The sequence below is a fragment of the Rhinoraja longicauda genome, chromosome 13 (genome assembly GCF_053455715.1).
Source record: "Rhinoraja longicauda isolate Sanriku21f chromosome 13, sRhiLon1.1, whole genome shotgun sequence".
Taxonomy (NCBI): Eukaryota; Metazoa; Chordata; class Chondrichthyes; order Rajiformes; family Arhynchobatidae; genus Rhinoraja; species Rhinoraja longicauda.
The window spans coordinates 15,949,208-16,021,296 of record NC_135965.1 but is presented as its reverse complement, the minus strand read 5'-3'; the positions used below and the strand labels follow the sequence as shown (position 1 = coordinate 16,021,296).

General features: G+C 43.3%; 1 long non-coding RNA gene across 1 annotated transcript; it reads right to left on the bottom strand.

Annotated features, from left to right (window-relative positions):
- Window positions 1-36,198: 36,198 nt before the first annotated feature.
- Window positions 36,199-46,597, bottom strand: LOC144599149 (uncharacterized). Its single transcript, XR_013547966.1, has 3 exons — window positions 46,532-46,597; window positions 37,828-38,018; window positions 36,199-36,263 (listed from the first exon to the last, which is right to left on the bottom strand). It is a non-coding gene; the product is annotated as an uncharacterized LOC144599149 (long non-coding RNA).
- Window positions 46,598-72,089: the final 25,492 nt, after the last annotated feature.

Genomic DNA, 72,089 nt, shown 5'->3' with positions numbered 1-72,089 from the left:
ACGTGCAAACTCTGTAGCGGCAGCACACGTAGTCAGGATCAAACCTGGGCATCGTACTGAAAGCCAATAACTTTACCGCTGCGCCACAGTGCCACTGATGTTATTGACTAAAATGATAATGCCTGTTTTAACTGATGGTAGAAACAACAGTAGCATCATACAGTTGGCCTGTGCAGAGTGCAACATAGCAAGACACCCAATGCTTACACATGTCCTTTCAATCAAGGGCACAGGGTCTGCTTCAGATTACCAAGCTTTTCTTCCCCCAAAGAATAAGGTCGTAGACCGGTCAGCTTTTCATATTATAAATTGTATCTTCCTCTAAACAGGAAATATATTATTGCTAGTTTCCCCTTCACACAATCAAGAAACCTACTTAACGAAAAAGACCACGGAAGAGAGATGAATTTCACTACATTACTGCTACTCTCAAAGGGAGGGTTCTTCCTGCTCTGTTAAAACAGTTATTCATTAGCTGAAACATCTTTACTACTGATGTGGAGCTACACTATACTTCAATAAAAATGTGAAAAAAATGAACCTTTGGGATTAAAGTTTATTGCACCAGTCATAGCCGTAGCCTCTCAATAAATTGTTCAATGCATCAAAGTGAATATACAACTCTGTCCAATATGAACAAAATGTAATCTAGCCAATATTTTTTAAATAAGTCTGCTCTTTTCCATCAGTCCAGTAACTATTACATGTTCATATTAATTGCCTGTAAAAATGCAGGCAAGTATATCTCAAGAACTGTTGATCATGTTTGTAAAATGAAGGTGAAAAATCTCAAAACCTGATACCATTTGGGGCTATATCCGTACTATATTTAAAAGTCCAATTGGATTTCCAGATAATCTTTCCTTTATCTCTAATCCGTAGGAGCACATTTCCATGTCCTGGCACTCAATAGATAAGAGTTGAAGGAGCCATGGTCCAGAGAACATTGGTTCAAATCCCAAGCTGCAGCTTGAGGATTACAATTCTCTCTAAAAATCTGGAAATTATAAAGGCAGTATCAGTAAAAGTGACTCTGGGGTTGTTAGATTACCAGTACAAACCCACGCACATGGCTAACTGTTGAAACTGAAGTTGATGGGCATCAAGGGCACTCTAATAGTTGCACAAAGGAAAATGAATATTATGTTGAGATCAATCATTGCAATTCACTACGGAGGACATCGCAACAGGGGTTCCTCAGGGCACTGTTGTGGGCCCAGAGTGGGTGAATTGAGGACAAGAGGACATAGGTTTCAGGTGAAGGGGAAAAGATTTAATAGGAATCTGATGGTTAACTTTTTCACACAGGATGGTGGGTGTGTGGTACAAGCTGCCAGAGGAGGTAGTTGAGGCAGGGATTATCCCAAAGTTTAAGAAACAGTTAGACAGGTACATGGATAGAACAGATTTGGAGGGATATGGACCAAATGCCATTGTGTGGGCAAGTTGGACCGAAGGGCCTGTTTTCATGCTGTATCACTCTATGACTGTATGAAGTACGCTGTGGCATGGGGAGGAATGCAGGTCCAACAACATAATGCTTTCCAGGACACCGTAGCCTATTTGATTGGCATCAAATCAACCACCCTAAACAAGCATTCTTACCACCGCCAGTGCACAATGGTTGCCATCATCTGCTGCACAGAAGTCATTCATCAAGACTAGTCTGATAGTACCTCCCAAAACAGGGGCAAATTTACCTATGTTTTTGGGATGTGGGAAAAATTGGAGCACCCAGAGGAAACCCACACGTTCACAGGAAAATCATGCAAATTCCACCTGAGGTCAGGATTGAACCTGGGCCTCTGGCACGGCTCTGAGGCAGCAGCTCCACCATGCCACCCTAAGATTAAACAGAAGCTGATGAAGTGCAGATACATTTTAATCATTCCCGGACTACAAATTCATAGGTATTGTTAAATCTGAAGCGTTCTCCAGCTTTGGTGCAACACTAACTCTGCAGCATATGATTTGTATGGGATTCTATGGCGTAAATAATCACAAATCATGGGATTGAGTCTTTAGACTTTACTTTGGAGATTCAGTGCAGAAACAGGCCTTTTGGCCCACCGAGTCCTTGCCGACCAGCGATCCCCGTACACTGGCACCATCTTACACACTAGGGACAATTTATAATTTTACCAAAACCAATCTACCTACAAACCTATAACTGTTTGGAGTGTGCGAGGACACTGTAGCACCAGAGAAAACCCGTGTGGTCACAGGGAGAACGTATAAACAGCACCCGTGGTCAGGATCGAACCCGGGACTCTGGCGCTGTAAGGCAGCAACTCTACCGCTGCGCCACTGTGCTGCCCAAGTGGAGCCATCACACCTCCTGTAACCCAATGTTTTAGAAACAGTCGGTAGACACAAAATGCTGGAGTAACTCAGCGGGTCAGGCAGCATCTCCGGAGAGAAGGAGTGGTTGACGTTTCGGGTCAAGACCTTTCTTCAGACTGATGAAACTTTTAGAAACAGTTAATAAATCCATACATCATCCAGACAAACATCAATTTTAATATACCACAGTGCAAATGAATTTCAGACATAAATCCAGAGGCCTTAATTATACCCATTTTTCCTGCTCCATTGTGCTCCAGGTGAACCATTTTAAAGGGTGAAGTGGAGATAAATTTCAGATCCATTCAGAGTGCTAGCTCATATCTGTGGATTTCTCTGCCTCAGAAAGCAGTGGAGGCCAATTCTCTGAATGCATTCAAGAGAGAACTTGATGGAGCTCTTAAGGATAGTGGTGGGGGTGTGGGGAGAAGGCAGGAATGGGGTACTGATTGAGAATGATCAGCCATGATCACATTGAATGGTGGTGCTGGCTCGAGGGGCCGAATGGCCTACTCCTGCACCTATTGTCTATTGTCTATTCCAGCAATTAATTCCATTAAATGACAAACATGAAGCAATGTTTACACAACTGGCATCTTTCATGCCCAGCATGGTAAAAGTCCTCTTTCCACATTTATTGAGCATTACCAGTTGTTTACATTTCATAGACAGGCTGACAATGTAAATGTTCTTTGGGTAGGCTTCCGAATCCATTCTGATCATTTCAGAACAAAATATAAAGTCTTCCTGCAATGGTATAATTTCTGGTGACTGATTTTTATCGTCCAGCTCAAAAATGAAATCTCACCGGGAGTATCGTGGTTTTATTTGTGAAGCAGCCAGATAGATAGGAGTTGTACAAACCCCCCATTGATTATGTAAGAAAAGCAACATTGTGCAAGGAAATGAAATATTACTGCTGGGATTGTGAAACTGAACATCAAATATGCCCCAGAGAAACTTCAATCACAAACAGTAAAATGTGTGGCAATCAGCTCAATCCTACAAGTAGAAATAACGGGGGAGATAATGTATCTATAAGCTGTTTGATGGCATACAGGAGGTCATTCTGCCTTTCAGGTCTGTGCTAGTTCCCAGCTGAGCAATCTTAAACTTCCGTCCATTGTGCTTACCATGCCACACATTGTTATGTCATTAGCAATGCTTGGAAATGTGGCTCTGTACCTGATTATCTAAATTGTTAGGGAACAACCCAGTAAAATGTCACCTGTCACAATGTAATCATGTCGCTGCTCATTATTGTTACTTCCCCAGCCAAACATCTGCACAAGACAAAATTTGAACTCAAGTTTAGAACTATCAGTTTTAGATAACCATCTCTTATCTAGTGTAGTGCAAGTGCGTGGGGATCGCTGGTAGTTGCGGACTCGATGGGCCAAAGAGCCTGTTTCCACGCTCTATCTTGAACCTAGACTAAACTAAATCTAGAGCACAATATGATGATGTCTGGTATATCTTTATCCCCTCCTTTTTTTCTCCCTGTAGCTCTGTTATCGATCCTCTCTCTTATGTGCCTCGATTTCCCCTCTGATACCTTTGGCTCTTACATACACTAGTGAACAATTTACAATGGCCAATTAACCTCCCAGTAGTCTTTACATTGTGGGAGGAAACCTGAGCACCCAGGGAAATACCATGCAGTCACAGGGGGAACAGATAAAACTCCATACATACAGTGTCTGAGGTGAGGAATGAACCTGGCTTCCTGGAGCTGTGAGGCAGCTGCACCACAAACGGCTGTGCTGTCGTGAGTGACTGTGTGGATGGTGAAACATGCTTTTTGTGCCACTCGTGGAAAGTGTGACAGGCATTGCTGCTGAAGTGTAAATGTTCATAGTTGCTGAGGTTAGTGTTCAGTGTTCAAGAACCTGATGGTTGATAAAACCGGCCCCTGATAAATGGGATAAGTGCAGATGGGTACTTGATGCTGAGTGTAAACATGGTGAGCCACAGGGACTGCTTCTATGCTCTATGGGCCTACGACTCTATGCCTCCCTGACACAATAACTCCATGATCTGACACTGAGAGAGTATTAAACTTTGCTCAAAGGAACAGATTGAAAAAGACTGCAGTTGCTGGAAATCTAAAATAAATACTAAAAAAAAATCAGTAAACACTCAGGAGGTCCGATCTGCTCAAGACAAGCATAATTTTTACTGAAGATAGACACAATGTGCTGGAGCAACAGCAGATCAGGCAGCGTCTCTGGAGAAAAAGCATAGGCGACGTTTCAGTCAGGGCCCTTCTTCAGACAGGCCTGAAGAAGATTGAAGAAGGGTCCAGACCCGAAACATCACCATCCTTTTTCTCCAGTGATGCTGCTTGACCTGCTGAGTTACTCGAGCACTTCTTTTGGAAGTAAAACCCAGAGGTATAAATATTGATTTCTCCCATTTCAAGTAACCCCTGCATTCCCTCTTTCTCCATCCCTCCCCCACTTTAGCCGTCCTGCTAGTTCCACTGTTCGCATCCAGATGTCCCTTTGTTTATCACCTCTTCCACATCCAGCCATTAGGTTCCACTTTTCCTTGGTCATCTGTGCCGGCTCTGATTTGTTCTGAATCTTTTCATACCTCCAGTTTCCCTCTCCCCTGACTCTTAGTCCAAAGAAGGGTCTCGATCCGAAACCTCACCTATTGGGTTTCTCCAGAGATGCTGCCTGCCCTGTTGAGTTACTCTGTCTATACTCCAGCACTTTGTGTCTATCTTTGACATAAACCGACATCTGCAGTTGCTTGTCATAGAGTCATAAAGTTATACAGCGTGGAAACAGGCCATTCGGCCCAACTTGTCCACACCGGCCAACATGTCCCAGCTACACTAGTCCCACCTGCCCACGTTTGGCCCATATCCCTCTAAACCTGTCCTATCCATGTACCTGTCTAACTGTTAAAACCATGTAACTGTAAAACTCATAAAAGTTGGGATAGTCCCTGCCTCAACTATGTCCTCTGGCAGCTTGTTCCATACACCCACGTCAGTTGTTTCTACTGTAAGAAAATAACTGCAAATCGAAGGTATTTATTCACAAAATGCTGGAGTAACTCGGCAGGTCAGGCAGCATCTCGGGAGAGAAGGAATGGGTGACGTTTCGGGTCGAGTCTGAAGAAGGGTCTCCACCCGAAACGTCACCCATTCTTTCTCTCCCGAGATGCTGCCTGACCTGCTGAGTTACTCCAGCATTTTGTGAATAAATCAGTTGTTTCTACATCAGTTTTACTGATGCAGCATTGCCTGTTGCTGAATCCCCTTTGCAATGGTTTCAGCTACTACAGTGTTGGAGGAATGCTTATGCACCGAGCAATGTAACAGAAGCCTTGCTTGGGCCTAGCCACATCATGTGCAGGGCCACAACAAACGAGAGGTGCAACAGAGGTGCTGGCCACAGGGAGAAACACAGGCAGGAATTGCATGGCCTTTGGTGTACTGGACCTGGATGGACCAGCTGCCACTGCTTTGGGTAGTTCAATGAAACGAGTCACCCAAAAACAATTCCCTCCAGTCCAGGGCCAGAGCAGAATGAAAAGCACTTCCTCTCGGGGGGCTGGGGAGAGGAAAGCTGCATTAGCAAAAAGATTTTAGTTACTGGTTTAGCCGATCTCCCTGAGGTGGGACAGGATTTTCACCCGATGCAGCCAGACAAAAGCTTGTGAACTAACAAGCAGAGTGTTCCTTTGGGTCTCATTAGTTCACAAGGTTAACGCCACTGCTCCTCAAGGAATGTTATAGTCAATTAGTGATTAAACCATCAGGTGTGACATTTCATTTAGAGAAATGTTAAAAATATAGTCAATACTGTTAGGAATATGCTGAAGAGTTTAAAATGACATTTTCTAGGGACACGACATTTGACTTCAGGTTGTTAATTATGTAGCATGCAGTAAAAGACTGAATGTCAATATACCGTATGTTACTGCTGGTTTTCTGTCAAGCTCTCTGTCAGATTACACAGGAGAGCCACATGATTAATGCAGGCTCATTACATTTGTTAATGTAAAGCTAATTTTAATATTGAATTGAAATGTTGCTGGAAAATGAACTTTGGTCGGGCAAGCCTGCAGCACCAGAATGTTCCTGATGGATTACAGAACAGTCTCAAGCTCATCGGCAAATTGCTAAATACCGACTGTGAGCGCAAGTCGTTTCCAGTCCACCGCATGGAGAGTAACAAACAAGCAACAGCGAGTTGTTAAATACCGATCTTAAGCAGGCTTGAATTAACATTCGTGCCAGGACTGTCTCTGGCTATCTGAGATCAAGGCCTGAAATCACCACTTTTATTTGCTGTGAGGATTTTGAATTTAGGTTGAAATTTCGATCGATTGTGACTTAGCTTAATATTAGGTTCGTTTTAGTTGCGCAACATGGAAACGGGCCCTTCGGCCCACCAAGTTCCGCTGACAAGCGTTCACTTGTACACTAGTTCTATCCTACACACTAGGCTCAATTTACAGAAGTCGTGTCAATAGTCACACTAGGGGCAACTTACAGGGACCAATTAACCTACAAACCTGCATGTTTTTCGGATGTGGGTGGAAACCGGTGCACCCGGAGAAACCCCCCCACGATCACAGGAAGAATGGGCAAACTCTGCACAGGCAGCACCCATAGCCAGGATTGAATCTGGGTCTCAGGTGCTGTGAGGCAGCAACTCTACTGCTGCGTCACAGTGCTATCACAGCTGACAATATCTAAGAGAGTAAAAGGTAAGCAGAAAGTTGGTGAATTCAGATGCTCTCCCCAATGTAAAATGTACTTGAATCGCTATATAAAGTACTAGTTCAGTACTTTACTGTGTACTGTATTGTATAAACCTTGCACTTGCCCCATGCTCCACATGCCAAACTCACCTGCATCATGGAAAGGCCACCCACAATTACTTGCAGGTTTATCACCTAGATTCCTTTGTACTTTCTTTCTCCAGCTCCAAACATATTGGCACCATTTTTCACCACTTCCCACATTTATCAATCTCCCATATTTATCTTGTGAGTATGTATGAAGAGGACCCTGCCAGGCTAAAGGTCCGAGCACTAATCGGCAGCCTCCCGTGGTTCACTAAACCCCTGCCTCAAGTCAAGCAAACCTTTGACGGATAGCAAAGTCACACATCTCTCTAAACTGTGATAATTTTAACATATGCTTCTTGCTTGCTTCATATGCTTCTTTTTCTTCATGTACTTGTTCAGTTTAGTTTAGAGATACCGAGTGGAAACAGGGCCTTTGGCTCACCAAGTCCTTGCCGACCAGCGATCACTCGTACACTAGTTCTATGAGATCCCACTTTCCCATCCTACACACTGGGGGCAATTTACAGAAGCCAATTAACCTACAAAACGCACATATCTTTGGGATTATGGGATGAAAAGGGAGCACCCTGAGAAAACCCATGATCACAGGGAGAACATGCAAACTCTGCACCCTCAGCACTTGTAGTTAGGATCAAACCTGGATCTCTGGCACTGTGAGGCAGCAGTTCACAAAGGAAATTGAACAAATATCACCAGAAGTAATTAAAAATAGTGTTGGAAACACGTAATTTCTAAGCAAGTCACCTATTCCAACATTCCTTCATTACAGCAGTGAAAAATGCTGGCGAAATCCACTGTAGAAGAGCACACTGACTGGAGTCTGTGTCCAAGGGCAGAATTCCATCTTCGTAGATGTTTGCATCAAAGCCTCAATCCCACTGGCTCGTGCTTTACAACGAGCCTCAAGAAGGATTCTGACCCAAAAACTTGCCTATCCACGTTCTCTATAGTTGCTGCCTGACGCACTGCGTTACTGCAGAACTTTGTGTCTTTTTTCATGACCAGCATCTTGTTTTCCTTGTTACTCCCATGAAGATGAGAAACATAAGAAAGGAGGGAGAGAGAAAACGGGGAATTATAGACCAGTCAGCCTTACATCGGTAGTGGGGAAGTTGCTGGAGTCGATTATTAAAGATTTTATAGCAGCGCATTTGGAAAGCGGTGACGGGATCAGTCAAAGTCAGCATGGATTTATGAAGGGGAAATCATGCTTGACTAATCTTTTGGATTTTTTTTGAGGATGTAACAAGTAGAGTGGATAAGGGAGAGCCAGTGGATATGGTGTATCGGAACTTTCAAAAAGCCTTTGACAAGGTCTCACACAAGAGATTAGTGTGCAAAATTAGAGTACATGGTATTGGGGGTAGAGTATTGGCATGGGTAGAGAACTGGTTGGCAGACAGGAAGCAAAGAGTAGGAATTAATGGGTCCTTTTCAGAATGGCAGGCAGTGACTAGTGGGGTGCCGCAAGGCTCGCTGCTGAGACCCCAGTTTTTAACAATATATATATTAACGATTTAGACGAGGGAATTAAATGTAACATCTCTAAGTTTGCGGATGACACAAAGCTGGGTGGCAGTGTGAGCTGCGAGGAGGATGCAAAGAGGCTGCAGGTTGACTTGGATCGGTTGGGTGAGTGGACAGATGCATGGCAGATGCAGTATAATGTGGATAAATGTGAGGTTATCCACTTTGGTGGCAAGAACAGGAAGGCAGATTATTATCTGAATGGTGTCAGATTAGGAGAAGGGGCGGTGCAACGAGACCTGGGTGTGCTTGTACATCAGTCACCGAAAGTAAGCATGCAGGTACAGCAGTGAGTGAAGAAAGCCAATGGCATGTTGGCCTTCATTGCAAGAGGATTTGAGTTTAGCAGCAAGGAGGTCCTACTGCAGTTGTACAGGGCCCTGGTGAGTTCGCACCTGGAGTATTGTGTGCAATTTTGGTCTCCTAATTTGAGGAAGGACATTATTGCTGTTGAGGGAGTGCAGCGTAGGTTCACCAGGTTAATTCCCGGGATGGCGGGACTGACATATGATGAAAGAATGGGTCGACTGGGCTTGTTTTCACTGGAATTTAGAAGGATGAGAGGGGATCTAAAAGAAACATATAAAATTCTTATAGGATTGCACAGGGTAGATGCAGGAAGAATGTTCCCGATGTTGGAGGAGTCCAGAACCAGGGGTCACAGTTTAAGAATAAGGGGTAGGCCATTTAGGACTGAGATGAGGAAAACCGTTTTCACCCAGATAGTTGTGAATCTGTGGAATTCTGTGCCACAGAAGGCAGTGGAGGCCAATTCACTGGATCTTTTCAAGAGAGAGTTAGATTTAGCTCTTAGGGCTAAGGGAATCAAGGGATATGGAGAAAAAGCCGGAACGGGGTACTGATTGTGGATGATCAGCCATGATCATATTGAATGACGGTGCTGGCTCGAAGGGCCGAATGGCCTACTCTTGCACCTATTTTCTATGTTTCTATGTTTCTAACTGCCTGAATTTAACATTTGCTATCTGACGACAGAAAACTGATGATAGACACAAAATGCTGGAGTAACTCAGCGAATCAGGCAGCATCTCTGGAGAACAAGGATGGGTGACATTTCGGGTCAGGATCCTTCTTCGGACAGGTTAGATGCCTCCTGACCCACTGAGGTACTCCAGCACATTGAGTCTATTTTCGGTATTAGCCGACATCTGCTGTTTTTTTCTGCACAGAGAGAAAACTGGTAAACAGGGTTTTTTTTAAAGTGTTCGCATGGTCTCACTGCCATTGCCAGCATTTAACATCTATACCTAATTGTCCCTGAACTGAGGGAACAGATAAGATTAACCACATGGATAGATCCTGAGTTACACACAGCTCAAACCAGACATTACTGAACCAGGTGAGTTTTTAAACAATCGAGCAATTTTATGGGTATTGCTACTAAATAAGAACTTCAAGATGGCGGTGGTGGCAGAGGTGGTGAGCCGGCTGGAGTCTTGTCTCCTGCATCCTCGGAAGTGCTTTGAGTGTTCAGAGGTCGGCTGTGAGTGGCGCTGGGATGCTGGGCCCTGACCGTGTGAGGCAAGGGATGGCGCGATCACGTGCTGGGCATGAAAGATGTCAGTTGTGCAAACATTGCTTCATGTTTTCCATTTAATGGAATGAATTGCTGGAATGAGCGAGCATTATGAATGGATCTGAAATTTATCACCACTTCAACCTTTAAAATGGATCACCTGGGGCACAATGGAGCAGGAAAAATGGGTATAATTAAGGCCTCTGGATTTATGTCTGAAATTCATTTGCACTTGGTACGGTCCACATCAAGTCATCGGTGGGGTGGGTAGCTGGAGGCCCTGCAGCAGCCTGGGGCTCAAGTAAATCAGACACCACTCCACGTGGCCACGCAGGCGGAATGGACATGGCCTGCAGCAGCATGGTGCAGCAGAGTAGCGGTGGAACATGACACATCACCTCGCGCTGAAACTCCAAGCCAGTGCCACCACCAGTACAGGTCTTTATAGCCAAGTTAAGACTCTAACATTTTTAACAACTCTGAACTTGAAGTGTATAGGATGGCATCAGCAACATAGCGACTCTTGTGTCCAGTCCCAGTGTAATCAACTATCTTACACTCTTGTACTTTAGTATGATTGTTCTTAATGTATTGTAAAAAATAATACAAAAATAGAATTCCACTATACTTGGGTGCATGTGACAATAAAGCACCATTGAACCATTGCACCATTGACCAACACTTTTTTATTAATGCCGGATTTATCTAATACTTTGAATTTAAACTACTTAGCTGCCATGGTTGGATTTTAACTTTTGTCCCAGAATTAATGCCCCAGAACACTGTCTACTAGCCTGGCAGTTTAACCACTACACCATCAATAATGCTTGTGAGTACTGTTCCAAACAGATTGACAAGGCTGAGGTTGATTGAGTACTACCATTTTACTGATCATTCATCACTGTATATCGGTGAGGTGGCAGTAGTGTGGTAGTGGTGTGTACCATCTATTTCTTGACTGTACTGGGGGGCACATGGTGCAGCGGTAGAGTTGCTGTCTTTCAGTGCTAGAGACCTGGATTCCATCCTGACTATGGGCGCTGTCTGTACGGAGTTGGTACATTCTCATTGTACCATGTGGGTTTTCTCCCACTCTTCTTGGACTCCCATGGATGGCCTTCTGCCCTCTTTAGACATTTTCATTTCTAACTGCCGGTGTGACATCAACCGTCTCAACTTTTCGACTCCACTTACCTACTCTAACCTCACCCCCTCTGAACCTACAGCCCTCCGCTCACTCTGCAACAACCCCAACATTATCATCAAACTCGCTGATGAGGGAGGTGCGTGATAATCTGGTGAGCTGACTTCTACCGCACAGTGGCCAGGTGGCAGCTCTTGGATACCTCCTCCTACTTACCACTAGATCATGATCCCCACAGATGAGCACCAGGCCATCATTCAGCAGACTATCCCTGATCTTATCACTTCCAGCTGTCTGCCTTCCACAGTACTCAACCTTATTGTTCCCTAGCCCCGCACGGCCCGGTTTTACCTTCTCCCCAAAACCCATAAATACAACTGCCATGGCAGCCCCATTGTTTCTGCCTGCAACTTCCCCACTTAAATCAGTTCCCTCGACTCCATCCTATCCTCCCTGGTCCAAATCCTCCCAACCTATATCCAACATCTCACACGCCCTTCGTCTCCTTCATGATTTCCATTTTCCAGGCCCCTGTTCCCTCAACTTTACTATGGACATTCAGTCACTCTATACCATCCCCCACCAGGAAGGTCTTAAAGCCCTCCGTTTCTTCCTTGACTACAGAACCAGCCAAGTTCCCTCTACTAACACTCTCCTCCGCCGTCCTCACTCTTGACAACTTCTCCTTCGACTCCTCACACTTCCTCCAAATCAAAGGAGTAGCCATGGACACTCGCATGGGCCCCAGCTATGCCTGCCTCTTTGTAGGGTACGTCGAACAATCCCTGTTCCGGACATACACTGGCCCTATCTCCGAACTCTATCACCGCTACATTGACAACTGCACTGAGACTACCTCCTGCACCCATGTAGAATGCATGGACTTCATTCACTTCACTACCAATTTCCATAAGGATAAAGACTGGCATCTAAAGTTATTAACATTTAACTAAACAATAAAAACTTATTAAAAGTTATCTTTAAAGATGTAAAAATAATCAAACTCACTTTAAAACATTTAAACAGAAATGAAAGAATTATGGCAAATAATGTTATTTTAAAAATATATAAATATCTTTCTACTTACCCTTTCCCCTCACAGCTGCTCCTCTCTCTTCAAGTGAACAGGCCCAGACTTACTGCATGAGATATAACCTGTTTCAGCTTTGTGGCAGATTCCCTATAGCAACTGTGGGGAGACTCAGCAAGTTTGTCCACTGCTGCAGCTCTATTGTGAGATTGGCAATGAAGCTCAATGAATAAACTTAGGGAATCTCCCATTCTTTGCAGAGAGGAGGATATAGAGTGAGAGGGAGAGAGAGACTGAGACAGAGACAGGGAGAGAGATAAAAAGAGAGGGAGAGAGGGAGATATAGCCAGACAATGAGAGAGGGAGAGAGAGACAGAGAGACAGAGAGACAGAGAGGCAGAGAGACAGAGAGTCAGAAGGAGAGAATGATAAGATGAGAAAAACAGACAGGGATGAAAGGTAATGAGGAGACAAAAGGGGAGGATTTTCTAACAAATATCCAGGTAGGCCATGAAGTATGGCCATGTAAGGTATGTAGGCCGACAGTGAAGAATAGAATTGCCAACATCAACCTATTGAATTCATCGCAATATTTCAGATCAATGGTTTATCATCATAAAGCATTACCCTTCACAGGCTCTCTTCCTCCTTATCATTTCATCTATCTATCTATCTATCTATCTATCTATCTATCTATCTATCTATCTATCTATCTATCTATCTATCTATCTATCTATCTATCTATCTATCTATCTATCTATCTATCTATCTATCTATCTATCTATCTATCTATCTATCTATCTATCTATCTATCTATCTATCTATCTATCTGTCTGTCTATCTGTCTGTCTGTCTGTCTGTCTGTCTGTCTGTCTGTCTGTCTGTCTGTCTGTCTGTCTATCTCTACTTCTTCACCAGACTCATGCTCTTCCTCACTCTCCCATAATCTCTAACATTCAATCATTTTTTTCTTGCTCTCTCTGCTTTCTCCTCTCTCTCCCCCTCTCTCTCTGTCCACATGATCTACACCATTCTCTCTCTTTCTATTTCTCCCACTACAGTCTACCTTACATTTAATGTAACGTCTAAGTTAACGTCTATGTGTGTCTCTCTCTCTCTCTCTTTATGCCTCTAACAGTCTATCATTTGTGTCTGCCTGTCTCTCTCTCTTTCTCTGTCTATTTCTCTCCCTCTCTCGCTATCCTCATGATCTCCATCACTCTCTCTTTCTTTCTATTTCTCCCTCTACAGTCTACTGTACATTTAATGGAAAGCATCCAGTGAATATACTGATCCCATGAACAGCACAGAAAAAGCAACAAAACGCATTTCCCCATTATATGCTGTGTGAACTTTATTCTTTTTCCTCCTGAAAAACATGCATTACACAAAGCTCCTCTGTTCACGTGACGTTATCTTGGAAACAGCAGGGTGGGAAGAGCTAAAAGTTTCCTTTGTACCAGTCACCGGTATTAGTTGCATGTCTTTTGATGTGAGTTAATACTAATGGTGCGTATTACAAGGGCACTCGGAGCTTAGTAAGTGAGGCAGCAGTAGCATCTGATGCACTACAAAGGATGAAAAGGCTACTGGCTTAATGTATTTTTCTTTAAAGGAACATGTAACTACTGAATTAATGCATTAAATAAGACTATCTTTTTTTTATCAAGAAGGGACTGCATCAGTTTGGAACAGCATAATGCACGTTTCAGATCCTTTCACTGCAATTATGCTAAAATGCCCCATGCAGAGAAGGGATTAGACCCAATCGACAATCAGACACAATGGCCAATCCCACCTTTTATGATAAAAAGGTGTGCAAAGATCGTGGCTCTGAAGCTGAAATTATTACACCTACCTGCAGGAGGCCAATAGAGCCAGTCTAAAAGTCAAGGCGGAAATGCTAAAACGCGGAGACTGCTTAGTCCCGACTAGGTACTTGTCTTTGACATCTTTGTGATACCTTTTGATTCGAAAGCCGAGGCCATAATGCAAATGGTCTTCCTGACAGGTAATACTTAGTGTTTATCAGCTCGGTGCGGCAGCGATGACACCTGGCAGTGTAAAGGTCCCAGTGGGAGGCTAACACTCGGCCAACCAGTGGGAGACTGAGCTGCGAGACGACAAGAGTGAAGGTTAAAGCGACAAAACTTGTACCAAGAACAAAAGGAAGATGTTATGTTTCATGATATGGAAAGCCTATAGCACAAATGGAAACACGATGCTCTGCTTATATCAGGTACAAACAGTTCAATAGTTCAATGGTGCTACATTTGTCGCATATGCAACTGCAAAGTGGAATTGTTTTTCTGTATCCAGTATTACACACGCAGCCGCTGCCATTTTGGGCGCCATTATTCAAAATAGATTTAATATGTAATACATCAGATTAATGTGTGGGAAGGAACTGCAGATGCTGATTTAAACCGAAGATGAACATGAAAAGCTGGAGTAACAGCGGGACAGGCAGCATCTCTGGAGAGAAGGAGTGGGTGATGTTTCGAGTCGAGACCTTTCGTCAGAATCTGAAGAAGGGTCTCGACCCGAAACTTCACCCATTCCTTTACATCAGATTCATGTTTGTTAGTTGGACATTTATGAATACAAGGAAAGAATAAAATTGTTCCTTTATGACCATAAGACCATGAGACATGAGCAAAATTAGGCCACTTGGCCCATCGAGTCTACTGTGCCATTCGATCATAGCTGATCTATTTTTACCTTAGTTTAGTTTAGAGATGCAATGTGGAAACAGGCCCTTCAGCTCACCGAGTCCACCGTCCTATGATCACCCATGCACTAGTTCTTTCTCTGCACATCTTTGGGATGTAGGAGGACACTAGAGCACCCAGAGAAAACTCACGTAGTCACAGGGAGAACGTACAAACTCCGTACAGACAGCACCCTTAGTCAGGATCAAACCCAAGTCTCTGACGCTGTAAGGCAGCAACTCTACTGCTGTGTCACTGTGTCACCCCTGAGTGTCCCTCTCAACCTCACTCTCCTGCCTTCTCCCTCTGACCCATTGACACCTTTATTAATCAAGAACCTATCAACCTCGGTTTCAAAAATACCCTACGTCTTGCCCTCCACAGCCATCTGTGGCAATCAATTCCACCCTCTGGCAAAATAAATTTGTCCTCATCACCATTCTAAAGGTACACCTTTTTATTCTGAGACTGTGCCCTCTGGTTCTACACTCTCCCATTACTGGAAACATTCTCTCCACATCCACTCATTATCCAGTAGGTTATAATGAGATTCTCTCCCTTCCTTCTAACCTCTTGCTCTTTATTTATTTTTATGATGGATTAGTGTTACAGATTCTGACACACAAAGGGGAAACGGGCCCTTCAGCCCATTGAGTCCACGTTGACTACTAACCGCGCAGTTACACTAATCCAACATCGTGAAGAAAGGGCCCGACCCAAAACATCACCTATCCATATTCCCAGAGATGCTGCCTAACCCACAGAGTTACTCCAACTCTCTGTGTCTTTTTTGTAAAGCAGCATCTGCAGCTCCTTTTTTTAATCTTCTTTCTACGTTAATATTAAAAAAAGTCTTCTCGTATTCTCAACAAACTCCCCACAGACCCTACCACTCACCTACATACTAGGGACAATGTACTATACCTACCGTGTTACACATCTCTGGGGCGTGGCAGAAAATGGAAATGTTGGGAGGAAAGCCACGCAGTCACAGGGAGAATGTGCAAACTCCACATGGATAACACCCGAGGTCAGGATCTGTGAATCCAGGTCTCTGGCACTGTGTGACAGCGATTCTAATAACAGCCACCCTATTATTTTATGCTTGAATGCAAAGCAACACATTTTAGTTTATTTAAATTTGAACATGCATGAGTGACATCTTTCAAGTCACTCTTGAGACTTGTCCAACAGCAAATATACATCCTGTTGTAGCGACCATAGAGAATGGTCCAGGTCGTCGAACCCTCAGATTGGCCAGCAAGGTCACGTGTGGGCGCGACCGTAGGGATTGGTCCAGAGAGCGACATCGCTGATTGGACAGCGTTGTCATGTGCGCTTTTGGCGCCCGAAAAGAGTTAGTTCGGAGACGTCTTCAAGGAAGACTGTGAGTTTTTGATGGTTGTCCGTTATCTTGTTGTGAAACCTTTGTAAACGAATATTGCTGTCGCAATAAACTTCTTCAACAAAGAACAAGTTTCCGGACTCGCCATACTGTCATTAAAGATGGCAGATTTGACTAAAAACATTAAATAGCTTGCCTTGCTGTGTTTTCAAGTTAATGATTGTTGCTATTATGAAACTATAATATGTCTCCTAATGTAAGACTAAGAAATTTAATAGCAAACAAACGGAAGTTATTAAATTGTTCGAAAGCCTAACCTAATCAGTTGTCTGATTCTCTGTAAGTTACTCTTGAGTTTATTTATTTACCTTCAATTTGTGGCTCATTGGCATTTAGAAAGCTTTTCTCTGGATAAAAGCATAATATTATTCATTTCTGTGCATCTTCACCTCTTTGGCTTTGCTGAGGTAAATCCGAAGTGATTTTATTTAATTATTTTCTTGATTAAATTAGTCAAAAGAAAATGCCGGAGCTAATACCAGTTAAAGAATAGGGGATTAATTTGATCAGAAATTACAAGCAACAAGTGCTAAGACCAGGCCTCTTTGTAATTTCCTTTACTTCATTACTTTGTAACCCATTCTGCTGCTGAATAGAATGACGTAGAATATGAATCTAGTTAGGGTGCTAAAAGATACTGTAGCAAAATGGCGGCGCTGCCCTAGCAGCTGCGGCTTACCTGCGGTCCGTTTGTCTTTGTGTTTTTGTTGTTTTTTTTTGTCTTAATTGTAGATGTGATGTCGTGTTTTTGTGGTTGTGTACTATGTGTGTGTGTGTGGGGGGGAACTGTAAAATTGTAAATTTGTCCCTTCCGAACTGAGACCCGACCTTTGTTTTCTGGGTCGGGTCTCCGTTCCTGCTGCGGCCTACCAACTCCTGGAGTTGGCGGCCTCCAGGGCTCTGATTCGCAGAGCCCGCGGACCAGACTTACCGTCTGCGGAGCCGGCCATCCTCGGAGTCTGCGGGAGCAGCTGCGACTCGCCTTCGGCTCGGGCCGTGTGGATGCCGACATCGGGAGCTCCGGCAGCGGCAGCGTGTTCGCCCGCCCCGGATCGCGGGGCTTGGGTCGGCCCACCGCGGACATTTCACCATCCGGCGCGGCCTGAAACAGGTCGCGGGATTTTTTTCTGCTTGGCGGGGGCTTCAATATCGGGAGCCATGACCGCCCCGACGTGCAGCGGCAGCGGCATGTTCACCCGCCCCGGATCGCGGGGCTTGGGTTGGCCCGCTGCGGACCTTTCACCGTCCGGCGCGGCCTGGAACATGGCAACGACAACAGCCTGACCGCGGGAGAAGACGGCAGGGGAAGAGAAAAGACATTCTGGCCTTCCATCACAGTGAGGAGGTGACTGCAGGAGACTCACTGTGATGGATGTTTCTTTTTTTTGTGTTGGTTGGGGTTGTGTAATTTGCTTATTTTACTGCTTTTATTGTTGGACTGTGGGTGACTAAATTTTGTCCAAAAAAATTATGACAAATAAAGATATCCTGAATAATGGATTTGTTGAGCAAAAGGCAAAGTGCTGGAGGATCTTTTTTTTTTTTTTTTTTGAATAAATTTTTTATTGGAGATAGGTACATAACCTGTTTACATCTTTACAGTCATACATTTTTAAATTGATAATATTGTCAATTATTATTATATTGTCTCCAATACCTTTTGCCCCTTTTTTTTAAACTAGATAGAACTAAAGAACTAGATGAAGTAAAGAAAGAAAAAAGAGAGAAGAAAAATAAAAACAAAAACGAAAACAGATTATAAAGATAAGGAAAAAGTTAGTTAAAGAAGAGTGGAGAAATTTATTAAAATGACAAAAACTTCATTCGAGATATATTCGTACATTTCAAAGTATAGCATTTCATCCATTCTTTAGTCCGAGTGCTAGTCAGGTTCCTGTGCTGAACCATTCTGACCCTTTAAGTAATCAATAAAAGGAGACCATATTCCAATAAATAATTCCTGTTTATCCAACAGGGAAAATCTGATTCTTTCCACGTTTAAGGTCTCCGTCATTTCTATAATCCACATTTTGATTGTGGGGGACGTAGGGCCTTTCCAAAATTTTAGAATTAATTTTTTTCCTGTTATTAAACTATAATCCATAAAGTTTCTTTGTGTTGTTCTAAATGTTTGATTTAATTCTAATATTCCGAGTATAATTAATTTTGGATCTGGGTCCAATTGTGTGCTGGTTACTTTAGATATTATGCTAAAAATATTTACCCAGAATTTTTTAATTTTTATACAGTTTGCAAACATATGAAATAATGTAGCTTCTAAATGTTGACATTTATCACATTTAGGTGAGATATGTTGGAAAATTTTATGTAGTTTTGTTTTTGAATAGTGTAACCTATGTATTACTTTAAATTGTATTAGAGAATGTCTGGCGTTTAGTGAACACTGATGTATATGTTGCAAACTTTCTTCCCAAGTATCTTTCGTAATTACTTGGTTTAATTCTTTTTCCCATTTTTGTCTGTATAAGTCCGTGGAGGGAATGTCACTGTCTAATAAGATATTATATATATAAGATATTAATTTTTCTGTATTAGGATGTTTGTTCCAACATTCATCAAGAATTTCTGAATTTCTAATTCGAAAATTTTGGGAGTTCGATTTTACATAATCTCTAAGTTGAAGATATCTGAAATAATCATTTCCACGAAGACCATAAGTCTGTTGCAACTCCTGAAATGTCAGAAAAGTGCCTTCCCTATAAAGTTGTCCCATATTTTTAATTCCATAATCCTTCCATTGTGTAAAACCCCCGTCTACCCATGAAGGCTTAAACAAAGGATTATTCACAATTGGAAGAAAAAGTGATAAATTATCTAATTTTAATGTCTTTTTTAATTGTTTCCAAATTCGTATAGCACTAAATATTATAGGGTTTTCCCTATAAATTTTTTTGTTTAATTTAGACGTAGCAAATAATATCGAACCAATATCAAAAGGTAAACAATCTTCCTTTTCCATTTTTAACCAGTCTGGTTGATGATCTATTTCTTCCAACCAGAAATTCATATTTTTAATATTAACTGCCCAGAAATAAAACAAAAAATTGGGTAAAGCCAGGCCTCCATTTATTTTTGATTTACACAAGTGTCTTTTGTTTATCCTATGATTCTTATAATCCCAGATAAAATCATTAACAATAGAGTCCAATTTTAAAAAAAAGTTTTTTGTCAGATATATCGGAATTGTCTGAAAAAGGTATAATATTTGCGGTAAAAAAATCATTTTTATGGCATTAATTTTGCCAACCATTGAGATAGGGAGTGTTTTCCAATATTGAATATTCTTATGTAGTTTGTTCAGTAATGGGGGGAAATTTGCTTTAAATAATGATGTATATATCTTAGTTACATAGATACCTAGATATTTAAATTTTTCATTTACTATTTTAAATGGAAATTGTTGTATTATCTGTTTATTATGTTCCCTTATTGGCATAATTTCGCTTTTATTCCAATTTATTCTGTATCCTGAAAGTGAACCAAATTGGGTTATTAGCTTTAATAAGTTTGGAATACTAATTTCTGGTTTTGTAATGTAAATTAATACGTCATCTGCGTATAGAGAAATTTTATTCACTGTGTCCTTTGTGTTATATCCATGTATTTCCGGATGCCCCCTAACTCTTTCTGCCAGTGGCTCAATAGCAAGCGCAAATAATAATGGGGATAACGGGCATCCTTGTCTACAACCTCTAGATAGGCTAAATTTCGATGACAACCTGGAGGATCTTAATGGGTCGGGCAGCATCCGGGAAGGGAATGGGCAGATGATGCTTTGGATCAGGACCCTTCTCCTTTGTGCATTGCTCAAGATTCCAGCATCTGCAGCCCCTTGTGTCTCCATAGAGGATAGATTACTGGTCTAACAATCAGAGACCAGGGCCATTGATTTGGAGATATGAATTCAAATCACATCAAGAGAACCATTGAATTTAAATTTAAATCACTAAACAAATCTAGAATATAGAATTGTATTCCAACCTTGCCATAGAGGCAGAGGAGCGAGGTTGGAGTGTAAGGGTGCGTCCAGTGGAGGTGGGGTGCAGAGGCTTTGTAACCAGTTCCACCACAAGGCTCCTGAGGGAAGTAGGAGTCAGAGGGCAGGCCCAAAGGATGGCAATCAAAGAACTTGCCAATGCCGCCAAACGGAGCAGTCACTGGATGTGGCTGAAAAGAAGAGATGCTGTCTGGGCTGCCACGTGACCCTCTAGAGGCTAACCATAAGACACACACTCAGGACTGATCACCCTGCAGTGGGCCTGCCTTGACTGAGGGTGTCTTGTGATAAAAGGCCGAAACACCCAGTGACGTTGAGGTGCACAACTGAAGATGTGTCTGAATGGTAGCAACATCACCGAGTGATCACCAAGAACAACACCAGTCAATTGTAGCGCAAACCTTAGAGATTGTAACATCTAGTCCTACTAATCAATCCTGACATTCTGTGGGTACTATTGTTATAATTTTAGCAATAATAGCCATATTGACTGGTCGCATCGTGGCCTGGTTCTGTAACATGAATGCCCAGGAGTGTAGAAGCCTGCAAAAAGTGGTGAACACTGCCCAGTCCATCATCAAAGGGATTTACAGGAATCGTTGCCTCAAAAAGGCAGCCAGCATCACCAGAGGGCCACGCATTCATTTCACTCCTGCCATCGGGAAGAAGGTACAGGAGCCTGAAAACTGTAACATGCAGTTTTAGAAACAGCTCCTTCCCTACAGCCATTAGGCGAGTAAACACTACAACCTCTAAATAAACTCTGAACTACATAGACGGGGGCAATGATTTTGTCTTTTTGCACTATTATTGTTTGTTTCTATATATGTGTATGTATGTATGTGTATGTATGTATGTATGCATGTGCATGTATGTATTTATATTTATATACCCACACTGAACTATATTCTCTCGTTTGTTATTGTTTACAGAGCACCATATTTACATATTTTGTTTACATATTCTGTTGTTCTGCTGCAAGTAAGAATTTCATTGTTCTATCTGGGACATATGACAATAAAATACTCTTGACTTGGCTCTTGCCTCTTGATTCATGGAACAACAGGATAATTGCCAAAATTCCATTTGATTCAACAATTCTTTGGAGAGGAAGATCTGTCCTTGACTAGTGTAGCACATCTATGACTCCGGAATCAGTAGGGTTGACTTCTTACTGTCCCCTTAACATGGCCCAGTTATTCACTCAGTTCAGAGATAACTTGGGATGGATCAGTCATTGATGCCTCATTTGGTGAATGAATAAAATAAAAATAGGGTTTTAAGGACCAATACCCACCGTAAAACCTAGATCATGTTTGTAAAGTCTATGATAGGCCTATTTGGTCCAACATGATCAGGAACAGCAGCTAGTTATATTTAGGTCACCTTTGTATGTAGTAAATAATAAGATTACACAACTCAATCAACAATATCTCAACTTTACCGCACAAGGTGCTAAAATGCTTAATTTGTTTGCGTTCGCAATGTTTTTCAGCTCAACTCTGCAAACAATATAAGATAAATACACACAGGAGGCTTTTTTTTTCCAATGGGGATCTGGTGCAGAGCACATAATATTGCTTTAATGGAGTCACAAGCGATTGCAGATGCTGGAATCTAGAGCAAAGCACAAAGTGCTGGTGAAACACAACAGGCCAGGCAGCATCAGGAGAGGGAATGCACAGGTGACCCTTCTGCACCTGACCCGAAACATCACCTGTCCATTCACTCCCCAAATGCTGCCTGACCCACTGAGTTCCTCCAGCACTTTAAATAGTGCTTTCATTGTCAGTTAAACACCCCTTCTCATTTGGTCAATACAAATGAATATTGGTAGAGATATATAACATAAAGCTGCATGTGCATTACACATCACACAATGTCAAAATTATACCAAAGATATCAAAATACTGCAAAATCGCCAGGAAGCTTGGGATTCAGTTCAGACTATGATGTGTTACTACAGATATGATAATGTTACTTCTTTTAAGATCCAACTTCCAAATTTCATATTTCAGATTCACAACATTATTCACAGATGCCCAATCAATGCAAGGCTGAAGCACTATGATAACAAATGTATTTGTACAATAACATTTGAAGAGTGAATGGGGTAATGTGAAACTGGTATAAAACAATTGACTTTAAAATGAAACCGTGGATAATTTGGTGAAAGATGTGTTTGGCCCTGCAGTTTGAGTAATTGTTGCAATTTCCATCAAGGGAATTTTCAACTAGACCCTTGTTTCAGGCAATACTGAATAGCTTTATAGTTATTAATTGAAGTCATTTGGAAGACTAAAGGTATTTAGGCAATAGTGGTCTAAGAGATATTAATAAAAGATGGTTCCTAGGTAACCATATTGATTTTGGAGTTCAAAGGCACAAAGGGTCAATGAGAGTGATAGAAACAATGGAGCTTTTCACAGTAGGGTTTAAGACTTGCTCCATGCTGACATCTTTAAGTCATGTGCAGAGTTCATTAATTGTGTGGTTGCGCGGGGCAAGGAGGGAGGCTGGAAGCTCTCAGGGAGTCAGAGGGCAGGAATCATAGTAACGTGTCAGAACCCCAGCAGAATGCACAGCGGGGAAGCCAATGTTGGTAAAGGCAGCTGTCTTAAACCAGCACACCAGGAATAACCTGGGATTAGGTCAAGATCGGCTAATTGTATTGATGTTTGCTAAAAGTAAGTGTTGACTGCAAGTCTCCTTCTATAACAGTTAGTAGTGTTGCTTATGTGACAGGTGATATGATTGTTGTGTATTTGTTCCTCAACATATGTGCATGAGTGTATGTAACGGTGTGTGTGTGTTTGTGCATGAGTGTGTGTGTGTGTGCGCACTTACATGTGTAACATGTTTGTGTGCATGCATGCACCCATGTGTGAATAGTTAGTAGTTGATTTTAGATCAGTTGTAAAATATACTTGATGGCTGAAGTATCTGCTGAATATAGTTTAATTGTTCAGTGATGTTATTTCATGCCTCAAAAGCAAGTCTCTGCTCAATTCACTATATTTATACAGCATATTGCTTGTTAAAATTTACATTAACTCCTTAATAACCTTGTTTGATCTTTACTCACAACATATGCAGAATGCCATTGACAGGGGTCTGAGATTGAGTTGCTTACCCACCCTGCAGGAGGGAGACATAAAGATTGCTGGTTCTGGGGGCAGAGGTGGAGGGAAAAGAAACGCATGAAAGATAAATCACCAAGAAAAACATTGAGTAGTATAAAGGGCTTGAACAACATACATACTGCATGTGGCCACTTCATCAGATGTAATATGGAGACAGCTCTGACAATGGGCGGCATAGTGGCATAGCGGTAATTACCTTACAGTGCTCGAGACTCGGGTTCAATCCTGACTACGGGTGCTGTCTGTATGGAGTTTGTACGTTCTCCCTGTGACCGCGTGGATTTTCTCTGGGTTTTCCGGTTTCCTCCCACATTGCAAAGACATACAGGTTTGTAAGTTAATTGGCTTCGGTAAAAATTGTAAATTGGCCCTAGTGTGCAGGGGAGTGCTAGAATACGGGGTGATCGCTGGTCGGCACGGACTCAGTGGGTCAAAGGATCTGTTTCCATGCTGTATCTCTAACGTCTAAGGTCTGGCAGTGAGCAGTCAGTATCAAATCAGCATTGGTATTTGTGCTATGACATTCTGATAGTCTGATATCATAATCAATTGCATTGATTGACCAGCAACTTAACAAAATTAAAGATGGAATTTATAAGGATGCTGCCAGTAATTGAGGGCCTGAGCAATAGGGAGAAGTTGGCCAGGCTAGGACATTATTCCATGGAATGCAGGAGGTTGAGGGGAGCTTATAGAGGTCTATAAGATCATGAAGGGAGTAGATAGGGTGAATGCACAGTCTTTTACTCAGAGTAGGGGAATCAAGAATCAGAATACATAGGTTTAAGGTGAGAGGGGAAAGATTTAATAGGAACCTGAGAGGCAATTTTTCACTGAGGCTACATGGAGTGAGAAGCGGAGGCAAGTAGTATAATGACATTAAAAATATATGTGGACAGGTACATGGATAGGAAAGATTTAGAGCCATATGGGACAATCACAGACAGATGGGACTAGCATAGATGGGACAACTTGGCAAGCAAGTTGGGCTGAAGGGCTTGTTTCCCTGCTGTATGACTCCATGACTATGAAAGACGAGACATAATGAACAGCAGATACTGGAATCTTGAGCAAAATGCGAAGTGCTGGAAGAACTCAACGGGTCAGGCAGAGTGGAATGAACAGGCAGCGTTTTGGGATGGGGCTCTCCATCGGACTCGAAAGGAGAAAAATTCTGCCTTTTTTCTGTAGTATATTTTAGAGTCCACTTCTTAAGCATCTTACAAATTAAATTCATTTGAGGTACATTCATGAATGAATGAATGAATAAGTTTATTGGTCAAGTATGCATATACAAGGAATGTGCCTTGGTGCTCCGCTCACAAATGACAACACAAACATACAGTTAACAATTAAGAATAAAGCATAAACACATCAGAACAATAAGGATACACCATTACGGTCTAAACATGTGGGTGGAAATGAACCAGAGCAAAAAAGTGGCTACAGACTTTGATTATTGATTAGAACTATCACCTCAACCTCATTGTAATAAGGGTAGTCAATTTACACAGAGCAAGTTCACCAATGTGATAATGTGCAGCCTGTTTTAACTCTATTGATCGGTGGATAAATATTGTCCAGAACAGTAGGGATAACTTCCTTCCTCTTCTTCTATAGAACCTTTAACATTCATTTGACAAAGTGTTCATCTTTTATCCTGTCCAAAGTGTAGATATCTAAAGGGCCTGTCCCACTTAGGCGATTTTTTAAGCGACTGCCGGCGACTGTCAAAGTCGTAGCAGATCGCCAAAATGTTCTTTTACCCAACGACTATGACCACAACAATGCCGAGTCAGGTCGAGATTACACCGTCTTCGGAAACATCGCAAAATTCCCACGCTGTCAATGCTTCTCTGGCATCCTAATTTTTGCTGAAATCACTGACAAGTCGGTAAGTATTTGAGGGTTTTGAAATATAACATCTTGCCCGGGTTACTTGAAAACCAAGCTTCACAGTAACAAGGCATAAACTGGATTGACTTCCAGTTTACTAATGGCAGTATTAAGAAATTTAATTTAAAAAATGGTTAAATGGATTTTTGTGAAAAGTGTGTGGGCATTCTTTGAAAATGTACGGGAGATGCATATATGGTTTCTGGGTTGCATATCTGGGTTGGGAGCATACTTTAAATGTGATCGCTGATGGCCATAAACATCGCGAAAATTCCCATGCTTACCTGACCGTCAAACTGTCGCCTCCAATCTACCTGGCAAATGTCCTGACGGTAAATAAATTGGTTAAACACAAGTATTTTATGGTATCTTAAAATGACTTTACTTATTTTAATACTATGTACTTCTAAATGCATCTAAGACAACCTAGCAAACCTGGGGACAGCATGCGACAGCGCCCGCAATAAGCAACGATACCTGGCGACAAGCCAGCTGTGGCCGAGAAATTTCACTCCGGATGATTTCTCATCGATGCGCTGAGATCTACTAAGATTCTTGGATGACTCCTCATGATCATGCCCGCGACACCCCGGCGAACTGTTGGCGACAGCCTAGTCGCCGGCAGTCACCTTAAAATCGCCTAAAGTGGGACAGGCCCTTAAGAGTGTAGCAGCTGAGCAGTACTAATGTGTCACATCAGCCTTATTGCACTTTAGTTTCTCACGGGACTGGAACCCTAACCTTTGCAGTTAGAGGTGAAATTGGAACCAACTAACCACAGCAAACACCATTCATACTGCATAAAACAGGGGTTAGTTTAGTTTAGATTAGAGGTACTGCATGGAAACAGGCCCTTTGGCCCACCGAGTCTGCACCAACCAATTATCACCCATGCACTAGTTCTATCCAAAGATACTTTAGAGGAGCAAGATCGACCACTCCGTTGAAATCGCCTATACTGAAGTGTAGTACGCAAAGGAGCGTAACGTCCGCCATTTTAGTAGGCAAAACCCGCCGTTCGCTATGTCTCTTGCAGTGTAATCAGTGTTTTGGGGGAACAGTATGTGTGATGATACCATTAAAATGCAGAATATATCTCATCTATCAATTCACAGATTTTTGTTATTTTTCTTTAAAAATGTTTCTGCAAGGTTCTGCCTACTAACATGGCGCCATGACACACTACGGTTTTTAGGGTCGAGTGATCTATCTTGTTCCTCTAGTATCTGTGGTTCTATCTTACACACGAGGGACAATTTACAGAAATCAATTAACCTACAAACATGCACGTTTTTGGAATGTGGGAGGAAACAGGAACACCCGGTGGAAACCCACGCAGTCACAGAGAGAACATACAAACTCCGTAAGGACAGAACCTGGCTCTCTGGCGCTGTAAGGCAGCAACTCTAACTCTGGGCCACTGTGCGGCCCAATTCTTGATTTGTGGTACACATCTGTAAGATTTGAGAAGTTTTCCCTCATTTGGAAAGCAACACCAAACCAAAGAGCTGCAGTTTGGACATTTTAAACAAGAGACTGGGGCTGATAGTGGAGAAAGGCTGCGGTCAGATTAACAAAGGATGTCACAATCCGTGGGTCCTAAAATGGCCGCAGGACCTCGTGACCAGCCACAAAAGGTAAAAACCTTACATCCCAGTCTCTAGGTTTTCTGCAAAGCCATGGCCAGAACAAAGGATGGGTATTGGCCATGCAGAAACCTACGAAACCAGGTCGGAGTCCAGACACTGGGGCGCTGACATCAGCATCCTCACAATGCCCCAAGCCGACCTAAACAGTTCATCTCAGTGAGGGGGCACAATAGCCCATAGAAAACGACCTGGTAGGTGATGGGAAACCAGTTAACACCCATCACCTCACAATGAAATCCCAATTTACACCGTCTGGCCATCCCCGGTATCCCCGAACATAAGCGCAGATCAGAAGAAAACCTCATACATATCTTTTTGAACAAAGAGATTCCAAGATCTGGCGGGAGATAGGACGGGTCAGAAACAGTATAACTGGCCACTACTTTTGGGTGAAAAAGTCAAGTAAGTCAACTCTAGAAGAAAACCTGCAAGGAACGCAAGCAGGCAAGAAAACGAATGCAGGAGGAAGAAAAGACAGGCAAGAAGAACGGATGCAAGAGAGAGGAACAGGCACGCAACTCGAGAAGAAATACTGCAGCACGAACAGCCAGTAACCCCAGTAATAGCCCCATGGTGAGCATGCACCCAGATCTTGCATATCCTGGACATAGTTTAGTGTAGAGGGGAGGGTGGTTTGAATAAACGTGGGTGTGTAAAAGAGTGTGTGTTGGTCAATTTTGCGATGTGTCGTAAGTTCCCCATCTTACAGTCGTGTATATGTCTTATGGAACTGTGTGTGTTTTATGATTCATAGTTATAAGTATTCGTGTGATTCGGTATGTGTTTTATAGACATGTATTATAGAACTGTAAGTATTCATGGACAATAGTCCCAAGTGCTGAATAAAAGCCTTTTCATTTAAACCCTGCTTTTGAAATCTGGTCTGGTTGAATTTTTTCTGTACTATAAGAGCTCCTGCATCTAAGCCCAGTGTCTAGAACCGTAAGGGGTGAGTGGGTCGAACCACTCACGGGGAACCAGTGTGCACGGCCTGGTCAAGGGATCAGAGCAAGGCACGGGGACCTTAGGTCGGGCGAAAGCTCGGCGCAGAAACCCCTTACAACATCCTACTAGGAATAAGCAAAACATTGAGGGTGTACATGGGAGAAATTGTGTTCTGGTGTATTGTGGTAAACTTAACGGTTGTTACAGAAAAGCAAAGAGATGATAAATTCTATTTATGTAGAAATACAGGCAGGGCTTCATAAAACAAATACTCCAGAGTAACAAGCTGCATTCTGAATTACATTTTAAAGACCCAGAACTATAACCTCTATGCCGTTCTCTTCCTACTAGTAAAGAGCACATAAAGTTTCAAAAAATATTGCCTACTCTTTTAATTGGTTTTCTTCAGTATGATTAACTACACAGTAAAGAAAAGGAAATAACCTAGTAATGTATTAATGATGTTCATTCAAAGTAAAATGCAACAATTATATTATTTCAAAAACTAAAATAATAATTAGCAGTTAATAGGTTGAAAAATAAATTGTATGCCTATTGGTACATCTGGAAGTTGGTCCGCAATGCAATGGCTTTAAGAGTGTTTGCATTGAGAGATTTAAACAACAGGATGGATTGTGATCATCCCATGGGCGACTTTTGTGGGATCTCCACCGCTTCATCAGCCCTGCAGTTTAGTTTCAGACATAAATATCCCAAAGACTATGGTCAACAATTAGTGCTTAGGGCGGCTCAATGGCGCAGTGGTAGAGTTGCTGCCTTACAGCGCCAGGGACCCGGGTTCGATCCTGACTATGGGTGCTATCTGTACGGAGTTTGTACGTTCTCCCTGTGACAGCATGGGTTTCTCCGGGTGCTCTGGTTTCCTTCCACACTTCAAAGATGTGTGGGTTTGTGGGCTAATTGGCTTTGGTAAAAATTGTAAATTGTCCCTCTTGTGTAGGATGGTGTTAGTGCATGGGGTTCACTGGTCAGCACGGACTCGGCGGGCCGAAGGGCATCTCTAAACTAAACTAAACTACACTAGGCCACAGTAACGTTGCAGCTGGTTGCATGGCACAATAAAATGTATGCTTCTACTCATCACAAATTCATACCCATTAATTGGAGTGCCATGGAGCTGCTGCTGTGAAATAAAGAGTGTCACAGTCAGCAACAGAAGTCGTATTATAAAATGTTATTAAAGACAAACCCAAAGAATTTCAGCTCAGTGATGCACTCAGAACGGTAGTTTTATCTGGGTTTTAGCCCCCAGTACCATTGGTCACTGTGCTGGTCTTTAAAGAACCAGGGTTTTATTTTCACTTTACTAATTTTGAAAACTAGTGATACATTAACCGATTGTTTGCGAACAAAATAAAGAAAGAAATCTATCTTTAACATCAGCAATACAACTCCATTAAAGCCTCAGTAGCAGTAATTTCATGGATGTGTCCCTGGGAACAGTTCATAAATCAGAGAGTCCTCTGTTACGGAACTGTTCGGGATAAGCCGTGACAGGGACCCTTCCAACCTTCTCCAGACTCTCTTTGTAAATCCACACTCTAGCTTCCCTCTGATCCAGGCAGCATTCTGGTCAACCTCCTCTCCGGCCTCTCCAAATCCTCCACAATGTTCCTGGATGTTACTATTGAAGATTCTTTGTTAGTCCATAGTGTTTTATTAAATTAATCTGGTCCTGTAGTTCCATTACTATCGATCACTGCAAAAGGATGATTTAATCTTTTTGACGGGCTGATCAATACGTGCAGATCAGGCTAAGGGACACAGAAGAGCTTGAAAGTTATCAGCTGGAGGGAGAGGTGTCTTGCACAGTTTTCTACAAAAATGATTCTCAATTTCCAATCAGAGTTAATGATTTATTTCAGCTTTCAACATTTTTGCAATAAATAATGATTTTGCTAGACTGCCCATATCTCAAAATGAATTTAAAATAGTTCTTTATTAATAAATATAAATTTCTCAAGCATAAAACTAAATACACAAAATGTAATGGTTATTTCTGCAATTTGGACCATAGTAACATTTGATCCTGAGGGCAGTACTTGAATTGGAATTGAATGCTTAAGAGTAGCAAATTAATTGCATACGCTGCATGGCCAATATTTAGTTACCATTCTTATTTGAGTGAGCAATACATAGAACATAGAACAGTACAGCACAAGAACAGGCCATTCGGCCCATAATGTCAGTGCCATACTAATCTCTTCTGCCTGCACATGATCCATATCCCTCCATTGTCTGCACATTCATATGCATATCTGAAAGCTACTTAAATGCCACTATCATATCTATCTCCATCACTACCCCTTGGGGGCAGATTTCTGGAACCCACCTCTCTGCGTAAAGAAACTTGCACTGCACATCTCCTTTAAACTTTGGTCCTCTCCCTTAAAACTATGCCTTGTAATAATAGACATTTCCACCCAGAGAAAAAGGTTCTGACTGTATCTACAGTATGCCTCTCAAAATAGTGAGAGGTATCCTTCTATCAGGTCCCTCCTCAACCACCGGTGCTCCAGAGAAAACACAGTACAATAAAACTCATCATCAGTACCATCAAGGCCTTGGTGCCGAATTAGCAGACTTTAGTTTTGTTTTAGTTTAGAGATATAGCGCTGAAACAGGCCCTTCGGCCCACCGGGTTCGTGCCGACCAGCAATCCCCACATATTAACACTATCCTACACACACGAGGGAAAATATATAACATTTACCAAGCCAATTTACCTACATACCTGTACCTACCTTTGGAGTGTGGGAGGAAACCGAAGATCTCGGAGAAAACCCACGCAGTCACGGGGAGAATGTACAAACTCCATACAGACAGCACCCATAGTCGGGGTCTCTGGCACTGCAAGCGCTGTAAGGCAGCAACTCTACCACTGCACCACCGTGCTACCCACATTTGGATTTGGACTTTTGGATGTTATTCAATATTAATATACCAATGTATTTTTCACTCACTTTTTTTCAGATGTTCTAAAAGTATTAACAAGTGAACCTGGTAAGTTTAAAAGTGTGGCCGTCGTGAACTGAATGGGACGGAGCGTAGGAAGGACCTTAATCTGGAAGTAGTTTAGTTTAGTTTTGTTTATTATTGTCATGTGCACTGAGGTACAATGAAAAGCTTTTTGTTGCGCGCTATCCAGTCAGCGTAAATACTTGACATGATTACAATCAAGCCGTCGACTGTGTGCAGATACAGTATTGTTTGGGTTCCTGCATTGAGGGAAGAGATGGAAGGACATGTGTATCTCTGTGTTTGCAGGGGAAGATGTCTGGCTTTGGTTGAAATGGAAAAGTGAACTAAAGAATTGAGAAGGAAATGATCTTTTTGGAATATTGAGTACAGAGGCAGGTCTGGTGGTGCCATCATGTTGTGTAAAGGCAATATTTTTCCAGGATCAGTCACTTGCAACACTATTTTATCAACAAGTAAAGTCTATAACATTCGACCCACAAGCGATACTCCTGAATGAGTATGGATTGTCTGAATCTGATATCAGGTGCAGTCTCTGGAAAGTATATCAGTTGTGATTACTGAGTACTATTTCACGTGTTTAAATGCTAATTTTTCATTGTTATTAAAATTCAGAACTCCTACAATTCACCCTAAAGCTTTCTGTAGACAGGCCTGCACCTCCCATAACCTTAAATAAGGAGTATTTCAGGGGTGGACTAAATGGATTTACAGATGTACAATTAATTCGTTAACCTTTTCCTTCTGTTACCCGATGGAAAGATTTATCAAAATGTCCTGACCAATTTTATCCATCAGCCAACCTTACCAAACAGATTAATTGGCCATGAGCATTTGGTTCAGGAAAGCAGCTGCTTTATTTGCAGGTGCAGCAAGCCATTAGGAAGGTAAATGATATGTTGACCATTACTGCAGAGTTTGGACTACTAGAGTCAGCAAATTGCTACAATTTTGCACCCCTTTGGTGACGTCAGTCCTGGAATAAGATGTGTAGTTTTGTCCATGTGCCTCAGGAATGAGGTAATTGCATTGAGGAGAGTGCAGGAAGGGTTTACCAGAGTAATTCCTGGAATTACTCTTGAGCCAGAGGGTGGTGAATCTGTGGAATTCATATCCAAAGAAAGCTGTGGAGGCCAAGGCAGTAGGTATTTTTAAAGAGGAGATTGACAGACTCTTGATTAGTAAGGGCGTCAAAGGTTATGGGGAGAAGGCGGGAAAATGGACGAGAGGGAAAGATAGATCAGCCATGATTGTGTAGCCATGGCAGAGTAGTCTCAATGGGCCAAATGGCCTAATCTGCTTATAAACAAAATTGGGTGGACATTGTTTACTGAGAGATTAAAATGGGCTCAAATTCGCTGCAGTTTAGAAGATTTCCACCACCTTTTATGAACTGAAGTTCCTTAGATCATCCTTGACCACCTTAGATTTTAAGGTTGCACCTTTTAGATTGGTCTTTAAATTGATACCCAAATGAACAATCGCCATGGAGTTCTTCATAAAAACTGTTATAAGAAGATTGAACTAAATGAGCAAAAGTACACCAACCACTACTGTGTCCAGATTTTTGAACACGATTAAGCCTGATCTGAAATATAATCATGTAGAAATTTGCTTGTGTAATACAGTAATTTTTAAAGTGCATTCCAATATTACCATGCTTCCCAGAATTTAATATGATTAGATTGGATTAGATTAGAGTACTATGTTTACATATTCTGTTGTACTGCTGCAAGTCGGGAATGTAATTGTTCCATCTGGGACATATGACAATAAAACACTCTTGGCTCTTGACACTTGGCTTCCGATTGAATTGCACCACTCCAGAAATGCAACCATGTTCTTTCCATCCCTAACCCTATTGATTTGTGTTGGTGCCAAATACAATATAATAGCATTACTTATTTGGATAACGTTGGATAACAGAGCACATTCTCCCAAAGAATATCTGTTCTTGTGAAAGCACAACCCAAACCTTTCATGCTGTTGTGTGCTCACTTGCAAAGGTATGACAATATGGGACTTGACCCAGATAGGTCCCTTTTAATTTATTTAATTAGCTAGTACTTCCTCAGGTTGCTGCCCTCCTGCACATGTCCTCGCCACTATGCCGACCCACATCCTACCCAAGCTTACAAACTTTGCCCAACCTCATCCACAAACCCACTCTTCATCTTCATCACCCAGATTTTGAACATCTAGCTCTAATATCTCATCTACAGACTTCAGACACCCATTACCTGAAACAATTCCAAGCCTCCAATTACCTGAGCTGAGATCCCATACAACAATGCGTACTCCCACTCCATAAACATTGACCACAGTTTCTGAAACTCGCCTCTCAGCAACCTGAACCCCAACGCCAATTACTCTAACTCACCATCAATGCTGTGTCACAAATCTAAACCCTCCCAAAATAAACACTGGCAAATTGCTGGCCTCCAAATCACCTCAGTAAAATCCATCCCCCACATGCAGCCCTCCCTGACCCTTCACACTTCTCCACTCACTTTAGACTCTAGACTTACATAAGTCCCAGGATCTCTACACTCATTCAGTATGTGAAGGAAAGAGGTGGCTGATTTGGAAGACTTAAGGGCCTGTCTCACTTAGACGATTTTAAGGCGACTGCCGGTGACTGGGCTGTCACCGACAGGTTGCCGGGGTGTCGCGGGCATGATCGTGAGGAGTCTTCCCAGAATTGTAGTGGATGAGAAATCAAAATCAAATCGTATGTCGATGAGAAATCAACCGGAGTGAAATTTCTCGGCGACAGCTGGCTTGTCGCCAGGTATCGTTGCTTATTGCAGGCGCTGTTGCATGCTGTCCCCAGATTTGCTAGGTTCTCTTAGATGCATTTAGAAGCACGTAATATTAAAATAAGTAAAGTCATTTCAAAATACCATAAAATGCTTGTGGACATTTGACAGGTAGATTGGAGGCAACTGTTTGACAGTCAGGTAAGCTTGGGAATTTTCACGATGTTTATGGTCATCAGCGATCACATTTAAAGTGGGCTCCCAACCCAGATATGCAACCCAGAAACCAGATATGCATCTCCCGTACATTTTCAAAGAATGCCAACAAAACTTTTCACAAAAATCCATTTAACCACTTTTAAAATTAAATTACTTAACACTTCTATTAGTAAACTGGAAGTCAATCCAGCTTGTGTCTTGTTACCGTGAAGCTTGGTCTTCAAGTAACCCGGGCAAGATGTTATATTTCAAAACTCTCAAGTACTTACCGACTTGTCAGTCATTTCAGCGAAAATTAGGACGCCGGAGAAGCATTGACAGCGTGAGGATTTTGCGATGTTTCCGAAGACGGTGTAATCTCGCCCTGACTCGGCATTGTCGTGGTCATTGTCGTCGGGTAAGATGAAATTTTGGCGATCTGCTACGACTTTAACAGTCGCCGGCACTCGCCTCAAAAATCGCCTAAGTGGGGCAGGCCCTTTAGAGGTACACCTCTAAGTACATGCGGGCAGTAGGATGGAACAGCTGTACAGCTGTTGCCTTACAGCGCCAGAGACCCGGGTTCGATTCTGACTACAGGTGCTGTCTATACGCAGGGCCTTTTTTACAGCATTATGGGCCCCCGGGCAAAGCAGTGTACTGGGGCCCCCACCGTTACTCTCCCCCACCCCCCTTTCCCTACCAGCCCCCCCCCCCCCTGTCATGCCGGCGAAAAGCACTTACCGAAAAGCACTTAGCGATGGACTTAGGGTGCTACATTGTTGCGAAAAGCACTTACAGATCGCTGTGAGAAGCACTTAGTGACCGAAAATGTTGCGAAAAAAGCACTTATTGAACCTACATTTTTAAAGTAGTATTTATTTATTGCAAGTCACTTAACATACACAGATCAGCATGGGGCCCCTATGCTCGTGGGCCCCCGGGCAAGTGCCCATCAGGCCCATGCGTTAAGACGGCCCTGTCTATACGGAGTTTGTACGTTCACCCTATGACCTGCATGGGTTTTCTCCGGTTACTCCGGTTTCTTCTCACACTCCAAAAAGGTTCAGGTTTGTAGGTTAATTGGTTTAGTAAAATTGTAAATTGTCCCTAGTGTGTGTAGAATGGTGTTAGTGTACGGGGATCGCTAGTTAGCGTGGACTCAGTGGGCTGAAGGGCCTGTTCCCATGCTGTATTTCCAAACTAACAAAATCTAAACCAATAAAATGGCCACTTGTGCCTATTCAGCAGCTGAGCAATATACCTCAGTGAGTACAATTAAAATATCTAGACAAAATATTTTGAATTATTCACATTCCAATTAAATCTGCTCTCCAGGAATGGCTGATACTTATGTCTATGTTAGCAACTTCTGAAAACAAAATTAACTTTTATTATCTACCCCACAGCTGTATTGCCTTGCAAAGGATTGCCAAATATGATGACAAAATCAGCGATCTTCACTCTCTTCCCATAATGAAAAGGCAGGAGGAGACCTTGGGACACATCACGAGAGAAAAATGTACAAATTGAGGGACATGCTTGCCAACAATAACAGCAGCTACTGATTTTCCAGGGCTCTAACATAAAGTATTATAATGCAGATCTTGAAAACAGTTAACCAGTCTTGGAACAAGCTAACTGTTATAATTTATAGTATTGAACAATATCATTAGGCGAGTCTAGGTTGTGGTTACAGTGATATGCTCCATGTTGCTATTAACCCCGTATGTCCCCACTGTAAAGGGTGCCTTAGTAAATGGATGAAATTTTACATTCAACTCCCCTAAGCATAACCCCCCAAACTCTCCATTCAGTATTAAACTCTGAGAGAGGGCGGCACAGTGGTGCAGTGGTGGAGCTGCTGCCTTACAGCGCCAGAGACCTGGGTTTGATCCTGAGCAGCTGCTGCCTGTACGGAGTTGGTACATTCTCCCTGTGCCCACGTGGGGTTTCTCCGGTTGCTCCAGTTTCCTCCCATATTCCAAAGATGTGCAGGTTCGTAGCTAAATCGGGTTCTGTAAATTGTCTCCAGTGTGCAGAATAGAGCTAATGTACAAGGTGATCGCAGGTCAACGTGGACTCGGTGGGCCGAAGAGCCAGTTTCCACGCTGTATCTCTAAAACTAAAAAAAACAAGAGTATCAACACAACTTCTTTGCAGGCCAGTGATTGCCTTTACTACACAGAGTACTTTGGGATAAAGTACATTGATTTCCTCTCCAAACTTTAATTTGTGAGTGTGTATTAACAATGGGAGATTTCAAGAAAGGTTATTATCAACACAGTATTTAAAATCCACCGGGACATGCAGGAATGAAAGCTCATCTTTTTCAGGTATGTGATTACAGAGGAAACTGGGAGGGGAGTGGGGCAGTGTCAAATTCCTCGTGGTAAATGGATAAGATTTAAAAAATAAAATTCCACCTTTTTATTCCTCTGCATCATTCCCCTCTGACCTCGGAAAAGCATGACAATTACATCCATCATTCTCAACAAACCTTATTGCAAAACATCTGACTAGCCTGGAATGTGACAAGATGAAGTGGATTTGGGGAGTTTCAGAATAAAAGAAACAACAAAAGGGGAAAAGGCTCTGTCAGTCTCGGGTAACAGTAAGGTAAAGAGTTTGTTATTGGAAACACATTCTTTTGTGCCTATTCACAGAGGCACTATGAATCAGCACAGTAATGCAGTGTGCTAAGCACATTAGTATAACTTTCCTTAATCTATACTCCACAGGCAGTCAGACGTTTGGCTACAATAAATGTTAATAGCAGAACAGAGCAAACAAGCGGCAGAAAATCATAAAAATTTCATGGTACAATGTAAGCCTTTTACAGTAATGTTTTCAAAGCTCACAATATTTATAAGGTACACATTTTTTTCATAAGATGGTTTCGATATTTTTTAAAGAGGCATTTCGGCAGTGCGCTCTCGAAAGTTCTTGTAACAAATGTGTGGGACGATGTGGATGCGAACATAATGGCGCTATTGTGTCGCACAGGTTGTTTTAATAACGTGAAGTCAGATCAAAGCTAGTCAAAGAAAAATACATGCAGAAGGGGCTATTAGTGCACCCACTCAAAGAAACAGCCAACAGGGCAGCCTTTCAGTGGGGTTGTTGGTGCAAGGGCAGTGATATAATTACCCCTCGTGTTAGTACAGTCCTTCTAGCAACCTGGGGTTAACAAAAAGGCTTCCCCCAATCTTGGTTTATCAACAGACCTGACTGCAGCGATTAGGAAGATGTGTTGTTTTAGCATTAAGTGCAGCAAGCCAATTAACACCGTTTCTGAAAGTGTAGGAATTTAGGAAGCATGAGACAAAATGATTTCATTTGGCTCAGTAAACTCACTAATTGCACTGTCTAGGTAGCTTCTACTCCAGTGTGTGTTTTAACCAGAGATAAATCAGGACTAATTCCAAATACCTCTGCAGCACGCATTAGATTATTTAACCGAGAAACAGTAGCAAAATAATCAAGTAAAGATGTTAATCTTACAATCATTCCTACCCCAGCCTTAATTCTGTTTTTGAGAGATTGCAGGTGATACAGTGCTTTACCTGTTCATGCAGTATAGGAAATAAACCTCCTCCCATAATCAGAACAGTGGCACAATGCCTTACAGCACCAGAAACCTGGATTTAATCCTGATTATGGATGCTGTCTGTACGGAGTTTGCACACCTTCCCTGTGACCGCATGGGTTTTCTACAGGTGCTCCAGTTTCCTCCCACATTCCGAAAACGTGCCGGTTTGTAGGTTAATTGGCTTCTCTGTCCTAAGAGTGGTTGTCTTCTGGGTTGTGCCTACGGGTGACTGTTGGGCGACGTGGACTCGGTGGGCTGAGGGACCTGTTCCCTTGTTGTATCTCTAAACTAAACAACAACAGAGTTTATGTGGCACCCTTTACACAACATAGACCAAGGTGCTTCTGTATCTTGTAGAAACAAGGAACTGCAGACACTGGTTTACACAAAAGGACACAAAATGCTAGAGTAACACTTTGTAAAGAATCTTTGTCCCTTTTCATACCTTAGTTTCCCTCTTCCCTGACTTTCAGTCTGAAGAAGGGTCTCAACTCGAAACGACACCTATCCACGTTCTCCAGAGATGCTGCCTGACCCGTTGAGTTACTCCAGCATTTTGCATCTTTTTGCTTCAATGCCTTGATGACCACTAAGACAAAGCGAGCAATAGGACTCTGAAACTTGCTCCAATTCACGTTAAACCTGTTCACATTTAAACTCATTCATTTGTTAAACTTGAATCACAACCCCCCCTAATCTTTAGGATTTAATATCAAATCAATTCAATGCCTTTTTAAAAAATGGGGGGAAATAATAAACTCCAAAGGAATGATTAAGTACAAGTTCTAACTGAATCATGATGCAATGCTGCAGGGTCTGCACATGAAGTATTTCTCTTTTTCTTTTCAAATATTGTTAGATGTTTCGTGCTCCATTGACCTGCCACAACCCAAGGCACTTGCAGTGGTGCAGGTTATAGTTTAATAATATGCTGCGTGATAGATACATTGCCCAGGTAGACAAATATTTTTTAACTCTTCGACATGCCGCAGAACAAAAGCCATTTAAACATGCTTGTAGCACCAGAGATCCAGTTCGATCCTGACTGTGGGTGCTGATTGTACGGAGTTTGTACATTCTCCCTTGACCTGTGTGGGTTTTCTCCGGGTGCTCTGGTTTCCTCCCACACTCCAAAGACGTACAGGTGAATTGGCTTTGGTAAAAATTGTCCCTATTATGTGCGGTTGGATAGCGTTAGTGTACGGGTATCACTGGTCGGCAAGGATTCAGTGAGCCAAATGGTCTGTTTCCATGCTGTATCTCTAAAGTAAACTAAACTAAAAAGCTCTAGTCAACCAACAGTCATAAAGAGATTGAAACAAAGGTGTTTGAAATGTTTCTAAGAGTAGAAATACTGAGCAGGATCATGCTCAATTTGACCTGTTCTCCACACTTCAGCCACAGTTATTAGGTTGAACCCCCATGGGATGGACTGTGGTAAAGACCTGAACTTAACCCCATTGAATATTGGACTGTGAGCGGCAAACCAGACCACCAGAGAGCCTTTTAGACAATAGACAATAGACAATAGACAATAGGTGCAGGAGTAGGCCATTCAGCCCTTCGAGCCAGCACCGCCATTCAATGCGATCATGGCTGATCACTATCAATCAGTACCCCGTTCCTGCCTTCTCCCCATACCCCCTCACTCCGCTATCCTTCAGAGCCTTTGACAAGAAAATTTGGCAAATAATTTTCCCACTCTTTCCAAATGCCTCTGATATTCAATGATAATTAAAAGCAGTTGAAAAAAGATTAAAATAATGCAGTGAAATGCACATTTAGTTGAATTTGGTTAAGTTTAGTTTAGTTTATTGTCATGTGAAATGAGGTACAGTGAAAAGCTTTTTTGTCGTGTGCTATCTAGTCAGCGGAAAGACAAGACACGATTACAATCAAATTGCCATACTGTACAGATGCAGGATAAAGGTTATAATGCTTTATAAGTGCAAGATAAAGTTCAGTAAAGTCCGATTAAAGATAGTCCAAGTTTCTCCAATGAGGTAAATGGAAACTTAGGACTACTCTCCAGTCGCATTGGATGGTTCAGTTGTCTGATAACAGCTGGGAAGAAACTGTCCCTGAATCTGGAGGTATATGCTTTCATAGTTCTGTATCTCTTACCTGATGGGAGAGTGGAGAGGAGGGAGTGTTGTCCTTGGTGAGGTGAGAGAGTGAGACTGGTCCGTGGTAATGCTGGTGGCCTTGCCAAGGCAGCGTGAAGTGGAGTCAATGGAAGGGACATTGGTTTGTTTGTAAAAGTAATTAAAAAATAAATCATAACGAACTTGGTGAACAAGATAAATCGAAAATATAAATATACAGTAAAATAAAGAAAAATAACAACATAACTTAGTTTTTAGTTTTTTTTAGAGATACAGCATGGAAACAGGGCGTTTGGCCCACCGAGCCCACGCCGGCCATCAATCACCCGCTCATGTTATCCTTAGTAGGTTATTCACGTTCTCATCCACGAGCGGCACTTTTACAGAGGCCAATTAAACTACAAACCCGCACGCCTTTTTGATGTGGGAGGATACTGGAAAACCCAGCGGAAATCCATGTGGGCGCAGGGAGAGTGCGCAAACTCCACACAGCAGCAGCTAAGGTCAGGATTGAACCTGGGTCTCTGGTGTTGTGTGGTGGCAGCTCAACCGGTTGTGCCACAGTGTTGGATCTATTGTTTTCATGAGGTTTAAATTAATGGGCAGGAGTGTAGGAGGAAACTGCGGATTCTGGTTTATACCGGAGATAGACACAACATTCTGGAGTAACTCAGCGGGTCAGGCAGCATGCCTGGAGAAACAGAATAGGTGATGTTTTGGGTTGAAACCCTTCTTCAGACCTAAAGTCAGGGGAAAGGGAAGCTAGAGGTATGAAAAGGTTCAGAACAAATCAGAGCCAGCAACGATGACCAAGGAAAGGTGGAGCCCACAAGGGGCCATTGTTGGCTGTGGAAGAGGAGATAACAAAGGGATATATGGGTATGAACAGTGGAACGGACAAGAATACGAGCGTGGGGGAAGGGCAGAGAAAGGGAATGCAGAGGTTACTTGAAATTAGAGAAATAAATATTCATACTACTGGGTTGTAAGCTGCCAAAGCAAACAATAAGGTGCTCTCCCTCCAATTTATGTAAATTGGAGAAACATGTCACCTATTCCTTTTCTCCAGAGATGCTGCCTGAACCGCTGAGTTACTCCAGCATTTTGTATCTTAAATGAATGGGATCTCCACTTAGGTCAAATGCAATGCTGACTCCTTCAGGTCTGTTCATTCTGGAGCTGACACTGGAGTCAATAACAAGACAAGAGTCAGAGTTGGTTTTTAGGTGCATTGGCAGCAGAAGGCAGCAGCTAAGTAGTCAACCTCTGGCAACAATGAAACACTATCTAGCCCAATGTATTCTATTTCAAAATGCTCCAAATGTTATGAGTAATCCTATTGAAAAGGAAATTACACCTTGGAAAGAAGACACTTGTTCTCATGAGCGTGCACAAGGGAAATAGAGACACACTCAAGGGGAAAATAGTTCCATTTAATTTGAGTTTTCACTTAAATAATTCACAGCAAACTTTATAAAATGTGACAAGTAATAGACTCCTTGGTAAAAACCGATTATCGAGTTATTTCAAATTGTGAATAGGCATTTTTTATGTCTTCTAAATGTGGAATGCATTCCTCCAATGTTGATTACTGATAATATCTTGGTGAATCACTCCCGTTATTATATTAAGTTCCTTGCCTTTTTTCTTGTAATAGTTAAAATAAAAAAACAAAGCCAGTATCATATTGGCAGTAAAATAAAAAGTATGCACTGCAGTTTAAAAAAAAAATATTATAAAATTCTGCTGAGTATCTTTTAATCTCCCACCATGAATATTCCAGAATATGAGAAGGACTTGCATCAAAATAAGATGTCTTAGATAAACACAAAATGCTGCAGTAACTCAGTGGGACAGGCAGCATCTCTGGGGAGAAGGAATGGGTGACCTTTCAGATAGAGACCCTTCTTAGAGATATCTTAGAACCATTTAAATATATCTAGTGTATTTAATGGCGGTAGATAATATAAAATCTATATACTAAAACTCTCGTTTGTTTGTTTGTTTGTTCCTGAACTACAGCCAAAACGCTACAGGATAGCACAACAATTTTAGGCCCACCTTACTCACCGTCGTCCCTTTGGTGCTAATGGAAGAAGTTTTATTGAAATCGGTGTTATATTTTTTAAGTTATTCACATTTTTAAGTTTAAATCTATCTCCTAGGGAGGGAAGGATGGGGGTGGAGGGGGGGAAGGAGGGAGGGGGGAGGATAAGGGGGGTTAAGGGGGATGGAGTGGGGGGGAAGAGGGGTAGGGGAGGGGAGGGGAAGGGGAGGGTATGGGAGGGGGGTGGAGGGAGGGGGAGGAGGGAGGGGGAGGAGGGAGGGGTGAAGGGGATGGGGGAGGGGTGAAGAGGAGGGGGTGCTGCACCAATGCAGGAGAGGTTTGGACCCAACGGGTCCACTTGGTCTAGTGTTATATAACGTAAAGAATCACAGCCCACAATGAAACACCATTTAACACAGCATTGATAACATTTCTCTGTGAGTTCCTGTGATCACTGTTGAATTTACATTGGAAGATGGGAAGACTGTGTAGTTTCAGGGCTAAGTTTTCATTGAGATACTCTCAGCTTTTGACAATTACCTCTTCTTGTTAACTATTTGGCCTCTAACCTGATGGACATCAGATTTAATCTCCAGTATTGAATTCAAGAGGGTGCCAAATTTGACTTATCATATCATATCATATCATATATATACAGCCGGAAACAGGCCTTTTCGGCCCTCCAAGTCCGTGCCGCCCAGCGATCCCCGCACATTAACACTATCCTACACCCACTAGGGACAATTTTTACATTTACCCAGCCAATTAACCTACATACCTGTACGTCTTTGGAGTGTGGGAGGAAACCGAAGATCTCGGAGAAAACCCACGCAGGTCACGGGGAGAACGTACAAACTCCTTACAGTGCAGCACCCGTAGTCAGGATCGAACCTGAGTCTCCGGCGCTGCATTCGCTGTAAAGCAGCAACTCTACCGCTGCGCTACCGTGCCGCCTTCAAGAGGGTGCCAAATTTGACTTGTATCGATGCGTAAAGCAAATCTTCAGTTTAAAACTGAAGAACGGAAGAAAATAGGAACAGGAGTAGACAATCTGGGCCCAGAAATCTGCTCCATCGTTTAACATGATCGTGGCTGATATATCCCAGCCTCATGCCCCCTTTTGTCCCAGTTCCACACCGTCCTCAATTCCCTCATCTTTCAAAAATGTACCTATCCCCTTTTTAAATACCTCTAGAGTCAAGCTTCCAAAATCTTCTGGGATTAAGAATTTCAGTGATTGACCACTGTCTGTGAGAGGAAATTCCTAATGATCTCAGTTTACTCCCTTAGTTTGTAGCTATGTCCCATCTTTCAGATTCTCCCATCAGTGGAAACACCACAACATCTCCTAACTTACTTCCTCAGAATTATTGCTGTTTCAATAAAATACCATTTCTCATTCTAATAAACTCTAAGGAATATGGATTTACCATCAGAGGACAACAATCTCATTCCATTAATTATCCTAGTGATTCTCTTCTGGTATGCCTTCAATGCTGGTATGTCCTTTCTTCAGAAATGTAATGAAAACTGTATATAATACTCCTGATGTAGCCATAACAAAAATCTACCAATTCTTCATTTCTAAACTCCTACCGATTAGTAACAAGGCCAATACAGGAAACCCTTGTTTTCTTTACAATGGATGTCAGTTATAGCGGATGGACATAACAATAGCTTCCGACGCCACCCTGACTCACACCACTTCCCCGGCCACTTACAGCCCCAGCTGCCAACGCCACCCCTGACCCACGCCACCTCCCTGGCCGCTTACAGGCTGGACCTTCTGCCGCCGCTTCCAGGCTACACCTGCCACCGCCACCACCGACCCTTACTTGCTCCAGCCTCCCGTGAACCGCGACCATTAACTCCATCAATCCTCACCTCTCCCCCGACCGTCAGACAGGCCGGGCCCGTCAACCCACCTGGATTCCAGACCCAGTTCCGGAGTCTGAAGATGAGTCTCGACCGGATACATCACCTATCCATGTTCTCCAGAGATGCTGCGTGACCTATTGAGTTACTCCAGCGCTTGGTGTCCTTTTGTGTATTAACCACCAATGACATTTGTGGTTTTCTACTACTTACACGATGATTATACCTTACTTGGTTATAGCAGACAATCAGAAATAATGGACACCATTCCTCTCCCCCCCCCCCCCCCCCCCCCCCCCCCCCCCCCCATGATCCATTATAACGAGGGTTTGCTGTATGCCATTTGCCTTCTTAACTATTTGCTCTAATTGTGCGCTAGCTTTTGTGAACAAGAACCCCCAAATCTCTTGGTAGTGCACAAAATTGCATTCTCTCTTCGTTTAATCTATCTATGGAAAAAAATTGGATAGGGCTGTAACACAGACTGCCAGTTCCTTCTTAATAATTTTGTAATTAGTTTTGGTACAGTGAAAAGCTTTTGTTGCGTGCTAACTAGTCAGCGGAAAGACAATACATGATTACAATTGAGCCATCCACAGTGTACAGACACATGATTAGGATTGTAGACTTGCAACCTACGCCACAGCAGAGGCCCTGATAGCAACCAACAACCTTTGGACTAACTGACCTTTCGAACAATGTCTGACATGTCTTACAGAGGAGATGTTGTACAAGATATAAGGGAGATTTGAATCATTCAAATCACCTGAAATTATGTGGCTGCTGCCACTGACACTGAGTCCATCTATAATCCTAAGCAGAATTAGGGCATTCGTCCCATCAAGTTTGCTCTGCCATTCAATCATGCCTGATCTCTCTCTCCCTCCTAACCCCATTCTCCTGCCTTCTCCCCGTAACCCCTGACACCCCACATTCTGCCGACATTCAAGCAAAATAATTTTTCATAAAGTCATAGAGATACAGCACTGCCTAATTCATCCATGCCAACTAACATGCCCCATCTAAGTTACTCCCATTTACCTGTATTTGGCCCCTTATACCTCTAAAGTTTTCCTATCCATGCACCTGTCTTACACTGCCCAAACTCTCCCTAGAGCCTAGGCCTCAGGTTTTGGCACCATCCTCTGTAATCTTCACTGTACTTTCTACACTTTCCAGCTTATTGGCATTTTTCCAAGAGCAGGGAGATTGAAGCTGAACACAATACTCCATGTCTTGGACAATTGTAAGATCAGTCATTGACTGATGAAGGCCAGTGTGCCAAAAGCCTTTTGCACCACCCTATCTACTTGTGATGCCATCTTTCTGGGAACTATGCACTTGCTCCACATGAGTCCTCGGGCCCTACCACACACTGTGAAGGTCCTGCCCTTATTTGACTTCCCCAAATGCAGCACCTTACCCTATCTAAATGTAACTCCATTAGCTATTCCTCGGCCTAGTTGCCCAGTTGATCAAGATCCCACTGTACTTTGTGATAATCATTTTCATTGTCTAATACTACTAATTTTACTGTCATTTGCAAACTTACTTCAATAAGAAAATACAAGGTCAATGGTTCAGTCAATCTGAAAACTCTGCACTTGTATGCCTCAACACTTTCCTCGTGAATTTTGAGGTAATTAGATTTGTATTGCAACAGTTATTTTTTGCAATTGACCCCGAAGAATTGGGACAATGTTGAAGGTCAGTGAATCTCACTGTGGACCTTGAAAACATCGTAATCATTAGACATAAGAAATCTTTAGCCTTAGAGGGAGTAACAGAGAAGGTTCACCAGATTGATCCCTGGAATGGCAGGACTTTCATATGAAGAAAGACTGGATAGACTAGGCTTATACTCGCTGGAATTTAGAAGACTGAGGGGGGATCTTATTGAAACGTATAAAATTCTTAAGGGGTTGGAGAGGCTAGATGCGGGAAGATTGTTCCCGATGTTGGGGAAGTCCAGAACCAGGGGTCACAGCTTAAGGATAAGGGGGGTCTTTTAGGACCGAGATGAGAAAACATTTCTTCACACAGAGAGTGGTGAGTCTGTGGAATTCTCTGCCACAGAAGGTAGTTGAGGCCAGTTCATTGGCTATATTTAAGAGGGAGTTAGATGTGGCCCTTTTGTGGCTAAAGGGATCAGGGCGTATGGAGAGAAGGCAGGTACAGGTTACTGAGCTGGATGATCAGTCATGATCATATTGAATGGCGGTGCAGGCTCGAAGGGCCGAATGGCCTACTCCTGCACCTATTTTCTATGTTTCTATGTTCCTATGTTTAGGAAGATTCTTGGCAATACAGTATGTATGGCTGAGAAAGAATCAGTTTCAGGGAATTAAATGAGGGAATGGGTTTGTCCTGAGACCACATAGACTCGATGGGCTGAATGGCTTCTGTTTCTGTCATAAGAAAATATGTGAGGATCACAGGAATATACCCATGTCCTACTTTTCCCTGATCAGGGCAAAAGCAGTGAGTGCACTGTATCTCAACAGACATATGAAACTTCAAACTGCTACTGTAACCTTTCTTAAATTACCAATGTAAAAAATAGTCCATAAAAATCTATCAGTGTGATATTTGCCCAACCGACACCTGCTTCCAAGACCGGACCTTGAACCTGCGGGTCACTATTGTCAGTGTTGGAGTAACATCTTCATTACATGAGTGTGCAAGTCCATGTATCCTACCATGTAAAGCATTAGAATCATTTCTGCTCTGCTCATCAAAGACAACACAGTTAATATAAAGTAATGCAAATGTACCTTTATCATTGTAGTCCTTGCTACACACGGTGCACCGTGGTTTTCCTGCATACATCTTTCTCCTTTTGGGCCGTCAATACCATCAGGTTGCTTGATTCTCTGCGCAATGGTCTGTAGATATCATTAGGATGAAGTGCGAAATCCTTCTGAAGAGGTGGCTGCAGTGGGAAGGTGTAAGTCCACACATTTTTACTTCTTTCCCCTCCCTCCAACCTTTTTTCTTTCCTATGAACCTCCTCAGCAGACAGCACTTCAGTAACCACAGTAGGGTATGGTGGATGATTTAAAGGCTGATTCGTAGATTGAAAGCTGGTGATGAGATGATTTGACAAAGAAAACAATAGCTTTAAATTCTACAGACTATATGCTGACAGATTCTGTTTGAAATGCTGCTCTGCTTAAAAAATGATGTGTTCTTTAACCATTTGAAAAATCATTCCCTTTGTACTATATAAAATATTTAAAGTGTAATAGAAAGCTACTAGTGATCTGTAAGAAACGAATGGTGCAGAAGCATTCGGTGATGCTTTAAACAATAAGTGTAAAATCCAAGTTATTAAAGTTTTTTCAGAATTGAAATACCTACTACATTTTTTTCTACCTTTGCATTTTAATTGTTATATGTTATCTTTAAAATCTTCTAATATTACGCAAGACAGAGCTATTAAATGAAAAGGATTATACACCGATCAGCCAAAACATTATGACCACTGACAGGCAAAGTGAATAACATTGATTATCTTGTTACAATGGCGCCTGTCAAGGGGTGGGATATATTAGGCAGCAAGTGAATAGTCAGTTCTTGAAGTTGATGTGCTGGATGCAGGAGAAATGGGCAGGAGTAAAGACCTGAGCGAGGGCAACGAAGGCTATCCCGTCTGGTCCGAACCGACAGAAGGTCTGTGGCACAAGTCACAGAAAATGCTATTGGTGGTCACGGGAGGAACGTGTCACAATACACAGTGCATCGCACCCTGCTGCGTATGGGGCTACACACGGAGGACTAACATCATATTAGGCAGATAGTCATAAGGTTTTGGCTCATCAGGTCATAATGTTTTGGCTGATCGGTGCATATTGCCTTGTTATCCTTAAATGGATTTCAATCTGGGTGAGGTTAATAAGAGAATGTAGAAACAAGGATGCTCTCTTTTACACAAAATGACACAAAGGGCTGGAGTAACTCAGTGGGTCATGCAGCATCTCTGGAGAGCGTAGATGGATGATGTTTTAGGTTGACTCCTTTCTATGTTCTCCAGAGATGCTGCCTGACCAGCTGAGTTACTCCAGAACTTTGTGTCCTTTTGTGTATTAACCAGCATCTATAATAGTTCCTTGTTCCTCTACAATAGTTCCTGGTTTCAGCATCTCTGGAGAACATGGATAGATAATGTTTCAGGTCTGAAGAAGGTTCCTGACTTAAACGTCACCTTTCCGTGTTCTCCAGAGATGCTGCCTGACCTGTTGAGTTACTCTATTACTTTGAGTCCTTTTGAGATTAATGGCTCTCTCAACTGTTTGCTGCCTGTTAGAAGTCAACCTGAACCCCAGTTCCTGGTGGGCAAGATAATTATCATTTTTATTCCAAGGTCTTTACTGTACTTTAGAGATACAGCACAGAAATAGGCCCAATCAGCGATAGTATTCATACACTAATACTATCCTGCACACTGGGGCCAATTGTAAAAGTAAATTACCCTATAAACCTGCATGTCTTTGGAGTGTGAAGGAAACCGGAGCACGCGGAGAAAACCCACGCAGTCATAAGCGAAGGTTTAATGGAGATGTGCGGAGTAAGTTTTTCACACAGAGAGTGTTGGGGGCCTGGAACACACTGCTATGTGTAGTAGTTGAGGCAGATATGATAGTGGCATTTAAGAGCCTCTTAGAGAGGCACATGAAAGTGCAGGGAATAGAGGGATATCAATCACATAGAGGCTGATGTGATTAGTGTAACGTGGCATCATGTTCGGCACAGACATTGTGGGTGCAAAGGTCGTTCCTGTACTGTACTGTTCTATGTACAAACATCATGCAATGGTTGTTGATATGATGTTAGCATTTATACTCCATGGGCAAAAATTAGAATGACCCACCGAGATTGATTTTGTTCACATTAAATGAATGGAAGCAAGTAACACAATCCTCAAAATTCTGCTTGCGATCCTGAACTCCCATGAAATAAAATAGAATAGAATTTGATTTATTCATACATTGCAAGATACCGCCCAACAATATTATTTTTACTATCCATTGCAAAAGTGAATCAGGAAGCTTAAGTTTGGTAAAGATATTTGAGAAATGGTGCTATGGTGCAGCAGTTGAGTTGTGGCCATACAACACTAGAGACCTGAGTTCAATCCTGACTATGGCTGCTGTCTGTATGGAGTTTGTCCGTTCTCCTTGTGACTACGTGGGTTTCCCCTGGGTGACCTAGTTTTCTCCAAAAGATGTACAGGTCTGTAGGCTAATTTGGCTTTGGTAAAAATTGTAAATTGTCCCTAGTGCATAGTACAGGGATCCCTGGTCGTCATGGACTCAGTGGGCCGAAGGGCCTGTTTCCGCACTGTATCTCTAAAATTATTTTAAAAAACTAAAATGAGTCATTTCCACAGCTGTCCTGCAAATGGATGAAGGGACAATAAGACTGAACAATCAAATGAATTGAAATAAGATTATTTCAATTAACAGATGCCCTCCTACATTATAAAGTATCCATGCTAATGCTGTAATTTGTAAAGTTCAATTGAATATTCTGGGGAAAACAATCCTGTCTGAACCATTTGTAATGTAAACTACCAGCAATTTTAATCAAGGGATTACTGAACTTTTGATAAAATGGAAGACTCAAATGTCTATTCCAATTTTATCTGAAGTAGCATTCACACAGCAATTAGATTACCCATGTTCTATGGTAATTCATGAGTGCAACCCCAGGACGCCTAGAAAACAATTTAACAATTTCAATATCAAATCTACTGGGGAAGGGGTAGAAAATCAGAACGTTTTAATGAGGCAAAAACCAACCTTAAATTTTTCCTGTTGCCGGCTTCAGATCACATTCACCAGTTCTGATTTATCATGCTCTGTTTTCTATTCTGATCTGGAGATGCAATTTTAAATTACAAATCCAAATTATGATTTTGGCATTTTAAGATGTGACAAAACAGTGCAGCCTTTCAAAGTTCCCAAGTCACTAATAGGCATGAAAGTAGTTTTCTGTCACAAGCAGCCATGCCAATCCATCAGACGTTAATTAAAAACTAATTCCAAAATAACACAATGGCATGGAATTTTCTATTAAAAAATTGTCAAAACTTGTTGCCATCATCACTCCAGCAACTTTGGAACTTTAATGGCATTCTAAAGATTATTGTTAATCAAACTATTTAGACCAAAAAATCTCTTGTGCGTATAGATCTTATTTATTTTAAATGTATATTTCAAAAATTAAAAATATAACTAAGGCGAGAAGGGAGGGATTTAAAAGGAACCTCAGGGGCAACGTTTTCACTCATGGGTTAGTCCATATCTGGGATGAGCAGTCAGCGGAAACTATAGAAGCGGATACATTTATGACTTTCAAAAGGTAGACACAAAATACTGGGGTAACTCAGCGGGTCAGGCAGCATCTCTGGAGAAAAGCAATGGATGACGTTTTGGGTCGGAAACCCTTCTTCACTTCACACAAGGCAACAGTTATTACTCTCCCAAAATAGGATAAGAACCAAAACCAGGCATTAATCCACCTGCCCAATTACACTCCCCTTTGTTTCGAGGTTCTTGACCATTTAATTCCGATGCAAATAGGATCAGAGGTGGAACGGCATTTCAAATGTAAACCAATCACCTCCTGAAATGATCCTTATATTAGCCACAATTATCAAAATTATTTTTCAAAGGAATATGACCAGATGCTCTTTTCCTTGTTATTGCAGCCAGCAATGCTGTCTGCCAAGTGGATCTGCCTGCTAAACTCTGAAGGGTTATTCAATCTGTTTTTTTGCAGATGACGCAGGTATACTTTCAAGATCCAGTATTCAGGACAGATATTGGAAGATACTAGATTTTAGACCAGACTTTAGAGATGCAATGCGGAAACAGGCCTTTCGGCCCACCAGGTCTGTGCCAACCCGCAAACACCACGCACACTAGCACTACACACTGGGGACAATTTACAATTTTATTACAAACCTACAAACCTGTACTACTTTGGAGTGTGGGAGAAAACTGGAGCACCCAGAGAACACCCACACAGTCACAGGGAGAAACTCTGTCCTGACAGCACCCGTAGTCAAGATTGAAACTGGGTCTCTGGGACTATAAGGCAGCAATACTAACTCTGTGCCACTGTGCCATCTGTACTTTCACCCAGAGAGCATTTAATCTTTGAAGTCACCCAGAAAGTATTAAATCGTTGAAAGTATTCACCCAAATGGGTGTGGAGATATGGTTGCTGACTATTTTCAAGACCAGAGTTACACAGATTATCAGTTTTTAAGGGAGATATAGGGTTAGTGCGGGGAAGTGCCACTTAGGTAACAGAGCAGTCCGGATCTGGTTTAATGATGGGGCAGATCAAAGGGATTAAATTGCCTACTCCTGCTTCTATTTCTGGTATTCCTCTCTACACAAGAATGATGGTGGAAGGGCCTGAAGAAAGCCGAGCATTGTAAAGAGCTGTTCCAGACCCAGTCGTGTTCAACATAAACATGAATATCTCACCACCAGCCAAATCCCTAGAGACAACCATGCAGAGAATTTGTGCAGAGGCTCCAGGCTTTAACCATCTCTGAGCTGAAGAAGACCTCAGTGTGGTACCGCAAAGCTGTCCAATTACTCCAAGACCTGGTGCCTCCAATCCCAGGACTAACAAGAGTTTCCAGTCCCTTTCATTCCCATCATGCTCTAAGAGAACTAAGCATCATGATTAACATACAGGTTAAAGCATGATACACAACAATTTTTAACCAAATCAACACTGCACACAAAAGTCAGAAAAGTAGGGAAAATGTCTGAAGATTATAACATGTGATAAACCTGTAGAACTCAATCCCCAGATTTTCTGTGATACGGAAAATAAATGTTTATACCCCATTATATCAAGTCAGCAACACACAAACAGGCCATTTGTCCAAGTGGACTGTACAGGTAATAAAATGACACTCCGGTCAGTTCAGTTCAGTTTGGTTTATTGTTATGTGTATCGAGGTACAGTCAAAAGCTTTTGTTGCGTGCTAACCAGTCAGCAGAAAGACAATACATGATTACAATCGATCCATTTACAATGTATAGATACATGATAAGGGAATTACATTTAGTGCGAGGTGAAGCCAGCAAAGTCCGATCAAGGATAATCTGACGGTCACCAAAGAGGTAGATAGTAGTTCAGCACTGCGCTCTGGTTGTGGTAGGGTGATTCAATTGCCTGATAACAGCTGGGAAGAAATTGTCCCTGAATCTGCTGGTGTGTATTTTCACACTTCTATACCTTTTGCCTGTATTTCGCATCTATCTTCAGTGTTAACCATCATCTGCAGTTCCTTCCTGCCTCTGTTGGGGAGCTGTGAGAAAGCACCTCTATTATATATGCCAGTCTGACTTCCTTGTGTCATTTTGTTGCTCTGGCATCAGTAATCAACCAATTCCTTATCAGAGAGTGTAGTGCTATGACCACACCAGAAAGCCCTTATTAATATTTTTCTAACTATGCATGACCTCCATGGAGTCAACCAGCACAATTGAGGTCTCTGAGCTAAACGAACCTGTAGTTTAGTTTAATTTCGAGATACAGCACAGAAACAGGGCCTTTAGCCCATCGAATCTGCACCGACCAGCGATCACCATTCACTAGTTTCATCCTACACACTAGGGACAATTTACAGAAGCTAATTAACATACAAACTTGCATGTCTTTGGAACGTGGGAGGAAACTGGAGCACCTGGAGAAAACCCCCACGATCACAGGAAGAATGTACAGACTCCATACAGACAGCACCCTTAGTCAGGATCGACTCAATTCTCTGGCACTGTAAGGCAGCAACTCTACCGCTGTGCCACTGTGCCGCCCTTAATTTTAGTCCAGTTCTAATACTGAAGAAACCAAGAAACACACCTTTGGTAGTACAATCAAACTCATAGCTAGGTCTGTCGTTTGCACTTGGGACAGGTGTAGATGGAGGCATTAAAAACATAATACCACGTAAAATAGTCAAAATTGTGTGAAATAGATTTCAATGCATGAAATTTTCAAGTCAGCTGGGAAACATCCTATGCTGCTTGGTTTTCTTTTAATTAATTTCAAAGAGACTTACACAAGTGGGTTAATTTTAACCAACAAAGTATGTTTAAATGGTATTCTATAAGGGACACTTCATATGCCAATGAGCTTTACTTCAAAGGCAAGCCATTGTAGCTTTTTTAAGGAAGGAAGGCTGGAGATGGATTTTGTTTTCTGTTAAAGCAAGGAACCATTTTAATATTTTTTAGATATCCTAGACAGAGAAACAAATTTTAAAATACCTGTAAATAATCAAAGGAACAATAAAATCAATAAAATCAATAGAATTATTAAATTACTTAGTGAACAATAAACACATTAAATGACCTCCTATTCTCCAGGTTAGAAATCCCTATTCAGTTGAGTGGAGGTTTGGTTGGCTTGAGATCACAGAGGTTGATTCCCCATTGTAACCCATTGATTCTGCTGCTGCTCACCATGGAGTCCAAAGTGACAGATGGGCTCAAGGATGAGATATTCAAAGCTGGGGCATTGCCAATGGTAGAGTGTATTTGACCGGGTTAGTTGCTGAGATTATAAAGACATAGGATGTATAGCCTCTTTCCAGCCCTGTTAAAGATCACTCTCCTGGCATGGAGCTCTGCACTAATTTACTTGCACAATCTACATTTCCCACATTTTTTTATAACAGGGAGAGTGGCCATTTGTCCCATCAATCCATGCTAACTCACTGAGAAATCTACTTATCTTCCCCGTAAACTCTTGCCTCCATATTCCCACCAATTCTACCTGCACAAGGGGTAATCAACAGCAGTCAATTAACCTATAAATTTGCATGTCTTTTAGTCTTTTGAGATGCAGAGGGGAAACAGGGCTTTCGCGCCGCGCCGACCGCGCCGACCGCGCCGACCAGCGATCACACAGGCACTATCCTACACACTGGGGACAATTTACAATTTTACTGAAGCCAATTAACCTACAAGCCTGTACATCTTTAGAGTGTGGGCGGATACCAGATCATCAAGAGGAAACCCATGTTGTCACAGGGAGAACGTACAACATTGTACATACAGCACCCATAGTTTGGATCGAATCCAGGTATCTGGCACTGTTAGGCAGCAACTCCAATGCTGCACCACTGTGCTGCCCTAAATGTCTTTGGGATGTGGGAGGAATCACGAGCACCCGGAGGATAAGCACGTGGTCACAGGGAGAAACTGCAATCTCCACACAGACAGCACGGGATTTCAGAATTGAACTCTACCTGAGGAGCTATGGGGCAGCAGCACTACCCGCTGTGCTACTGGGCCAAACAAATCCGCATGGTGTTTTTATCTGTTGACAGCAATAACTGCTTAAGGAATGAATTCCACATTCTGCCTCACCATCCATTCCTACACCTGGACATGTACGTCTTCCATTATAACACTAAATATAAAAGAATATCCATTGGGAATCCTATATTTAGTCCTTCAAATCTCTCTCTATGGATTGATACAAAAGTAGTTATCCAAGAGTTCCATTGAGAATCAACACATGTCCAGCACTGACTGGGAGGATTGGTGCTAAAATCATGTTCATAGCATCATAAGGAGCTTGTCAATCTCTTAAAATACTTCTTAGCTCTTACTGATTAAAAATACACTTTGTTCCTCTGTCTTTTCTTCCCTGGTGCATTTTAAGGAAACCTTGTGGGATTGTACGGAACTGGCACCTTTCATTCCATTTAATGGACGTTAATGAGTTGGATAAGATCTCAGTGGGTGAATCGTACGGGGTACAGACAAGCATTGGGATTTCCTTGTAGCACCAGAGATAAATGGCTGCTTCCCAAATTCGTGAGCCAGAAAATCATGTTTGCTGCAATTTAGTGTCACATGAAGTCCAAAAATGGATGGAACATGAAAGAAGTTCCCTGATATGTTTCAGCTTGTCACAGTGCTGCTGGCTGAGAGATAGAACTGCGGGTGAGAAGGTACTCACACTGTCAGTTGACAGCCAGAGAGTTACCGAGTTTACACATTTTTATCTTATCATGAATTCCTGTCCAGCAGAAGTCCAAATAGGGTGAGAAATCCTGGGCTCGTTCTGTCTGTATGCACAGAATATTTTACGGTGTGGGGCAATGATTGTTAGGTATTGTTGACAATGCAATTTAGTAAAACCTCAAAAAGTCTTGCATCTCCTTCCAAAGTTTTGACGGACGAGGGAAAACACATCACACTGTCTGAGTTAGGCCGCTCTAAAAATGTTGTGTATCGTTGGCTGTGGTATCTCACTGAGGTTAATTCTCTCTCCCTCCCACTCCCCACCTCCCTCCCCACTCCCTTCCCACCAACCCCCACCGCCCAAGTCTGAAGATTTATTTTTAAAAAGAGGAACAATAAAAGGGGTGCAGTGGTAGAGTTGCTTCTTTACAGCGCCAGAGACCTGGGTTTAATCCTGACTATGGGTGCTGTCTGCATGGAGTTTGTACCTTCTCCCTGTAACCCACATGAGCTTTCTCCAGTTGCTCCATTTTCAACACACACTACAAAAACGTACAGGTTTGTCGGTTAATTGGCTTCGGTAAAAAGTGTAAGTTGTCCCTAGTGTGTGGGATAGTGCTAGTGAATGGGAATCGGTGGTTGGCGCAGTCTCGGTGAGCGGAAGGGCCTGTTTCCGCTATGTATCTCTAAACTGAACTAAACTTAAAGAAAGAAGGTGAAACAGACTCATACAATGCAGTGGTTCTGATCGAAAGGGTAGCAGAGGATAGCAGAGAGACAGGACCATTGGCACATCCAAATGTAATATCAGGGATAAAAATAAGGGAAGGGAAGCTATATGGTGATTCCAACACCTGCTAGGTTGCAACAGAGAATGACAGGAGCAGGATAAGTAGCATTGTTGGGGCAGCAACAACTGCGTTTGTCAATGTAATAAATGGACCCACAGTGCCACCTACGTATTTGACGTTAAATTGCACTGCCCCTTCATAGTCGCTGTGCTTTTTCGCTCACAGCTTCTCTCCAAGAATAATGAAGAGAAACCCTCGCCAGGCTTGATCAAGCACGCCTGGCCTCTGTCAGCAGAATCCCACACATCCCTGTACAGGCACAGCCACGAGGCCCTCAAAGGACTCCCCGACGGAGGCAAAGTCCAGGAGCAAACTATCCGCTTAGAAGTTTCCCACCTTCCCTGAACCGTATCTGCACAACGACCGCAGGAGAAGCGGGAGAGAGAGAAAGAACAGCTTTGAAAAATAACACCTTTGTTATTGCAAGTGTTAGTAATGAAGTTGAATTTGCAGATGGCCCCATGGTTTCTGTAGTCTTCACCAAACACAGATGGAAAATGGTCCCTTTGAACTGTTCAAAAAAAAAATTCTGTTACCACAGCTTTCTATGGGGTCTGAGAGGCAGCGTTCAGTGACTTCAGTCTGCCTGATTTTCAGGGACAGGTGCTGAGAGAAAGTCTGATTTTTATTTTTCTTTAAAAGACAGATGTACTCATAAAAAGGCTGCTGAGTAAACAAGGATGAAAGCAAGTTTGAATGTAATTTGTGTTTTTGTTTCATGTTTTTTTTCTTGCTCATGTCTCAAACATATAATTGAATCAGAGTACTACAAAGAAGAGTAGTGACTGACTTTGAAATGACACCCAGATGAGGAATAGGGTTTAGAAGGGTTTTACTTTTAAGTTGTGGCATTTTCTCTCTCTCTCTCTCTCTCTCTGGGACTGAAAGGAGTCTTGGTAGCATTTGATATTCTCATTCCATTTTCAGGGAAGTTAATTTAAAATGCATAATAGTTCAAGGATTTAAGGGTTATTATTTTAAAGTCTATAACAACTGCACATGCTGTGTCTGATGTTGTTATCAGGCTTTTTTGAGCCTGCAATGATTTTTCTATCGGTCTGTCAAACCTACCATGGTTAAATTCCTTTTGGAGTTATGCTTGTGTAATCACTCTTATGATCAATTTCTAAGCGAGAAAATCAGGCAGCCTGATCTTTCTGTGTCCCTGCAGGTCTCACAATCAGGCTACAGAATGCCTGATTACAGACTGCTGCTAAGTGTCCTGCTTTACATGAAAAAACAGAACAAAATCATACCAAAGTCCGCTATATTATATATGTGAGGGTGGCTGGATATTTAGAGACGGAGAGAGATAGTGGGAAAAGACAGAAGAGAGAGGCATATATGATGAGGGAGAGAGAAGAGATATATAGAGAGAGAATGAAAAATATTGAAATAGATAGCGGACTGTACAATGGAGCAGACTAGTTTAGTTTTGTTTATTGTCACGTGTACTGAGGTACAGTGAAAAGCTTTTGCTCGGTGCTAACCAGTCAATACATGATTACAATCGAGCTATCCACAGATGTACAGATACATGATAAAGGGTATAACGTGAATGATGTTTAGTACAAGATAAAGCCAATAAAGTCCGATCAAAGATAATCCGAGGATCGCCAATGAGGTAGATAGTAGATCAGGATTGCTCTCTGGTTGTTGGTAGGATTACAGCACTATGTATTTAAGCTAGAGAGGATACAGTAAAGATTTGCAAGGATGTTGCCAGAACTGGAGGGTTTGTGAGGGCTAAAGAGGGATTGCCTAAGCTGGTCTGTTTTCCCTGGAGAAATGAAGGCTGAGAGGTGACACTATAGAGGTATATAAAATGATGAGAGGCATCGATAGGGTAGACAGCAGTGTCTAGACAATAGACAATAGACAGGTGCAGGAGTAGGCCTTTCGGCCCTTCGAGCCAGCACCACCATTCAATGTGATCATGGCTGATCATTCACAATCAGTACCCCATTCCTGCCTTCTCAAGTCAAGTCAAGTCAAGTTTATTTGTCACATACATATACAAGATGTGCAGTGAAATGAAAGTGGCAACGCCTGCGGATTGTGCTAAACTACAAAACAGAATAGAAAAAATAAATTAATACAGTAAATTAAATTAGTCCCTGGTGATATGAGAGTTAACAGTCCTGATGGCCTGTGGGAAGAAACTCCGTCTCATCCTCTCTGTTTTCACAGCGTGACAGCGGAGGCGTTTGCATGACCGTAGCAGCTGGAACAGTCCGTTGCTGGGGTGGTAAGGGTCCCCCATAATGTTGCTGGCTCTGGATCTGCACTTCCTGATGTATAGGTCCTGCAGGGGGACGAGTGTAGTTCCCATAGTGCGTTCAGCCGAACGCACTATTCTCCGCAGAGCCTTCCTGTCCTGGGCAAAGCTGTTCCCAAACCAGGTTGTGATGTTCCAGAAGATGCTTTTTACAGCCCCAGAGTAGAAGCACTGAAGGATCCTCAGAGAGACTAAATTTCCTCAACTGTCTGAGGTGGTAAAGGCGCTGCCTTGCCTTACTCACCAGTGCGGCAATGTGTGTTGTCCATGTCAGATCCTCTGTGATGTGGACTCCCAGGTATTTAAAGCTGCTCACCCTATCCACAATAATCCCATTTAACTCCAGTGGCGTGTACGTCCTCGGATGTTGAGCCCTTCTAAAGTCCACAATCAGCTCCTTAGTTTTTTTGACATTCAAGAGGAGGCTATTGTCCTGACACCAGAGCGCCAGATCAGCCACCTCCTCCCGGTAGGCCTTTTCATCGTTATCGGAGATCAGGCCCACCACCACAGTGTCATCAGCAAACTTGATGATGGAGTTGGAGCTGAACCTGGCCACAGAGTCCTGTGTGTACAGGGAGTACAGTAGGGGGCTAAGGACGCAGCCCTGGGGGGATCCTATGTTCAGGGTGAGGGGGTTAGATGTATGTCTCCCCATCTTGACCACTTGGGGCCTGGCGGTGAGAAAGTCCAGGACCCAGGCACACAGGGGAGTGTTAAGCCCCAGTTTCAGCAGCTTCTCAGCAAGTCTGGTGGGGACTATTGTATTGAAAGCTGAACTAAAATCAATGAACAGCATCCTCACATAGCCCCCCTTCTAGCTGTCAAAATGAGAGAGAGCGGTATATCCCTTGACTCTGCTATCTTTAAGACCTCTATCTAGCTCTCTCTTGAAAGCATCCAGAGAATTGGCCTCCACTGCCTTCTGAGGCAGAGGGAGGGAGGGAGGGAGAGGGAGAGAGAGAGAGAGAGAGAGAGAGAGAGAGAGAGAGAGAGAGAGAGAGAGAGAGAGAGAGAGAGAGAGAGAGAGAGAGAGAGAGAGAGAGAGAGAGAGAGAGAGAGAGAGAGAGAGAGAGAGAGAGAGAGAGAGAGAGAGAGAGAGAGAGAGAGAGAGAAATAGGTTGAGGGAGATTTATTTTGGTTGAGTAAGAAAGAAAGGGACGTAGATGAATAGTAAAGGACAGAGAAAAAGAGACATGGAAAGATGGATGGAAATGAAGAGAGAGTGAGATTAATTTAAAAAAGATAGAGTGAAAGAGAAATAAAAATGAAGTGACATCAAAATAGAGAGATAGAAAGAGCAAGAGGAGATAGAAACAAAGATAGGCAGGATAATCATAGAGATATCAAGCAGTAATTGAATCTTATGTTTCTAATAAGATAATACTGTACAAGAGCTAAACTCAATGTATTTGTAACAGCCCTGGAAACTCCTTTGATTGAGATCCTGCCAAATGCTTTATAATAGATATGCCAAAAACTGATTATATTTCAAGGACGTTTCCAAAGGATTAATTCTTCATCCTTCCTGCTCCCTTCCTTATCTTTGTCAGTGAGAAGGCAAATCACTGCCTCCAGAACCAAAATATTCAGAAAGCTTGTAATCAAGAAATTCATCAGATCTCTCATATCTGTTGTCATTTAATTAATTGAAAAGCAAATTCTATAATATATGCTCCCCGTCACATTGATAAGTTTTAATATAATATCATTGCTTGTGATGAAAGCAGTTGCCCATTGGATGTTATATTTAGCTTAGTATATTTCTGCATTGAACAACTCAGTAGAATAATTCAATTTTAAATCAATAATACAACCTTCCTACAAGGACCCTCCGTTTGTGTCATAGCCTGGAGTCAGCAAGTTATCTGCTCCGAGGCTTATCCTATTGTGGCTGAAGAAGGGTCTCGACCCGAAACATCACCCATTCCTTCTCTCCTGAGATACTGCCTGACCTGCTGAGTTACTCCACCATTTTGTGAATAAATACCTTCGATTTGTACCAGCGTCTGCAGTTATTTTCTTACAAACATCAGTCTGAAGAAGGGTCTCGACCCGAAATGTCACCCATTCCTTCTCGCCTGAGATGCTGCCTGACCTGCTGAGTTACTCCAGCATTTTGTGAATAAATACCTTCGATTTGTACCAGCGTCTGCAGTTATTTTCTTACACTATTGTGGCTCTGTATAGGGACATCGTAATGCATCAAATTTGGTATCTTCCAACATGGCAGCACCATCCATTTTGATCTTCACCTCGTGTTAATGATCAAGATAAGAGCAGGAACTCATCACTTGGCCCATGAAGCCACAATGTATCAGCAAAGCGTCTCTCATTTGAATACTACTCTCATTTGAAATCAGCAACATCTTAGCCCAACCCTAGAAAGAATCCTGATTAGAATGAAGGCTAAGGCAATCAGAAAATATTTGGAACCTGATATGGCAGTGGGGTGAGCAGGGCAAAGGGTTTGAAAGTGAGGAAAGAGGGGAGGGTAGTGTATGTAGAAGTTACTTAAAATTAGAGAATTCAACGTTACCCAAGCTACCCAAGCGAAATATGAAGTGTTCAAATTTGTGTGTGGCCTCACTCTGACAGTGGAGGAGGCCCAGGACAGATAGTTCCTCTGTCCCTCTCTTTGCCCTCCCCCTTCCCAGTTCTCCCATTGTCTTCCTGTCTCCAACTACATCCTATCTTTGTCCCGCTATGGCGAGTCCGAAAACTTGTTGGTTGTAGAAGAAGTTTATTGCAGCCGCAATATTCGAATACAAAGTTAAACAACAAGGTAAAGGACAACCATCAAAAACTTACTGTCTTCTTCGAAGACTTCGCCGAACTGAACATTTCGGGCGCCAAAAGCGCACATGACAACGCTGGCCAATCAGCGATGTCGCTCTCTGGACCAATCCCTATGGTCGCGCTCACACGTGACCTTGCTGGCCAATCTGAGGGTTCGACGACCCGGACCATTCTCTATGGTCGCTACATGACCCCCCCCAGAACCCAAGGTACGGAACCTAGCAGGGAGCCGGATTTCGCGACCGTAACGAGTACGGAGAGGGGCAGCCTGAACCACAGGAGCCGGGGGTTCCGGACTTGGAGGAACTGCCGGAACGGGGGGTCCTGGAGGAACTGCCGGAACGGGGGGTCCTGGACTGAGCGGAACTGACGGAGGTCGGCCTCTCCTAGGGGTTTGGCCGACCAGGACTGGTTGATCCGGATCCAAGTGTGCAGGTTTGAGCCGGGACACCAAGACGAGCTCACTTCTGCCGCACATGTCTAAGGTGAAGGTAGCCGTTCCCTTACGCAAAACCCGGAACGGCCCTTGATAGACCCTCTGCAACAGGGCACGATGGGAATCTTTTCGCAGAAACACAAACTCACAGTCCTTCAGGGAAGGCGGTTCATGTACCATGGGACACCCATAACGTGAAGTCAGAACTGGAGCCAGGGAACCCACCCGTGCCCGGAGAGATGCTAAGGCTGATGGGACTGGAGGCAGCTGGTCTGAGGGGTCCGGAAACAAATCTCCGGGTACTCGAAGTGTCGAGCCATATACTAGCTCCGCGGACGACGCACCGAGATCTTGCTTAGGAGCAGTCCGGATGCCCAGAAGAACCCAGGGGAGTTGGTCTACCCAGTCCGGGCCTTCAAGCCTTGCACTGAGGGACGCCTTAAGTTGACGGTGGAACCTTTCTACAAGTCCATTTGCCTGGGGGTGATATGCAGTAGTGGGTTGTAACTTGGAACCGTACAGTTCTGCGAGCGCGGCCCAGAGGGACGAAGTGAACTGCGGCCCCCTGTCAGTGGTAATAACTGCCGGGACCCCGAAACGAGCTACCCAATGGAGGGCCAAAGTCCTGGCACAGGAGGCTGACGAAATATCAGACAATGGAAAAGCCTCTGGCCACCGGGTGAACCGATCCACCACCATGAGGAGGTGGGTGTAGCCCCGGGAGGAAGGCAAGGGCCCGACCAAATCCACGTGGATGTGGAAAAAACGAACTGCTGGGACCTCGAACTCCTGTACGGGGGGCTGGACATGGCGCTGGACTTTAGCGGTCTGACAGGGAACGCAGGAACGCGCCCAACCCGCTACCTGTTTCCGTAGGCCATGCCAGACAAACCGAGCTGCTACTAAAGCAGAGGTGGAGCGGATGGACGGGTGCGCCAGCCCATGAATGGCATCAAAAACCCGGAGCTGAAGGGAGGGCGGTACTACCGGCCTGGGACGGGGAAGGGAAACATCACACCAGACTTTTGTGCCTTCTGACCCGCAGGCTACCTGAGCCAACTTCAATCCCGAAGTGGTGGACTGGTATGCCGAGGCGGTATCCGCTAGAAGCTGTGCCTCCGCAAGCTCCTGGGGATCCACCTCGCAGTCCACCGCCGAAATAGGGGAAAAAGCAGGTCTAGACAGGACGTCAGCAACGGCATTAAGCTTACCCGCGACATGACGGACATCGGTGGTAAATTCGGAGATGGCAGTCAGGTGCCGCTGCTGGCGGGCCGACCATGGGTCAGACAATTTGAAAAATGCAAATGTTAATGGTTTGTGGTCCGTAAAGGCCACAAATGGGCGGCCCTCAAGGAAATACCTGAAATGACGAACAGCTAAATAGAGGGCCAGAAGTTCTCGGTCAAATGCGCTATACTTCAGCTCAGCCAAATTTAGTTGCCGGCTGAAAAACGCCAAGGGCTGCCAACGGCCACCGACCTGCTGCTCCAAGACCCCGCCCACCGCCACGTCAGAGGCGTCAACCGTCAGGGCCGTGGGGGCGGAGGGGCTCGGGTGGACCAACATGGTGGCGTCTGCTAATGCTGCCTTAGCTGCTGTAAAAGCCGACTCTGCAGCCGGGGACCATATCAACTCTACCGGTTTTCCCGCGAGGCACTGGAAGAGCGGGCGCATGATCCGCGCAGCTGCCGGAAAGAACCTATGGTAGAAGTTAACCATGCCTACGAACTCCTGTAGTCCTTTTACTGTGGTGGGCCTGGGAAATGCCCGGATAGCCTCCACCTTCTCGGGCAAAGGGGAGGCGCCGGCAGGGGTAATTCTGTGCCCTAAAAAATCAAGAGAAGGGAGGCCGAATTGACACTTGGAGGGTTGGATAATGAGCCCGTGGTCTTGGAGCCGCTGGAACACAGTCCGCAAGTGGACCTGGTGTTCCTGCACTGAGGGGCTGGCGACCAGGATGTCGTCTAAATAAATAAACAAAAAGGGTAAACCCCGACCCACACAGTCCATCAGTCGTTGGAAAGCCCGTGCCGCGTTCTTTAAACCGAAAGGCATACGCAACCATTCAAACAACCCGAACGGAGTAATCGTGGCAGTTTTCTGTATGTCCTCCGGACGCACCGGAATCTGGTGGTATCCTCGCACCACATCGATTTTGGAGAACACCACCGCTCCTTCCAGCCCAGACGAAAAGTCCTGTAGGTGCGGTATGGGGTAGCGATCAGCCGTGGTGACAGCATTGAGACGCCGATAATCGCCACATGGTCTCCACCCCCCAGATGCCTTGGAGACCATATGCAACGGCGAGGCCCACGGGCTGTCGGACTGACGGACAATGCCCATTTCCTCCATCTTCCTAAATTCCGCCCGTGCCACCACCAGTTTGTCTGGCGGTAGTCTCCTGGCCCGAGCGAAAACGGGAGGGCCCTCGGTGCAGATGTGGTGGACCACGCCGTGCTTGGCCGAAGGCGTGTCAAAACGTTGGATGAGTAGCTCTGGAAACTCCGCCAGGATCTCAGCATACGAGTCAGGGGCCGCGACGACGGCCTGGACAGTAGGGCTGGGCGGGGAGGCGATTGTCGGAGCGACGGGCTCCTCGCTGGCGGAGGGTCGGAGGTCGTTACCGTGGACATCAGGGACCAGTGAAAAAGCCCAGAGAAAATCTGCGCCAAGGATCGCTTGTCTGACGTCTGCTATGATGAATGGACATTCGTACGTGCGGAGGCCTAACACAAGGGACATCTTCCGTATACCGAAAGTGCGAATGGGGCTGCCATTAACCGCGATGAGGGTGGGACCTGTCTTACCCGTTCTGGTTTCGAGGTCGGTCGGCGGCACTATACTGACGATGGCTCCCGTGTCTACCAAAAATTCTATGACCGTGAATCGATCGTGGACGTAGAGGCGTCGGTTCTGGCCAATCGCAACTGCCCCTATGTACGATCGGCCGAGGCATTTCCCGCGAAGGTACAAGGTGAGCGGCAGTTGCGGGATTCTCTACCCCATCGTAGGTGATAATAGCACCAGCCGCGCTTGTGCGGATCTTTTTGGCGTGCTTTCGGAGAACTGGCGGGAGACGCGGCGCCATCTTGATGTCGCTGTGACGTGGTCACTGATGTCGAGACCTTGTTGATCGAACCGCTTGCCTTGTTTTTAGCCGCTATGAGCGCGTCCGCTTTCGCTGCATATGCTTCGGGGTCCTTAAAAGAACAATCCGTGAGCAGCAGTCGGACATCCTCAGGAAGCTTCTCTCGGAATGCCTGTTCGAACATAAGGCAATCCGTATGCTCACCGGCTAGCATCATCATCTCGGCCATGAGAACGGACGGCTGTCGATCTCCGAGGTCCGGTAGGTGCAGAAGTCTTTCAGCGCAATCATGCCTATTAAACCCGAAGGTTCGCAGTAACAATTTCTTCATTGCCTCGTACTTGCTTTCCGCAGGCGGATTAACGATGAACCGCATCACGCGCTTGGTCGTCTCCGGTGATAGAGCGCTGACGAGGTAGTAATACTTCGTCGAGTCGGCCGATATGTTCTTTATATGAAATTGGGCTTCGGTGTGGACAAACCAAGATTGCGGTGAATGTGTCCAAAACAACGGAAGGTGAACGCTTACCGCGCTTAACTCCGGTGTGCCAGGCGCGGCAATCAACAACGGGGCGTCGTGTTCCTGCATAGTCGGTGATCGTCTAGATCACGTCGGGGTCACCAATATGGCGGGTCCAAAAACTTGTTGGTTGTAGAAGAAGTTTATTGCAGCCGCAATATTCGAATACAAAGTTAAACAACAAGGTAAAGGACAACCATCAAAAACTTACTGTCTTCTTCGAAGACTTCGCCGAACTGAACATTTCGGGCGCCAAAAGCGCACATGACAACGCTGGCCAATCAGCGATGTCGCTCTCTGGACCAATCCCTACGGTCGCGCTCACACGTGACCTTGCTGGCCAATCTGAGGGTTCGACGACCCGGACCATTCTCTATGGTCGCTACACCGCCCCCTTTCCTGACATCAGTCTGAAGAAGGGTCTCGACCCGAAACGTCACCCATTCCTTCTCTCCTGAGGCTGCCTGACCCGCTGAGTTACTCCAGCATTTTGTGATACCTAGGACAGAATGGTCAGTATGGAAATGGGAAGGGGAGTTAAAGTGGTCAGCGACCGGGAAGCACAGTAGGCCTTGACGGAAGGTGTGCAAGGTTTCAGCGAAACAAATACCGAGTCTACGCTTGGTCTCGCCAATGTACAGGGGCCCTCATCAGGATGCAGTACATGAGGTTCGAGGAGATGCATGTGTACCTCTGTCTTACCTGGACGTATCTCGGGGACACGGGATAGAGACGAGGGAGGAGGTGTAAGGACAGGTTTTGTATCTTCTGCAGTTGCAGGGTATAGTACCTGAGGAGGAGGTGATTTGGGTGGGAAGGGATGAGTGAATCAAAGAGTTGTGGAGGGAGGGATCTCTGCAGAAAACAGAAATGGATGGAGATAAGAAGATGTGATTCGTGGTGGAATCACGATGGAAGTGACGAAATGTTGGATTTTACATCGGTAAAAACCTTACTACATGTTGGCACAATCACGCTCAGGTACAAGAGTGCAAGAATATATTACACTGGGGTTGTACACAAGAGTCGACATGTTTCCTGCGCTATCTTGTATCCTTCAATGAAAACCCCACCCATCAGGAAATTGGACCAAATACTTCCTGGTGCGATTGCAAAGGTCTTTTCCTTGCCACACCTTGCACAAATGATGATGTTATCAAGGCACATTAGATGTTTTATTTGCTTGACACCAGAAATTGTTTCAAAGACCCAAGTTTTATGATCTGTGTTATTTTCACACAAATCAACAAATCACACTACAAGTTCTGAAACCTGACAATTCAGAGGTTCATACGTGATAGGAGCAGAATTAGGCCATTCAGCCCATCATGTCTATTCCGCCATTTAATCATGGCTGATCTATCTCTCCCTTTCAACCCCATTCTCCTGCCTTTTCCCCATAACCCCTGAAACCTGTACTAATGAAGAATCTATCAATCTCTGCCTTAAAAATATCCATCATCTTGGCCTCCACAACCTTCTGTGGCAATGAATTCCAGATTCACCGTCCTCTGCCTAAAGATATTCCTCCTCATCTCCTTCCTAAAGGTACTGGGTCCTCATCTCCTTCCTAAAAGTTCCTTCCTTTTATTCTAAGGCCATGAGGAATTCTCTGCCTCAGAAGTGGAATTCTCTGCCTCAGAAGGCAGTGGAGGCCAATTCTCTGAATGCATTAAAGAGAGAGCTGGATAGAGCTCTTAAGGATAGCGGAGTCAGGGGGTATGGGGAGAAGGCAAGAACAGGGTACTGATTGAGAATGATCAGCCATGATCACATTGAATGGCGGTGCTGGCTCGAAGGGCCGAATGGCCTCCTCCTGCACCTATTGTCTATTGTCTATTGTCTATTGACCTCCAGTCCTAGACTCTCCCACTAGTGGAAGCATCGTCTCCACATCCACTCTATCTAAGCGTTTTAGTATTCAGTAAGTTTCAATGAGGTCCCCCTCATCCTTCTAAACTCCAGCAAGTACAGGCACAGCGCCATATTAATGGACTTTGTTTTGCAAAAATAATGTTCAGTTCAGATGTATTCTAATATAAGTGATAGACACGCATGACATTGGGCTGGATTGCAGCTCATTGCTCATCTCGGGGTGTGCTTTCTGCTAACTATAATCCCCCATCTTATTTCCCTCGTGTACACACACCCCCACCCCAAGCCCGCAACCATAGCTCTTAGCCCTTTCTGATCGCTCACAACTGTTCCATTGCTATGCAAAATCATTTTCTCCCACTCCTATCTTCCACTGGCCCCAATTTCCTTCTTTTCCCTGATTTCATCCTTTCCAGCTAGTAATCCACCCAATTTCTTCTTTCTCTGAAACTCACAGCATATGACCTGTTTCCCAAAGGTTTCTTCACAAATGAGGATGTTGTTCAGTCGTTTTTTTTGGTCCAGACTGTGTAAAATGCACAGGTTAGGTTTTGAAGCATGCAAATCACACTAACATTTTCTTAAGGAAGAATGTCCCAATTCTGTGGAGGGTATTTTTCAGGTTTGTCATAGGGTGCTACCTTTATCACAAAGTTAGCATAGCAAGGGTGAGTCCAATCCAATCTATAGGTATGTGTTTCAGTTTGTAAATATATTCCTCCTGCAAGTTCAATCCTTTTTTCCAGGGATACAGCATGGAAACAAATGCCATAGCCCATGGAAACAGACTCTATTGAGTCCACACCAACCATCGATCATATGTTCGCACTAGTTCTATGTTATCCCACTTTCCCAACCATTCCCTACATGTTGGGGAGATTTTTACAAAGGCCAATTAATCTACATGCCCACCGTCTTTGGGATATGGGAGACAAAAACAGATCACCTGGAGGAAACCTACGCATTCACAGTGAGAACGTGCAAACTCCACACTGTGAGCATCAGAGGTTAGGATTGAACCCAAGTCTTTGGCGCTATGAGGCAGCAGGTCTACCAGCTGCACACCGTGTCAATCTTATGACTTAGTAAATGTGTCAGGGGATATGGGGAGAAGGCAGAAGATTGGGATTGAAAGGGAAAGATAGATCAGCCATGATTGAAAGGCGGTGTAGACTTGATGTGCCAAATGGCCTAATTCTGTTCCTAAAACTTGTGAACTTATAAACTTCCTCTTCTATTCCTTGTTGAGAGTGTAGGAGGTCAGAACTTCAACTTCCTGTGCGAACTTAGACTGGAGGGACGATAGAAAATTAGGAAATATTGAAGTCCACAATAACTTATTTATTTTCTTTCCCTGGGTGAAATGCTTTATTGCTTCTGATATCTTGCAATTACATGGAGTTAAATAGAAAGCTTGTAAAGTGGCTGATGGTATTAATGAACCACACAAGCAGTATTCATAAACTGTCCAAAATTCATCAAAACTCATCCATGGAAAAAGCTTGGTGTGGTCGCCAGGGATCCAGGCTATCATCTATCCATAGAAATGCAATTAAATACTGGCAGAGCTATCTAGTCTTATAAACATTAAAATCTGATATACTAAATCTCTATGCTGGGCATTTTTCCTCACTGTCTGCAACTTGTTTAGTCTTTAGGCTTTACTTTAGACTGTCGAGACACAGTGTGCAAACAGGCCCTTCAGCCCATCGAGTCCGCACCGACCAGCGATCACCTCATTCACTAACACTATCCTACACACTAGGGACAATTTACAATTTTACCAAAACCAATTAACCTACAAACCTGTCCATCTTTGGAGTATAGGAGGAAACCAGAGTACCTGAAGAAAACCCACACAGCCACAGGGAGAATGCACAAACTCTGTACAAACAGCACCTGTAGTCAGGATCGAACCTGGGTCTATATCACTGTAAGGCAGCAACTCCACCACTGCACCACAGTGCCGCCCCCACACCCATAAGAAGTGAATCCCACTGTGACACTGTGGTAGCTAATGCATTCCCAAAATAGCTCTTCAAACATCTTAGCATTACAGCCTATTTGATTGAATTGAATGCAAAATATAGCATGGAAATAGGCCCTTTGGCCCATCAAGTCCTCACTAACCACCGGTCTTCCATTCGTACTAGTTCTATGTTATCCCACTTTCGCATCTAGTCCCTACAACCTTTCGAGTCCAATTAATCTGCACTTTGGGGTGTAGAAAGAAACGGGAACACCTGAAGGAAACCCACACAATCACAAGGAGAACGTGCAAACTCCACATGGACAGCACCAGAGTTCAGAATCAAACCCGGATCCCTGGCACTGTGAGGCAGCAGTTCTACCAGCCTTTCAAATAATGCTAAACCAAGCTTTGATAACTGTGGTAACGTGTTGTATGTACCCTTTTAACTCTGATAAAAATGTTGTGGGGTTCCTGCCACCGTCTCCGACAACTTGAAGTTAACTCCAGGCAGACACTGCACTGTAGCACTGATGGAGTGCCGCACAGCTGGAAGAACAGTCTTTTAGATGAGGAGTTCCATCTTCCATCTCCAATAGATGTAATAGAACCCATGGTACAATTTTAAAGAAAAACAGTGAAATGTTCCCTGACGCCTTGGCCAAATGTAATCCTCAAGTCATCATTAAAAGAGATTATCTGTTCGTTATCACATCACTATGGATCCTTGTTTGGTACAAATTAGCTGCTGTGTTTCATCCAGGACAACAGTGGCTACACTTCAAAAGCACTTAATTGGCTGTAACATTGCAAGTGCTTTGTTGTATCCTGTTGGGAGAAGCACCATTTCAAAGCAATTTCAATATAAGTGCAATTCTGGACACTTGTGGTTCCCTCATTTCTTTCACCCCACTTTCAGTAGCTGTGCCATCATCTGTTTAATCTCTCACACCTCTCTCTCTTTCCTTAAGACTCTTTGTCCACCTGCCTCACTGATCACCTGTCCTAATATCATCTTTTTGTGACTTGTCATAAACTCCTTTTGTCTGATTACATTTCTGCAAAATGCCTTTTAATGCTTTACTATGTCAAACATGATTCTTAATTGAGTTATCATTATCTGTGGTCCATTTGCAATTTAGAAAAAGCTTCCCTGTTACCATGTCTACTGGTAACCACCCAGCACAGGTACTTCTTCAGACTGATCATGTGATCAGATCAGACTGATGAGTCTGAAGAAGGGTCTCGAGCCGAAACGCCACCCATTCCTTCTCTCCAGAGATGCTGCCTGTCCCACTGAGTTACTCCTGCATTTTGTGTCTATCTTCGGTTTAAACCAACATCTAAAGATCCTTCATACACAGCACAGGTACTTAGTAATCTGGTGGTCAGATGAGCATTTAGTTTTGGAGATACCGGTACAACATGGGAAAAGGCCCTTTGCCCAAACGAGTCTGTGACGACCAGCGATCCCCGTACACTACTACACATAAGGGGCAATTTACAATCTTTATTGAAGCCAATTATCCTAAAAACCCGTAGGTCTTTGGAGTGTTGAAGGAAACCAGAGCTCCCGGAGAAAACCCATGCGGTCACAGGGAGAATGCAAAACTCCATAGAGTCAGGGTCAAACCTGGGTCTCTGGCGCTGTAAAGCAGCAACTCTTTCAGCAGCCCAAATCTTCTTGCAAATTACCATTGCGATATACGTTGTAGATACCTGTCACAAAACAAATTCAAATGGTGGCTTCCAAGATGCCTGCACTGATAAATATCTGGCCTGAACACCACATAAGAAAAATGGACAGTATTTCAGCATGTAAAAACAAAGAACTGCAGATGCTGGTTAATTCACAAAAGGACACAAAGTGCAGGAGTAACTCAACAGGTCAGGCAATATATCTGGTGAATGTGAATAGGTGACGTTTCAGGTCGGGACACCTCTTCAGATTGATGGTAGTAGGGGAGAAGAAAGCTGGAAAGGGGGAGCGACAGGACAAAGCGTGGCAAATAATAATTCAACACAGGCAGGGGGGATTTTTTGACATGCAGATGGTGGGAACAAACGACAGAGATAAGGGACAGGATGGAAAATCAAATACAAGAGCGTATAGCTTTAAGGTGAGCGGGGCAATGTTTAAAGGAGATGTGCAAGCCAACTTTGTTACACAGAGGGTGGTGAGTGCCTGTAATGTGCTTCCAAGGTTGGTAGTTGAGGCAGATTCAATAGTGGGGGTATTTAAGAGACGTTTGATAGGCATATGGCAATGCAGGGAATGGAGAGTTATGGATTGTGCTGAACTGTATACAACAATGAATTTCACTGTACCTCATTACATGTGACAAATAAAGTACCATACCATACCATAGACGAGTTGGGACAAGTCATCTGTTTGCATTGCTGTCTGCTCTGTGACACTATAATATTCCAATAGACATGTGAATCCCTGGCCTAATGGCTGTTAAAGTGGAGAAAGACCATTTTGGGATGGTATTGAAGGACTGTAAAGGCCTTTTTCTAGAACACAATATTTAGCATTTAGATTGTCATCCAAACAATCAAACGCTACCTAAGTGTCTAGCTGCCTAACCTTGATATTCAAAGAAACAGTCATGGAATCATCGAGTCATAGAGTCATAGAGTCAGTCAATACATCATGGAAACAGTCCTTGGCCCAACATGCCCACACCGACGAACATGTCCCATCTGCACTGATCCCATCTGCCTGTGTTTGGCCCATATCCCTATAAACCTATCCTATCCATGTACCTGTCATCGTGGATTCAATGGTCAGTTTCAACCTGTTTCCATGCTGTATCTTTCACTGAAAGTCAAAGATTTACTTCCAAAATGTTTACAATTTAAAGTTTGAAGAAGGCTCCCGACCCGAACCGTTAATCCATGTTCTCGAGATGCTGCCTGACTCACTGAGTTACTCCAGCACTTTCAAACAAACAATAATAGTGTAAAAAGGCAAAACCAATGCCCCCAATCTATGTAGTTCAGAGCATATTTGGTTGAAGTGTTTAATAGCCTGATGGCTGTGGGGAAGAAGCTGTTCCTGAACCTGGACATTATAGTTTTCAGGCTCCTATATCTTCTTCCCGATCCAGCATTATTCAATGCAGACAGCTCCATCTCTTCATAAGATCAGGGTTGTCCTGTGCCTCAGTTCCATTTTTCTGCTTTTGGTCTGCATCCCTTGGTCCTTACACTAAGAAAAATCAATTGATCTCTGCCTCAGTGGCATTTCCATTGTTTACATGTCTGTGGCCCTTCTCTGATTGCATCACTGTGATTCCCAACCAGCCTCTGATTGCCTGATAGTCATTAGAAATGAATTACAGTAATTTTACAAATCAGACCACTCTAATTCCAGCACAGTGCCTGAGGCAGAGGCGAGATGAAGCATTGATATGCAGCTCCCCAGTCAGAGCTCCAAAATAGAAAATGTTTAGCATTCAAAAGAAGCGACAAAAAAAGAATCAATGCTGGGTTTGGTCTCAGTCT